The sequence below is a fragment of the Lytechinus pictus genome, chromosome 15 (assembly GCF_037042905.1).
Source record: "Lytechinus pictus isolate F3 Inbred chromosome 15, Lp3.0, whole genome shotgun sequence".
In the NCBI taxonomy this organism is placed as follows: domain Eukaryota; kingdom Metazoa; phylum Echinodermata; class Echinoidea; order Temnopleuroida; family Toxopneustidae; genus Lytechinus; species Lytechinus pictus.
The window spans coordinates 16,500,507-16,572,595 of record NC_087259.1 but is presented as its reverse complement, the minus strand read 5'-3'; the positions used below and the strand labels follow the sequence as shown (position 1 = coordinate 16,572,595).

The window sequence follows — 72,089 nt, the reverse complement described above, 5'->3', positions numbered from 1 at the left end:
AAAACTCTCTTTTTACTTTATAATGTTTTGGTGCTTCCTCACATATCATATTGTAATATAGTTTGGGGTAATTGTGGTAAAACGAAACTTAATCCGATTTTCTTATTACAAAAAAGAGCAGTCCGTATTTGCACAGGATCACAATATCTTGCTAGATCCAATCCTTTATTTTTTAAATTAAAAACATTAAAAATTTCAGATATAAATACATTTCATGCTGCTATATTCATGTTCAAATACAAAAAGGGATTACTTCCCCCTTCCTTTCAAAATATGTTCACCCTGAACAACACCATCCATTCTTATCCAACACGAAACTCCACAAACTTTCATTTAACAAATCCAAAACTAATAATAACACACAAATCAATTAGACATTACGGTGCGGATTTGTGGAATGATTTATCACATGACATTAAGCTATGCACATCACTTTATTCATTCAAAGCTGTTCTGAAAAAAAAATACGCTGTCAAGCTATAATTTCTAAAATCTTTCTGTGTACCCAAACAACTGATAATCCCCCCCCCCCTTGCACATGCACACTCGCACACCTGCACTTGCACTTTCACTTTTATCAACGTTATTAATCTTATCTCAATCAAATTTCTCTTCTCTATCCACTTTTGATATATTCCTATTATTTTGTGCAATAAAAGATAGTCTCTTTTATTGCACTATACAGTCTGGTTTTCTATCCCCTTTCCTTTCGAGGCCTCCATCGCTTTCAAGCTCCAAGCTTAAGATGGAGGTCTCCCACATTTCTATATATATGTTCAGTAATTAAAGAAAATGTATATAGATATATAATTTCACAGTACAGTTGATATTTTATAATGATTTATGTGCATTATTCATTATGTTTAAAAAAATATTTGCTTATTATGTAATATTGAAAAAAAATGTTATACTTGTATATTCTTTGTTTTTTGTTTAGAAATGTGGAAATAAAATAAATCAAATCAAAATCAAAATGAGTCTGAAATTGTCTTGCCTACATTCATAAAAAAATCGTTAAAATCATCCCCATTCAAGGAATTGGGTATATCATTATTTTTTTGTTTCTGTCCTGTAAATTTGTTAATTTCTTTCCATAATTTCTTACTATTACCTTTATACATTTCGGTTATGTTATTAAAGTACTCTTTTTTTATTATTTTTTATCAATTTTGTGACATTATTCCGTGTTTGACGATATTCATGCAAAACATCAGGTGGTTTTGCATGGGTATCACCGGCCATACCGACGAGACACTTGTGCATGGCCCTTTTTTATGGTGGCCCTGAAGGGACATCGCAAATAGACCAAATCGCGAATATCCACGACGAAATTGGCGACGAAATTCACGACGTCGCCAATTTCGTCGTCAATTTGAATATTCACAAAATTTCAAAAATCTCGTCTTGTACCTTGGTGGGAAAAGTGTGATCTTGACCCGATTAAAAGGTGCCGCATATCAAGAGTGGCATTGTGAGAAAGTACAGAAGTTCAGCTTCATGGTGATGTATATATCATTGAGGCTCAAAATAAAAAGTTTTGCACAATTTGCAAAAGAAAACAGAGGAAGAAAATTCAGTTTTGAGGCACATTTTCAGGCCAGAAATTTACTTCTTTATCAAAATATTGTATACAAAATAAATGACCAATATGAAAGAATAACATTTACTCTATCTGATGGTGCAATAATATTTCATTTAACTTGAGGTTAAAACAGGTAAATTCTTAGAGAAAAAAATCTCACGAATCATGAGATTTTGCAAGGAGGAGGATTCAGCCACGAGATGATTTGGATAAATCTGACCTTTTTGCTCATTAGCATAGGGACCTGGGGCCGATTGCACGAAAGGGTCTTTCCAAGGACCGTCTTTCGTGTCGCCCATTTATTATGATGCGCCATGTGAAACACATGTTAAATAAATTACCTGCAAACATATTTTATTCATCTGCTAGAGTAAACAAAATCTTTGTTTATAAAATGATGTGATATATCAGGAATTTGTATACAAATCGATTAAAATGCTAGCTAACAAATTTCATTTGTTTATCATACATTTCAGAAAAATCCCGCATACAGCGCATCATAAAAGATGGGCGACACGAAAGATGGTCCTTGGAAAGATCCTTTCGTGCAATCGACCCCTGCGGTCTGAGGCCACGCCTCGAAAAGCAAGAAACCATTGCAAGTAGTATTACGCAACACCTCGCGTGTGATGCGTATTTAGAGATCTACACTAGTTCAGGTGCATATCGTTTTCCGCGAAAGCGCTTGAGTTTTAGTAGAAGCAACTTTTGTTTAGACTCTAGTTGTGATTTATTGACTGCAGATTTGAGGATGTAATTTATTTTGAGTGTCGATGAAGGGCAAGAATGTTTTACTATAAGTCTAACTTCATGTTCGGTTTGTAAGAAGAGAACTGTACTAACTGGCGTGGCTGTGCCTGTGACTTGTGCGGGTAATCCGTCCGCATCCATCGGCATCACACTCACACTCACAGCAAGGGTGCAGACAGCGGCTCAGTTGGGGAGTAAGGACTGAATACTATTACTGGTACTACTCGTTGGTAAAACTAGGGAGTACCCGATCCGAAGACGGTAAGTCTTGATATCTCTTTCAGGTGGATGTTGTCATTCAGCGGTCAAGTCTCACGCTTTTATATTTACCAGTTGTTGAAAACGGTGCCTAAAATTTTATAGCTAAACTAAAGACAGTAACGTTAGATCTAACAGTTATTTAGGCTTAAGTTAAGTTAAATTAGACTGATACCGCTGTTTTGGAGGAGTTTTCCAACAACACATTGACAGAGGGCATGAGAGGATGCCGCAGAGCCTTGACTAATTTAGGCCGTGTTTATGCTTCCACTTCTCAGGCCAGAATCAGCGTTTTCATACGTGATTAGTCCAAAACATGGTTGCGTCCATGCTTAAGTTTAGGTCCTAGATCTAGGCCTACTTTCATTTTAACGACGTTTCAGAACACCGATCGTAAACTTACAAAAAGGTGCGTTTCTAAACGTTGTTTGACCAGAATCAGGCTTTCTGGGGAAGTATAAACAGGACCGCGATCGTAAACGTGTTTAAATGACCTCATTTGGTACATGCTTCCGGTGAGATGAAAGTTTGCAGGCAAAATATTCGCATACATGGTTTTAACATGGACTTACATGTACCTTTGTGATAACTTTTCAAGCAGTTTGCCATTTTGGAAAGTGTTTGTTTTTGTATGTTCATGAATTTCAAATTCATTGTAGATACCTGATTTGGTAATATTAATATGGATCTGGACCTGTAGCATAAATGAGACGATGTCAATGAGCCAAAGATTATGAAGGCACCAGACATGTACGTGTTATTGGCATATGGCCGGGGCAAAATTTCTAAAACGCTGAATAACAAAGTCTGTTCTCAACTTATGCCATTGTGTAAATAATAATACAAGTATTAAAGTAAGGAAACAGGATATACATGTAGGCCCTAAACTAGGCTAGAAATTTCTCAGGAAATGTTTTTGTCCAGCCTCTTAGAGAGAATCTCTCAAAGGAAGAGTATCAAGGTGAATGAAACTTGAAAAAAAAAAAAAAAAAAAAAAAAAACTCATGTTACTTTGCTTTGTCATGACTCCTGTACAATATGATTTGCTATCAGTATGCAAAATGGCTCAATGTCCACAAAGCAAAGCTTGGAATTCACTCAGAAGCAACATCACTCTGGTAGAAGCCCGGTGGTCAAAGCAGGGTCAATGAAACCTCTGTCTCGCCAGTGTACCTTTCCTGTTGTCACACCTGGTGTGGATGGTGAAGAAGGCAGGAATCAAGCTGATCATCTTCCTGAAGGTAATCTAGAGATGTCATCTCAACAGCACCCTGGTGAGCCAACACCTCGCACTGGGGAGGAAGTGCGTCCACACCAACAGTTAGGTAGGAACAGCCGACCTGCCCTGGATAACCGGAACACAGATTCTGCTGATAAGTCAAAGTCAGGGAGAACTGATGGATTTGTTCTCAACCTCTATCCTTACAATGACCAACACTCGACTGTTCCATCATCGAGAAATAACAACGAGCCATCACAGACTCTGTCTTCCCTGTCTGCTGAAGCCCAGAGGTGTAGCAAGGAGGAAGGGCAAAATTTTGCAGGTTTAGGGACTCAAGATCAGTTAAGGACAAGAGACACTACGTTGCAAAGTTCTCCTTTTCGGCATGGCCGCGCATCAGCTGCAACGTACTGCGGGCAAATGGAGAGGGTATACTACCTCACAGCATCTCTACTGAATATGTTGACAGTCCAATCCTTAGGTCCTACCAGCACGATCGATGTCTCAATCAGGGAACTTCACCTCCAAATCATGGACCTCACAAAAAGCAGTCTGCAACTGCTTCCTCCTCTGAGGAGGTAAACGCCACACCAAGCCTACACATATCTTCTCTCAATACTCGTGGGGTAAAGTCCAACAGAGACTTCATTCTTCTACTACTCAAACAGACTGATTTTCTACTACTTCAAGAGCACTGGATTCATGAGGGTGAACTAGGTTTCTTGAATAATCTTCAGTCAGATTTTCATGCCTTCTCCAAAGCCCATGATCAGCTATGCTCTCTCCCAACTAGAAGAGGCAGAGGAGGTGTTGCCACCCTTGTCAAGAAGGTGCTCCCATGCTCACTAAAGGTTATTCCAACAATCTCTCCAAGGGTACTTTGTCTCCATTTGCTCTTTGGAAAACACAATGTGCTGGTTTACAACTGCTACATGCCTTGTGATGCCTCATCTGAAGCCCTCGCCGAATACCAGGCCATCTTAGAAGAAATCCAATGCATCATGCAGCAGAACAGGTCTAGCAGTGTCATCATTGGTGGTGACTTGAATGTGGATCTCCATAACAAGGAACGGAAAAAAAGAGCATTCAACATTCTTGACTCTTTCATGGCCGAGAACGACTTGGTGTGCCTATCAAGGACACTTGGGGACAGCGAGGCCTACACTTATCAAAGTGATGATGGCACCAAACGGTCCAACATTGACACTTTTTTAACCCACAGCAAGTCTGCTGGTGACTTCTCCAACCTCCTGATCTACAATGATGAACCCCTCAACCTGTCTGACCATTCTCCTATCAAGGTAACCTGGTCACCTGCATCATCTAGTGTATCCGAAGCAAGGACTCACCACACAGTTCCCAGCAACCCTCTCCGCCGTCCAAAAGTCAAGTGGAAGGAGTTGTCAAAACAGATGATCAAGGAGCTGTATACAGAACCTCTTGATGTAGCTTCGGAGGACATTCTTGTTTCCCTTGCGGACGTTATGCCTGATGAGAATCTCCTTGACTTTGTTACTGCCAGACTGCAGTCAGCCCTTGTTCAGACCTCTATGAATCTTCCTCACACAAAAGGGAATGGTAGAGGTAAAGGGAAGACTGAGTGGAGTCCCGAAGTGGAGGAGTGTTATCAAAGGCACATCAACATGTGGAAAGACTGGAAAAGATCTGGAGAGGACAAGAACAGTCCAGTTGGTGTGTTATCTGCCGATTTGAAAAAAGCCTTTCGTGCTAAGCTTAGGCAGGCAAGAGCTGCCTGCAGGAATGGTCTTCTGTCAAGAATTGAGGAAGCCGACGAACACAACGACAAGCTGTTCTATACACTAGTGAAAGAACAAGGCCCTGGCTCTGATGTGCACCAACTCAACCTTGGAGGTCTCACCTACTCTGGGCCCGATATCATCCAGGGATGGACTCGGCATTTCCAGGACCTTGCTACCCCAACTGTCTCCAGTCCTACACAGGTTCTGAATCCAACACATCCTGAGAATATAGACTCCCTTGTTATACACCATCCACAAGGGCTTGACCATCTCTTCACTTCGAAGGAGCTGTCCCAGGCCATCTCTTCCTTGAGGCCTGGCAAAGCTAGTGGTCCGGACAACATCTCTCCTGAGCACCTAATGTACACTGGTTGCACCACTAGGATCCTTATCCTCATCATGATGAACTGGATGATACATCTGAAGCACATTCCTCTCAGTCTTAAAGATGGCCTTGTCATCCCTCTCTTCAAAGGTGGGAACAAGAATCCAACAGACCCAGGAAACTATAGGGGCATCACTCTGACTCCAGTCTTAGGGAAGTTGTTGGAGTTGTTGGTAAAGCCCAAACTTTCCCAACACTTGCAAGAACACCAAATTCCAGACCCGTTGCAATTTGGCTTCCAACGAGAGAGGTCCTGTACTCTTACAGGTAAAGCACTCGACCTTGTCATCGAAGTGTACAAGTCCCTCAACCAACCTTTGTACATAGCTATGTTGGATGCCCAGAAAGCATTCGACACGGTCTGGCAAGATGGTCTCCTTTCGAAGATAGCAGTGACTCGTCCACCTACAGTGCTGCTTGATACAATTTCTGAATTTTACAACAGCTGTTCAAGCAAGGTTTTCTGGAAACATGAAGTTGGTCCCTCCTTTCCTGTCCTCCAAGGAGTAAGGCAGGGGGGAGTGCTTTCCCCCATGCTGTACACTCTCTACATCAACGACCTCATCAAGCGTCTGAGGGAGTATCATCTTGGCTGCTCAGTCGGCAACCTATATGTTGGGGTCATAGCCTTCGCGGATGACATTGCACTTCTTAGCAATGAGCCCATGGAACTGCAGCAGATGTTGAATGTCACTTTCCATTACACTAACGAGTGGAAGTACAAGATCAACCCCTCCAAGAGTGCAATCATCGTGCTCAATCAAGACCTTCTGAACAGTGACAACTCTTGGCAGATCAATGGTGAACCGATTGCACAGGTCTCCTCACACAAGCACCTTGGCATCGTCAGGACTGACAATCTTCAGTATGACTACGCTGCTGATGCTATCACAAAGGGATACAGATCATTTTATGCCCTTGTGGGAACCTCACCACTGGGAGCAAGGGTAGTTCCCCATGTTGCTGCAAAACTATGGAAAACTTTTTGTGTTCCCAGGATGATCTTCGGCTGCTCCAGCATTCCCTTCTCAAGGGCAATGTTGAATCGCCTAGATAAGGCACAGATTCACCTATTTAAGCGGATTCTGGGTCTACCAACAACATCAGCCGACGAAGCAGTATATCTTCTCACTGACGTAATCCAAATTAGCCTGTTGGTCACCAAGGAAAAGCTCCTACTTCTGGGACAGATCTTGTGCACCGACATGGACAGGATAGAACGAAGGATGCTTCTTCATGGTATCTGTGCCAACACCAAATCCATACAAGAATGGCGTAATGCACTTCAACAACTTAGCCTTCCCCCACTTGATGAACTTGTAAGGAATCCCCCTAACTACCATCTGTGGAAGCGAATGGTTCAGTCGGCAGTGATTCAGGTGTCTGAGGCCAGGCAGCACAACGCCCTCACCAAGAAGACATCCTTGTCCTTATGGACTAGAACACCTAAACCAAAGGCGAAGGATCTGTACCCTGGGCACATTTCCAATCCAAGTCTGCGGTCAGCCATCACCATCCGTGCCCAGATCTCCTGTCAAGTCTATCTGACCCAAGTCCGGCTCGCCAAGATTGGCAAAGCACCTGATGATTGCTGTCGTCTGTGCATGTCAGCCTGCGAGGATGTGGAACATCTGGTTGCTACCTGTCCAGCCCTAGCACCTGTCCGACAGGACCTTATCCAGCGGGTTAAAGCTAATCCCAACACCAAGCAGTTCGGACCATGCTTTGAATCCACCCCTGCTCTTTTTGTAGAGTCGGTCCTTTTTTTACCTCCTGGGCGTATTAGCTGCAACACAAAAGCCCAATTACATACGCTTATTCTATACTTCTTACGCAACCTCCACACAACTCGTCAAAACTTACTCAGTACTTCATGATTGCAACTTAGAGCCTTAAATGAATTGCGGCCCTTCCAACGGCGCCGTTGATCTCCGACCTTAGCGGAGGAAGAACACAAGAGAGAGAGAGAGCTGGTGTTTGCTTTAAAAACTTGATGTGTCTCCCAAACTCTTTAAATCTGTCCAGAAGGCCAAATCCCAGACTTTCATTGTTCTCAGAAATATGGTTATCTATCTCACAAGTCAGATCATGACATCACATTCTTGGCAATCACTTCTCTACCTACAAGCCTTTCCCTTGTCAATCCAGGGAATTGTTAACAATTCTCTGTTTGTGCGAGATTTTGTTTGTCATCCTATTTTCCCCAAAGTTGTTGTAATGCGTCCTTCATGATGAATACATGTTCCCCCTTTTTAATATTGTGTAATTTCTTAACCTCTACTGCGCTCACCATTTATAATATTAAGTGATAATGTTATTTTAAACCTGGTTACAGTATTCTACTAAAAGGATAGGTGGTTATGATAGAGGAGCTCATATAGGTTAATATATTGCAAAGGATGCTTTATTGGGTTTTAAATCTTGGTCCTTGTGGCTTACATTTTGGGTACTACAATGTGTAGTACATGTTTATATCCTTACCACAACTCTTCATAATTCGTATTCACTTAAATTGAACTCTGATCTGAATAAATTGACAAAGCGATATTGCTTCCTCGAATTGTTTTTCCTATATCCTGTTCGTGGTGTCATAAGTCTTTTAAAATGAAATTTACTTTTGAACATGTGAACTAAATATTTCCTGAGACAAGTCAGTACCAGGGCGCACAGGGAAATGCCCTAGTTGGCAAATTTAACCATTAAACCAGTTTTCAGTTTGTAGTATTTGAATGACATGCAGCTTTTACTTTACTGGAACTTACTGAAGGTTGTCTGAAGGTTGTCTCATTTATAATCGCTCAATTACATTATATTGCTGCACATGTTTTAACCAATAATTTCTGGGTATTTTTCTTAAAGAAAAGCAAAAATCAAGGGGAAAATGGTACAGATACAGGAGTTAATGCAGATTCATTTTAAGGACGTTCCACAGTTATGTTTGTGCGCATTATGATCTGCGCATAGTTTACACTCTGCGCGCTGACGTCACAATGGATGAACAGGTGATTAATTAGCTGCGGGTATGAGCTGACTTTTCTGATTTTTCTCATCTTCTGCACTTTAATTGCAGATCCGATGCATTATTTCATGAAGCTAAAAAAATTGAATTATTTACCTTTATTACCTTTATTACCGGATCTACTGGAAAAATGCAATTACTTATGCAGTCGTGTTTCCAGGTCTATCACTGTTGCTATCTCCATCTAACTATTAAAATAACGTGTGCCTGTGTGCTGTGCCAGAGTTACTATTCCCAAGGGTGAGTATATTGCACTGCAGACCAAAACTTGTCTAACTGTGACTTGAATCTGTTCAACGTTGATGCAGTAACTATCTCTGCCGGCAAGGAGTTCCAGTCATTTACAACTCTGGCACTGAAAGTATTTTTTCTAACATCCAGTCTGCTTCTCTTCACATACAATTTGCATAGATGTCCACGTGTTGTCTGAGTTGATGCAGATGTAAAGAACATCTCCTTGTTCAAATCATCAATGCCATTGATGATCTTGTACGTCTGTATCATATCCCCTCTTCGCATTCTGTACTGAATGGATGGTAACTTCAAGGAACGAAGCCTTCTACTGTAGTCTTGATCTTTCAATGATGGCACCAACTTGGTCGCACGTCGCTGAACTTTTTCAATGGCTTTAAGGTCACAGACATACCTTGGGTGCCAAATAGCATTTCCATACTCAAGAATAGGTCTCACCAATGCTTTGTACAATTTAACAATGGTATCTTTATCTCTATAAATGAAAGTACGCCTGATCAGAGCAAGTACACGGTTGGCTTTCAGTACGGCACTTGCAACATGGGAGTGGAACTTTAAGTCAGAGTCAATGATAACTCCTAAGTCTCTCTCTTCGCTGACATTTTCAAGCACAGTGTCATCAATCTGGTACTGAAAGTGTACGCTCTGCTTTCCTATGTGTAGAGACTTACACTTAGATGCATTGAAGTTTAGTTGCCATTTCTCTGAGCACTCCACCAGCTTATCTAGATCATCCTGAAGTCGGTCACAGTCACTCCTTTGCTTGATTTCACGAAATAGTTTTGTGTCATCTGCATAAATCTTGACAATGCTGTCGACAACTTCAGGCAGGTCATTGATAAAGATCACAAACAAGGTGGGGCCGAGAACACTTCCCTGCGGAATTCCACTTTGGACAGGCAGCCACCGAGAAACTTTTCCATTAAGGGCAACTCTTTGTCTGCGTCTTAAAAGGAAACTATGTAGCCAATTCTTGATACAACCTGTAATACCATATGACTCAAGTTTATTCATGAGCCGCTGGTGAGGCACGGAGTCAAAAGCTTTACTGAAGTCAAGATAGATTGCATCCACTTTGTATCCTTCATCAAGAGTTGACGTCCAGAGCTCCATGACTTCTAACAGCTGTGTGACACATGATCTACTTGGTAGAAATCCATGCTGGGAGTCATGCAGGACATCATTCTCAACAAGGTGCTTAACAACAGCATCTCGTATGATTGATTCCAAAATCTTGCAAATGACTGAAGTTAGACTGATTGGTCTGTAGTTCTCTACAGCACTGCGGCTACCTTTTTTGTGAATGGGTGTTATGTTGGCATCTTTCCATGCCTGTGGGAGGACACCCTCTTTCAGTGACTTCCTGAAGATGAGTGTAAGGGGTACACATAGCGTTTCTGCTGTTTCTCTCAGAACTTTTGGGTGAAACCCATCAGGTCCTGCTGCCTTACAGGTCTTCAGCATTTTGAGTTTGTTCTTTACCATGCTTGGCCTTACTTCTACGTCAGACAACATGTTCCCTCTGTGTCTGTGATCTAGCAATGGGACTTGCTCTAAATCTTCTTCTGTAAAGACACTGCTGAAGAAGGCGTTGAACAATTCTACCTTTTCTTCATCACTCTCAGCAGTAATTCCTTGATTGTTCTGCATCACTCCACATTTTGAACGATACTTCAGGGAACTGTTCACATACTTCCAAAATGCCTTTGGGTTTGCCTTGACATTTAGGGCAATGTCTTTTTCAAACTCCCTTCTGAGATTTCTTGTCATCTTACGCAGTTTGATAGCCTCACATCTTGATTTTCTGTAGTCAATCATATTTGCTTGTCCACCATCTCTAAATCTTTTCCAGGACTTGTATTTCTTACGCTGTTGCTTCAGAGCTTTCCTCGTCATCCATAATTTCTTTTTCTTCAATCGAATTCCCTTAGATTTTGGAATACATTTGTCAATGGCAGTTTGAAGACTACATGAGAAGAAATTCCATGCTTCATCTACGTTCATTTCATTCATTTCTTCATCCCAATCCACAACCATCATTGCATTGTTTATTGCCTGATAGTCTCCTTTATGGTAACGATACCGTTCTCCTTTACCAGCTGTTGGTTCAATGTAAAGGTTCATATTGAATAGGATGCACATGTGATCACTAAATAAAGTCCAAGGCCAGGTAGGTATGATATTTCATCTATAGTTCCTTCATCATTGGTAATTAGAAGGTCTAGGATACTCGGCTGCTGTCCTGTGCGATAACGAGTATGCTCGTTGACGTGTTGATACAAGAAACAGTCACTGAGACAATCTATAAACAACTGTTCATTGGAACTACGAGATGTCCAATTTTCCCAATTAATATTGGGATAGTTGAAGTCACCCATGACTAGAAGATGAGAGGGATTTCCATTCGTGACTTCTCGTAGTAGGGGAATCTGGCTGGATGTTGATGTTCTCATGTCCAATAGTTTCTTGTACAACATGCTGTTGTCTACCTTTTTTCATGGGTTTACTTTGGGATTGTATTATCTTGTCCAATCTTATCACTATGTTTCTTTCACCTGCCTCTATTATTCCATGGACCATTCAAAAAAATATTCTCTACAATTTCAAAATACTTTACTCTGCAGTGCTGCCAAGAATCACGAATATTACCCCGAGTTTGAATAAATGGTAGAGTGGTTTTGATTTTTTCTTCACATAGATACTAAGCATTTGGCGCATTTTTGGTGTTTTAAAAAGCACATTTGCTCTAATAAAAATGCTGATGGTTTAAAAACAAGCACATGAACCCCTATTTTTTAATGTTTGTACCTCTTAGGTATACCTTCCTCTACAACTCTGCAAATTTTGGTGAAAATGACATGGATTTTGAATAAAGTGCAGCATTTATTGTACGTTTGTAGTTTATTACTGAAATTTTACATTTTTTATATTGGGATTTTGTTATCTTTTACGCCATTTATAAGAACTGACAGTGCTGTTTAACTTAAAATTGCAAACAAATAGCACTATAAATAGATTCTCCATTCTAACGATACAATTATTAACTCTCTTGCGAAATTTTATGACTTTTTCATGTATTTTGACTGAGTAATAGAGATTTAAACTCATTGTAGTAATCTTGGGCGGTCTAAAAGCGCCAAATTCTTTTGAATGCGCAATTCTTAAGAACATCTATTTGGGTGAACTTTGAAGCTCTATAGCAAAAAATCAAGCACATGGACCTATGTTAATTTTTGCATATTTCGAATATTAAGGTTCTAAAGTATCTATGTGCAAAGTTTGGTGAAAATGACATGGATTTCACTTTAACTGTGGAACGTCCTTAATAGGCTACATACATGTATCTTTCCTTCCAATTTTCCATACTTGTCTCAAGTTGTCTGGAATTTCATGTGTCTATACTTGATTAGGGTGTAGTGTTTGTAAAATTTTAGGAATAATCCAAAGAAAAATGACATCAGAAAAGGGTATTTTTTATGATTGATTTTGAAAACCTACAAAACATGTTCGGTGTACATTGTATGGCCATGCCAGTGTGCTAGGCTTAGTCAATTTACCCCCCCCCCCTTCCTCTATTTTCTTAAGAAACAGTATCCTGTTTGTCCCTTGAAAATTTATGATTTGATGATTGTGACAGATTTATTTGAATAAGGTATCAATGAAATTTTTACAAACTCAAATGATGAATAATTCTGTGCTTCGACCATTGAAGATACGGTAATCGATTGTGACTTGCTTTGTGTAAATGTTAGCTTGAAATGACAAATTAAACACTTCCTAGAATAGACCTGTATTCTTCCTGTTGAATGAGTCTCAAAGAATTAAGACCTCTTTCTCTGGGGCCAAGTGTGTGATAAATGGATTGTGGGTTCCCCAATTATTGGTTCTTTATTGTGTTTTGACTCCAATTATGGTTTCTTTCTATATTGCTCTTTTGTGGTTTTATTTAGCAGCCTCTCGTAGGAGAGCAAACATTGTATCATTTTTTTCCCCAGAATTTAAAGCCTGAGTAATGTCTTTTGCCTTCCTCGGGCAAATATTCAAATGAAGCTTTGATTTCAAACAATTGAGCTACAGAGTAAGATACATGTACATGTACATTTAGATTGAATCTGTAAAAAAAATGAACTGTCAAAACGAAGCAATATACATGTACATGTATGTGTCTGGGACGATGGGGGGGGGGGGACATGTCTGACCCTTTCATATAAAGTTGATTTTTACATGTACATATGTCTGTGTGTGTGGGGGGGGGGGGGCTACCCCCTTAAATAAAGAAAAACTGTTGAGGTGTCGTGGCCGAGTGGTCTACCGTAAGGTGCTAGACTAGACACACAGAAGTCCTGACCATGGCCCACTTTGTGATCAAGGCATGCCATTAAAGGAAACCAAAACCCAAGAAGAGTTGCTATCTTATTAGAAAGAGTAAAATGAGGGGAACAATTTAAGATAAGTTTCAGCAAAATTGGTTTTAAAAAAGTCTTGTTCTGCTTTTTATGAGAATCCTCAAATTGGCCACCATGCTTCAGAATCACAGATTTTGTGGACAACTCCACTTTTTTTTTACACAAATTTTCAGATTTTCCCAATTATCTTTCAAATTGGATCTTGCCTCCTGAGCATATAACGTATATTCGTATACCAGTAATGGGAAAATATAATTCACACCATATCAAGGTCAAGAGGAGATCTGTTTAGTATTAATGTGGCCATTTCTACATATGGCATTATAATATCTGACAAAACCTGAAAGTTGGTAATCTCAAAATATTTCATGAAACCCTCTCGCTACCAAGATCTACTCGGAAAGGACACAAATGATGTGTTAGATAACGCTAAATCTGTCCTTTATGTAAGGCCAGCAAACAGTGACCAAATACTACATGTCATAGCCCTGAAATCATGATGTAATCCCATTCTGAAAGAAGTGAGAAAACGTAACCAAAAAATCGACCTTTTCAGAATGCTGAAACTGTTCTGTTTTTCAGCCTTGTTCTATTTTGACTTTATCTACACTAATAATCATCATGTCTTAGACTGTTCATCTGTCTGTCTGTTGGTCTGTCCCAATTTCACAATTGAAAAAAAAAAGTTTATTTTATTTGTCTTTCAAACATTGAACAGATAAACACAAAAATAGGAACATACAAAATACACACTGCATACAAAATATGAGTACACGTCTATAAAAAGAAGATTACCTGTAATATAAAAAAAATACATTGAGCCTTGTTGAAGTGGAGATAATGGAATTCAGGTCCCTTTTGATAAAAACATATATATTTGATAGCAAAACTGTTTATGTATAATAAAATGCACTTATAAGAAAACAACACAAAAATATAGTATTTGTACAGATGAAACAGAAAAATAACTTGGATAGGGACGAAGGAACAAAGCAATAACAAGGTCTAGTAGGAAAAAGAGAGATAAGGAAAGAAAGAATTGAACTAATAATTTAAAAGTTAGTAGTAATTAAACTTCAAGTTGGTCCAAGGAGTGACAATAATCTCGATGATCTTAATGCTGATCATAGGAATCTCCTAAAAATGATAAGTTTTGGGCCATTGCGGAATCAAGGTCAAAGTTCCTGTTTGAGGGGTCAACTTGAAACATGGTTCATCCAGAAGGGATGGTGATCTGAGTCCCGTAACACAAAGATTAGCGATCAATCGCTAAATGAACTGACCAATCAAGATCAACAATACACGCGCATTTGGCGCATAATACTGAGCAGGAACCAATCAGAAGTGTTCTCTCATATTTGCTATTCATCGCTAATCTTTGTGTTATGGAGCCCTGATTAAATTTTTGGGTCACAGGATGAAAGGTCACAGAGGTCATTATATGCCTGAAATTATTTTGTTTACAAATAACTGTTTGAGGGATCAAATTTTCACTCTGCTTTTTGAAAAAAATTATTCAAGGTCAGGGTTAATAGGCAACTACCCTAGATTGGTAAATGATAAACCATGAAGTTGGATCAGCAGGTGCAAGTGTACAATGAGAATAGCTGCACTTTCATATATATACATGTAGGTTTCAAGGGAATTTCCCCTGTGTACAAAGGCCTCATGACTCCATGCTATTGTTTCATTTTCCATAGGCCATTGTTTCACTTTTATTTTAATACAGGACTTGGCTATTTGGCACGATATCTAATGGAACTTCCCCACTTCCTGCAGAGATAATGCATTACCGGCAATATCACTTTTATTGGTCTCAATTGTAATAAACACTAGTATAAATTCTTTTTTTTTCAATGTAAGAACATTCACTACATTGAGCATACATGTAGGCCTTCTCTTGCCTTACTGTTGAGCTAAGCTTTAAGTTTACGAGTACATTAACTCAGGACTAGAGGAATCTTGATATTTTGGTGATCAAAATTTAGGATATGTACATCTAGGCTCTACTTGAGGGATAATCATCGCTTCATTGTATCTTTAATCAATGGCATTGGGAATTACAACAATAACAAAGATATTGCCACTTTGTATCTAAACTATAACAGATTTTTGTTTCAATACTGTTTACAGATTCTTCAGTACTGCATTGACCATGTAAAGCGGATGGAGAAGGTTCTGTGACATTCCTGTCCGTGATCTTGCCTCTAGGATTAAAGATACTCTGAAGGCAGGAGGTAACTTCCATGAAGAAACGAGCTGCATCTTCAGTCACCATCACTACCACTTATTAAAAATGAAAGCTTTTTACGTACTTGATGATCTAAAGCCATTTGGTGTTGGAATAATGTGCTGAGTGCCATCGTGATTCTTTACCAAAATTCTTGATAAAACTGACTATCATGGTGCTGATATTCGGCAGAGATTGTAGTTGTACCTTGTCCTGAAGCCATGTTTTGATCTGTTAAACAAGGAGTCCTGCAATACTCAGAAGTTTGCCATCTTGGTTCTTGACTCAAGAGTGCTCTACAGAGATCACAGTACTACCACATGAACTGAAGCAAAGTTTGTACTCTGATCTGCAATTCTAAAACTTCAAGGAGTGAAGACACTCCGCAGGCTACTGGTCATCTGGATTCTTGATTAATAAGCAGTGAGAGCTAGGGAATCCAAAATGGAGCAGCCCCGGGTGAAGCCAAATCTCCTTGCTACTGCAAACCCTCTCTCGCAGCTCTTTTTTCAGTAAGTACACTTTCATTCAATAAAAAGGCAAATTTTAGAAGTAAATCGTTTGTAATATTTAAGGCTTGTTTTTTTCTGACAAAAATATGAAGACACATTGTTTTGTTGAGAGAGAGAGAGAAAAGGTGGCTTTATGAGTCCCTCCCCTCCCAGTTACAAATCTCAATAGAGGGCAAGTCATCATTCATCTACTTATGTGTTTTTTTGTGCAGATGTATGGAAAAATTGAATTGAAAACAAATATTTGATTGACATGTGTAACTAATCAGATCCCTTCAGCATGCGCCAGGAATGGGATACAAAATGGGTTGTGAACATTTGCAAATCAAGAGTTTTCTTAGCCATTAAACCATACATGTTATTGTATGTTCTTTCACAGAAGAAGGCTTATAAAATTTATAAGCAAACCAAAGTGAAACTTCAAATGGGTTGACACTTGACAGAACCTTCCACATTAGGGCAGTCATCTGATTCAAACAAATTGTACTGTAATCATCTCATTTTTATTTAAAAGAGAAACACAATCGATGTGAAAGGTTTTTTTCTTGAGGACTTTATTTGCTTCAACAAAGTTCTTCCTACATGTACATGTAGGTAAGGGTACAATTGTTGGTCTGTAACTGGTAAGCTTCATTGCCCAACCATACATACACAGTGGTGGTTCTTATGAAAGGTTTTTGAATCCTCTGATTGTGTGAAAGAATTGGCAGCTCAGAAAGCACCCCTAGCACAAATGATTTCTTTGCTTAATAATGAGCTTAAACTGGCCTCAGTCCTTTACATATATATACTATAGTAGGAGGCTTTTAGTTGCTCACAGTGTTATTTGAAGCAATGTAAATGGATTATGATTAAATAATTTTTGGTTTCAATCTACACTGTACATGTACATGTAGGCAAGAGTGCATGAATTCCCAACCATATTTCGATGTTAGATTTTAAACTTTTTGTTTTTGTTCGTTTTGTTTATTTATTTATTTATATTATTATTATTATTATTATTTTTTTTTTTGGGGGGGGTATTACATTTTTTTTTTTTTTTTTTGGGGGGGTTACATGTATATCTGTAATGTAACCTTTGGGCCAGCACCCCCCACCATTTCTCTCTCTCCCCCTCTCTTCTCCATCACCCTAACCATTCCCTCTCTCTCCCCCCCCCCCCTCATACACCCCCTGATAAAGTTGACCTTTTCAAAAAAAAATCTCAACCTCCTGAAATCATACAATCTTAAAATCACAAATAAGTCAAAAGTTCAAGATTATATTACACCAGTAGGCCTACAGTATAAAATTGTACTAATATGAGAGACAGTGATTTCAACCAAATCCTGCTTTGATAAGATACTGGTAGGATTATATAACATCATAAAAAATGCCTGTCGGCTTCCAGACAGATTTCATAGAGAACACCATTCATTACAGATCATGAATGGTGTATAGGGCTTGACAAAATACATGTTCAAATTTATGAAATTACTGAATGAATATTCTTGTTTTAAATTGGATTGTACGTGTTAGTGTGCAGAGAAGTGAAAGGGTGTTTGAATAGACAGTGTGTGATTATAAAGATTACTTACTCCTTTTCTTTGTATTTAATTACATTCAAGAATACTCTATGTGAGATAAAATTGTGAAAGTAAGTCACTCATGAATTAAATTCAGACCTGTATCAAACTTTTAATAGCATCATGAGTTAATAAGTCTGAAAAGAGAGTTAATATGCCTGATGCATAATTCTCTAGGAAACATGCAAGTGAAAAGTGGAGCTAAATGTAGGCCTATATTCCATATCCTGTGATAGAAAGGAAATTGTAACATTAGAATATATACTGAATGAAATCTGGACACTTTGCCAAATTTTAAATTTAGTTAATCCTGAACTAACTTTTGTCCAAGATTTTCATATTGTCAGATTTTTATTTTTTATTAATTAATTAATTAATTAATTTATTTATTGATTAATTTATTTATATATATTTTTTTTAATTTATTTATTCAATTTATTTATTATTATTATTATTATTTTTTTTTTTGGGGGGGGCTTTCTGTCACCACATATACAAAGTCTAGTTTGACCATCAGAGACCAATATTTCTTCACTAGATTTTAACAATGCTTTTACTGAATAGTGCATTGCAGCTTTTTAGTGTTGGGACTTCCCCCCTTTTTTATTCAATTCAATTTGCCCTTAATAAAGGGGATATCCATCAGGGTATATTGAGCAAATGTTGATAGAACAATTCAATTTACAGATTTTAATTCTCAAATATAAAATTATGATGTCTTTCAAGTATATATTTACTTGTACATGTACTGTAGATCTACTCATATAAAAAAAAAAAATCAGACACTCGCACACTTCATACAAAATAATGACATTAAAACAGAATGAGGTATGTCAATTACGGTTAAACCCCCCCAAAGTGCTGATCACTGTTGCAGTCTATTACAGTACATTGCATATGTGTGTGAAAGTTAAACTGTTCTGGCGTGGATGATATGAAAACTTGTTGTCCACATTTGATGTTTTTTTTTGCATTACAATTTATTTTGGTCAGAACCATGTCTCATGCACAGAATAGGCTGTCGCTGGCCATTACAGGGCACTGGTTCATCTTTGTACAATAGTTTCTAGGAGGTAGATTTTTATTCAAGAAAAAAGAAGAAGTAGGGCCTAATCAATGAATCCAAATACCACTTATTTCAATTACATGTCTTTTTTTTTTGCAGTTGGGTTGGGCCCGTCTTTTACTCTGCCTTCAAGAAGAAAACAGTACAGACCAATGACCTGTATGAGATTATGGAAGAGGATTCCTCTGAACGTCTTGGAGGAAACTTAGAACGGTATGTACACTGTACAATAATGTACCTCTGGCTCTAAGGCTTTTCTAAAATAACCAGGGCCCCCCCCCCCCCCCCCCCGTAAACCCTAATAGTGATTACTTGCTATTAAATGAAATAGCCTATCAAGGTCATACTTTGCTCAGTAGATGACTAGGAACCAATCAACCTTGGGTAGTTTGTCAGCATGGCATGAATCTCCCATGTCAGTATCTCTCTGGCTTAAAGGGGAAGTTCACACTGACAAAAAAGTTTATTTTAAAAATACATAAAAATATTGCCGAGGGTTTGAGAAAAATCCACCAAAGAATAAAAGAGTTATTAGAATCTTAATTATTTGATTTGTGACGTCATATGTGAGCAACTTTCCTTCATATTGTATGGTAAAAAAAATCAATGAAGTATCATTTTCGCTGAAAATTGAAAATGCTTTATTATGTACCTTCAGTGTAAAAATAGACAAATCACTTCACACCTATTCCTAAAAAGAAAACAAAAATAAGTCATCACAAACCATTAAAACATATGGGGCAGCTGCTCATTTATGACATTACAAATCCAAAATTTAAAGTTCTAATTATTATGAATCATATTTTTATTGCAATTTAATTCCAAGATGTACTATATATATGTAAATGAGCATCTTGCATTCAATGTCACTAATTTAAATTTGGAGGAAAAAAACAACATAATTATTTATGTGATAGATAAATGTTTTTATGTTTATATGTATTTTCCATTACAGAGAGTGGGAAAAAGAAAAAAAGAAAGAAGGGAAAAGGCCAAGTCTTATTAGAGCTGCTGTGAGCACCTTTGGATGGACCTATGCTTTCTATGGTATTCTCTTTTTTTGTGAGGTAAAGGAACATCCCTTCATTTCTCCCCTTGTTTTTGTATTTTTGACCAATGTTTGTGTCTTTTTTTTCTTAACCTTTTCTGGGACCATTTTTGCCTTTTTTGACAATTGATGTTTTTTTTATACGCCTGTCTAGACAGGACGGATTATGGTATCAAGCTCATTGTCCGTCCGTCTGTCTGTTCATCCGTCAACTTTCCTTGTAAATTGTGCGATAACTTCAGTTTACTTAACCTAGGCTCATATAATTTGGTGTGAATGGTGCTAGCATGGATCCTGAGGTGCTAAGTGTTGTTTAAAATTCAGACCATTTTCAATATTTTATCATAAATGTATGTAGGAAATTTTGAGAATGCCAATGTCAAAGACTCTTATAATCTTATCCCCATGTTTCATAAATACTGTAATAACAATGAATGCCAGAAAGCCAGTGTGAAATGTGCAGGAGCTTTATATGGAATTCCTGGTAATAAGAAAAGATAAGTCACAGACATACACTGTAAAGTGTGATGTATCAAAAGTGGCCTACAATGTCCGTGAATCTCTTTAGGTGGTTTCAAACCGCCTCGATCACAAGAATCCCCGTTAAATTACGAGAACATTTACATGCTCAAAAATACCAGATAATTATTCCTGCATTCAGACCGCCCCGAAACACACTCTTAATTTCTCGAAGTTATGAGCATGCGCAGTATGGTCTAATAAGCAGGGAAGGCGCGAGATTCAAAACCACTAGCCCAGCAGCCAACCACGGCGCCCGCGCCCAACGACACGCTGGGCTAAAAGTTCCCGTAAATTGCTTTCACATTGCCAAAATACCTGCGACCTTGGAAAAATCCCCGCGAAAGTTCTCGTAATTTCGCCAAGTACCTACTATTTAGCGGGTATTTTCTTTCGGGGAAATTACGCGTAGTTTGCTTTCACATTACCAAAATACCTGGTATTTTCTGATCGGGGTAAATTTCCCGATCAGAGAATACCTGGAACTGACGAACTTCGAGGCGGTCTGAAACCACCTAAAGTTGATAATTTCTCAAGTGCATTTCGCTGTACTGTTGGCTTGCAATGTTATTCATGAGGAAGATTCTCTCTTGATAAACTTTGTACGATGTGTTTGACAATATAAAGTGCTTTGTACTCTGTTACATGAATATAGATAAAAAGTACTTGTGCCTTGTGGAAGTTCACCAACATTCAAAACAGTAAAAAGTGCAACTCATTGTCAAATCATGCCTCCAAAATGCATATTATAGAGACATACGGTAACATTGTGCAGTGATGTAATCACTGTGTTTATAACATACATGTACATGTGCACCTTGGCCTTGGAGAATTGTACACAAAAACTATGTAGTATCAGTCTTAGGGGGTGTTGCAAGGAAATATTTGCAATCAATTGTAAATATTCTGCTGCAATCTTACAATTGATAGATCAATTTCAACTGTAGCAAATCAGATTACACTCCTTGTTTCATGGAGCAGATTAGCAATCAATCGCAAATTTGCAATTAATTGCACGGCATTCATGCTTGATTTCAGGAGCCAAAATAGACTTGCAATTGATCGCAAGTTTCTTGCAACACCCTATTAGCCACAATTAATTACACAAGGTGCAGATTAAATACCAATCCTTGCAACTTAAAAAAAACACATGATCTTGTATAAAAAAACATACTTTATGAGAGCCTCAATATTCCTGTTAAACAGGAACAAAAACACTTTTAGTACCTGATAGTATGGTTTGTATATTGGCTATTGATGACAATGACAATGACGTCCATGAGAAATACCCCGCCAGCCAATCAAATTGTAGGATTGATTGCAGTGGCTGTGCCCCTTTTTAAGCCCATGATAATTGGTTTAACAGACATCATTAAATGCCATCCCCAATCTTTGTGTCACCTCAATATTGGGGAATTAAAAACAGGGGCCCGTATTCTGAAGTCAGGTTTAACTTAAACCTAGAATCCATGCTTAAACTCAGGTTTAAAGTTGTGGTTTAACAATGGATAGCCAATTGTTACATAAATCACAAACAATAGAGATATCATATTTCAGCTCATTTGGCTCTCAAATCATTCACAATTGTCTAGGAAGTATAAAAAGATAATTGTCTTCACCATCGATGAATCAGGAAAGAGCCCAGTAAACATAAGAAACATACAACTTAATAAAAATTTTGACACTTTTGGCTTCCCATAATTTTAGCACAGAGTTAGACCATGGTCTAAGGTAAACCTGACTTCAGAATACGGGCCAGGATGTTCAGGGAACAGGGTATAAAGATGGATGGTCAGAGGTGATTTGGTTAAATTTATAGTTAATAAAATGACATGGCCCTTTAAATGATCCTAGATGTAGATAAATCAGTGGCAGATCGAGACATATTATGCCAAAAATTAGGTAAAAATCTTGCAGCTCAAACTACTTCATCAGTTTTCAAATAGTTCTCATGAGTTTTAGAACACACATTTGTCTTGGGGGTAGAGATGTGCTAGACACATTTTTCGCACGTGTGTATAGAAATTGTGCTGCCATAGAAGCGGCATATTATGCCCAAAATTAGGTAAAAACCTTCCGGTTCAAACAACTATCAGTTTTCAACCAATTCTCATGAAATGTGGCACACACATTGGTTTTGAGGTAAAGATGTGCAGAACATATTTTGCATGTGTCGGAAAGTGTGTTGCCATTGTAAGAATATACTTTATGTCAAAAATTAGGTAAAAATCTTGCGGCTCAAACTACTTCATCAGTTTTTAACCGATTCTCATGATGCTTACTAAAATATACATGTAGGTCTGGGGGTAAAGATGGACAATACATACTTTTTGTTCCATGTGTTGGAAATTGTTGCCATGGTAACGGCATAGGGTGAGGGGTATTAATCACCTTAAGGGATAGTTCTAGTTGTAATATGCTCTTTGCACCCCTTCTATTTGAAAACCTACATTACATGTAGAGTTGCCACTACAATTTTTTTGTTTTTTTGCTGTAAATGTTAAAGCTATCTGGACTTGATGTTAAAACAGTAACATCGAAATTGATGAGAAATTGAAAAAATTGAAATTGAATTGACAGTGTATGTAGTCAATGAAGCATCCTACAATGATTATTTACATTGCAAATCGGATTCAACAATCGGATCCAACATATCCTTATCAGCTAACAAACAAACAATATAATGTCTAAAGTTCAGTATTTAATTCTTAGTAAATGTTTGATGATAATTGCATAGTTCTGTGAAAGTAAACAATTGTGTCTGTCTAATATTGAATTAGCTATAAAGATAATAATTTGGCAATGTCTTTTTGAGTGGATTTTAGGGCATTTTGCTATTCTTGCATCCATGAATTAATAATGATGTATTACAAATGTATGTTGAAAAAAATTATGAATTATCGATTTAAAGGATGTTCCACAGTTAAAATGAAATCCATGTCATTTTCACCAAATTTTGCACCGAATTACTTGAGAATCTAAATATTCCAAAAATGAAAACATTTTTTACATGGGTTCATGTGCTTGATTTTTTGCTATCATGCTCCGAAATCAACCAAATTGACAGATCTTAAGAATCACACAATCAAAAGAACTGGGCAGTTTTATACCTCACATGATCACAACGTTGAGTTTAAACCTTTATTACTCACTTATAATCCACGTAAATTTCATAAAATTTTATAGTCCAGTTCAGGATTGTATACCAAAGATTGCAAATTAATTTAGATTGATATACATTTGCTCTTTTAAGGTTAGAAGCACATTCATTTATGAAAAAATGAGGTGATAAATGACAAAATCATATCCAAAATGTTTGAAATTTCTTTAACAAATTTAATAAGTACAATAAATGCAGCACTTAATTAAAATTCCATGTCATTTTCACTAAAATTAGCAAAGATGTAGAGGAGAGGAGAGTATACAATGTACATTATAAAAGGTGCAAACATTAAAACATGGGGGTTAGGTTAATGTGCTTGTTTTAAAACTACATGTATCAGCACATTGTTGGAGCTAATGTGATTTTAAAACACACAAAAACGCATCAAAGGCTTGTCTCCATGTGGTGAAAAATTCCAAACCACCCTTCCATTCATTCAAATTCGAGGCCGTATTCATCATACTTTGCAGCTCTGCAGAAGAAAGTAATCTGAAGTTGTATAGGAATTTTGAAAGTGGGTCCATGGATTATTTGCTTCATAAGAAAGTGGAATCATGGAATTAGCTTCATAAAATTACACAATAGATCTGCAGATTGCAGACCACAGGAAAAATCAGCTGATATGTGAAGCTGATGAATCACCTGTTCATTCTTTGTGACATTGTGCAAAGCGTAAAATATGCGCAGATCAGCGTGTACACAAACAACTGGGGAACGTCCTTAAGTAGATTGTCTTATGATTTTTTTCTCCATTGTCCATCATTCTATCTCCTTCTACAGGAAGCCCTCCGTCTCGTGCAACCCATCATTCTCATGAAATTGACGTCTTACTTCTCACCTAGCAACGCCAATGGCTCCCTCATGTCCAAGCGAGATGCCTACCTGTGGGCCATGGGCCTTTCCCTGTCGGCCATCTCCTTGGCTTTAGTCCACGGGCCAAACTTCTGGGGGATACAACGCCTCGGGATGCACGTCCGTGTCGCCCTGTGCACCATGGTCTATAAAAAGGTATGTAGGAATGGGAGACTTTACATTTGCTTGTGTGGAAAAAAAATTCCTATTTAAATTGTTTTTCTTTGAAACACAAGGTCCAGGGTTCAAATCCTTCGACAACACTTGCATTGTTTGGCAAGGCGTTTATCAACATTTTCCACTCTCCACCCAGGTGTAGTAAATAGGTACCCGGTAGTAAGGAATTGTATGCCCAAGTGCCCCATCTGGGTACATGTAGCTGTGCTAAAGCTGGGGTAGTAGTATTCAGCCCTTAGAACCATTGTATGTTGCAGATTATTACTATTATCACCTGATATAAATTGGACAGTTAGGATTCGTTGTTGGTTTTAGAGGTGTGATAAGGCTCATTGTTCAAAATACTGTAAACTTTATTATGGGGCTTAGGGTTGCTAAATGGTTTTCAGTTCAGAATAAGGCTGGGGATTAGGGTTACATCGAGGTTTGAAACTAGGGTTTGTGTTGGGTTAGGGACAGGGCTATATGGGGGGGGGGGGGATGTAACCACTCTATGATTTGTGAATAGAGGGATAAAAGGAGAGAAAGAAGGATGAGGTCAATGATAAAATGGTCCATTCTGGTAATTTTCATTGTGGCAGTAACTTGATAGGTCATAAATAAATCAAATTTAAACTTGTTTCATGTACATGAACGCATATGAAAGAATGGCAGAGGTAAAATTCACAAACAAGTATGTATATGTTGGTACAGTGTATTTTGACATTTTAGATGTTCAATCTGCAATATTCAGATCTAGCAATTTAATGATGGAGGCATACATGTATATTTATATCTGTGTATTCACATTTCCATCTAAGTAGTCAGACTGGCCTTTAATGTACTCATTGTCATACTGCTTTATGATGAATAAATTGATTTGTTCCAATCAAGACCTCAACCATCGAGTGGTTTATATTGCGTAGTTTGATCCCGAAACTAAACTGTACACTTCCTTTCCCTTCTTCCTGTTCATATCTCATCTTGCTAATCGCTCGCTATTTTTATCTTTCAATGGCAGACGTTGAAGCTCAATAACAATTCCCTCCGAGTGACCACAGCTGGACAGGTCAATAACTTGATGACCAATGATGTTAACAGATTTGATCAGGTAACAATAGAATCTTCATACCCAATTGATCACAAATATACAATTACAGTCTGAGAACTTATTCGTTCAGGCCTCAAATACCTGATCGTTATTTTAGTGTGTTCACACCAACCTGAAAAAAGATAAAATTTCCCAGTTAAGAGCAGCAACAAGACACATCTATATTTTTACACAAAGAATGAATAATTATCCTGCCTCATACATGTAGTTAAAGGTCAAGTCCACCTGAGAAAAATGTTGTTTTGAATCAATAGAGAAAAATCAGACAAGCATAATGCTGAAAATTTTATCAAAATCGGATATAAAATAAGAAAGTTATGACATTTTAAAATAAAGTTTCGCTTATTTTTCACAAAATAGTTATATGCACAATTTAAACACATGCAAATGAGAGAATCGATGATGTCCCTCACTCACTATTTCTTTTGTTAATTTATTGTTTGAATTATACAATTTTTGCAGATTTGACAATAAAGACCAACTTGACTGAAACATAAAATGTTAAAACAATGATAATTCCACATGTTCAGGGCGAAATAAAACTTTGTTTCACAGGACAATGAGGAGAAAATTAGTATATTTCATATGATAAAATACAAAAGAAATAATGAGTGAGTGATGTCATCAGTTCCCTCATTTGCATACCGACCAGGATGTGAATATAACTATTTTGTGAAATTAAGCGAAACTTTAAAATTTGATGAAATTTTCAGTGTTGTGCTTGTTGGATTTTTCTCTTTTTATTCAAATCCACTTTTTGTCGGGGTGGACTTGTCCTTTGAGTTCTTGATATTTTACTTTTACACTGAAAATCCATGTGAATTTTGAGAAATTCTGAAAAATTTCTTGTGGTTTAGAAAAGTACCCATTTACTTACGTTTTTGAGGATTTACAAATGATTTATTTTCACACAAGTTTGCAAAATACTTATATTTTTCATCTGGGTAGATATCCTGGTATTTTCATCAATTGTGTGGGTATGAGAGCATTTAATATAATCTCTTCCATCCTTTGTCTTACTGTCTCCTTGTATTTCTCTCATTCTCTCTCTGCCTGTCTCTCTGTCTGCCTGTCTCTTTGTCTGTCTGTCTGTCTTGGTTTTATTTATCCAGCTCTCAATTCATTTTCATTTTAATCTTTCCTTATAAATAATATATTATGTTTCGCATTAGAAATGAAATAAAAGAAATGAATTTATTTGAATTTCTTGCATAAATAATGCTTTCATCTTTTTTCCCCTTAATTTTTGTACAGCTATTTGTCTTCCTTCATTACCTCTGGCTGGGTCCTCTTCAAGCGATTGCAGTACTGCTTCTCCTCGTTTTCTACCTTGATATAGGCTACGCTGCTGCCCCGGGATTTGCCATAATGATCCTCCTCATCCCAATCAATATGTGTCTTGGGAGGCTGTTCTCCACTCTTAGGTTTGTCAGTCACCTTGGGCACTTTCCATAAACCTTGTTATAGTAACAAATTTGCAGTAACAGTTAAAAGCTACTGAAATCCTTCAATCTGATTGGCTGATGGTAAATTTGTTATAGAATCGATGGATTTGTTACTATAACAAGTCTTTATGAAATGGAACCCTTATTTTTTCTTAGACACCTTGGCCCGTATTCTGAAGTCAGGTTTAACTTAGACCATGGTCTAACTCTGTGCTAAAATGATGGGAAGCCAAAAGTGTCAAAATTTGTATTAAGTTGTATGTTTCTAATGTTTACTGTGCTCTTTCCTGATTCATCGATGGTGAAGACAATCATCTATTTATACTCCCTAGACAATTATGAATGATTTGAGAGCTAAATGAGCTAAAGTATGATATCTCTAATGTTAGTGATTTATGTAACAATTGGCTATCCATAGTTAAACCACAACTTTAAACCTGAGTTTAAGTTAAACCCAACTTCAGAATACGGGCCCTTGTCCAAAAGTTTGTGCCATGTCTTTTTATAGCAGGAATCCTGCTCTAAAAGTGCTTCATGATTTTCTGCATACCCCATTGTTTTGTCTGTCATGAAAAAGGGAGAAATGGTAATGAAAAGTAGATTGTAGGTTACCCGCAGGTAAGATGCTAGTCTGTGCACAAAATCCTTCAATTTCACCTTAGAAAATGCTAAAGCGCCACTATGACAAGCTGTGTCTCTTTGCTCCTTAGATTTTGAGTTTCTTCACATTTTTTAAACCCCTTCCCCCCTCCCCTAACTGAAAATATTTCTGCGTTCTGCCATGGATTCATACCTGCCCACTCTTCCTCTTTTGGGGGAAATGAAAATTTCCATTTTTCCAATTAAATATAAACTTTTAAAGATATTCCTACTTCTGGAAATTTCTTGGTACATGTAATTTGTTCATATTTCTTGACTGCCAGTGTTGGCAGGTGTAAGGATTGTTTGAAGACTAAAGAACTAAATATTTTATTGATGATCTTAATGCAATTCCTATGAATGCTCAACTTATCTGCCGACTTGTTATATTATTTTCCACTAATTCTGGTTAAAAAAAATATCATGGTCTTCTGGGGAGCGTTTCATCAACATTTTTGTCCGACATGTTGTCAGATCTGACATCTTTCCTTGATTTTGATTGGCGGATAAGCAATGTTACTATGGTAACTGTCGGATAAAATAGGACTTGTCGGATAAAACGTCTGACAAGTCCTTTCATGAAACGCTCCCCAGTTCTTTGAAGGTGGCCACCATCTTTCCTAACTCTTGATTAATTGATGGCAAAGAAAGTTATGGTCGATGGAGTGAAAGTGCAATATGTGGTATCAAATACTAATTTTAATATGTTATGAGTTAAGTTTCAGAAATGTTTTGTGTACCATTTTGCTTCTTGTGTGGAAATGGCATTCAGAGTCGTATTTCTTTCAATCTACCTTTGTCTCGTTTGCAGGCGGAAGACGGCCCAGTTTACTGACAAACGGGTTGCGGTTATGACAGAGGTCATCACTGCAATGAGGGTCATTAAGATGTATGCCTGGGAGATCCCGTTTGCTAATGTGGTGAAGAAACTCAGAATGTAAGTTAATGGTTGATATCGTGAACAACATTTTGATCTACAGTGTACATGTTATAAACGTGAACAAGTGGAATCACTTTTTTTTGCAAGCCCATAGGCTTTTATTGTAATTCCCCAGCTGCATTTTATTGGACATAATGGCTTTGTGTTTTATGAAATTGATAAATGAATTGAATTTAACAAGAAATCATCTCGATATCAGGCAGTTTTACAAATTAACATATTTGAAGACTTAAAATAGATTATAGCATGATATCATTAAAGGACAAGTCCACCCCTACAAAAAGTTGATTTGAATAAAAAGAGAAAAATCCAACAAGCATAACACTGAAAATTTCATCAAAATCGGATGTAAAATAAGAAAGTTATGACATTTTAAAGTTTCGCTTAATTTCACAAAACAGTGATATGCACATCCTGTTTGGTATACAAATGAGGAGACTGATGACGTCATCCACTCACTATTTCTTTTGTATTTTATTATATGACATACGAAATATTCTAATTTTCTCCTCATTGTCAAGTGATACAACGATTAATTCCTCCCTGAAAATGTGGAATTAGCATTGTTTAATCCTATATGGTTCAGTCAAGTTGGTCCTTATTGTCAAATCTGTAAAAAATGTAATATTGTATAATTCAAACAATGAAAAACAAAAGAAATAGTGAGTGATGGACATCATCGACTGACTCACCTAGTTGTGCATTATCACTGTTTTGTGAAAAATAAGCGAAACTTTAAAATGTCATAACTTTCTTATTTTACATCCGATTTTGATGAAATTTTCAGCACTATGCTAGTTTAAATTTCCATATATTGGAGTCAGCATTTTCCTGGGGTGGACTTGACCTTTAAAGTTACTGAGATTATACCTGCAGGGCCAGAATACCCCCTTCATTTTCCACGAGCTAAAGTCAAGTATTTATCTATTCATCGTATTGGTGTTGATGATTTTTATTGAACCTCTACATTTTTATTGTACCTTGATATAGTTTTGAATCCATGATAAGTTCTGCTATATCTTTTGTATGCAATTTTATGGCAAACAAATGAATAAATGGGTGAATGTTCACCTGTCACTAGGCAGGATAGCAGTCAGATGGGTTCCACAACATTTTCTCTGGCGACAATTGCTCTGCTCTTTACTCCACACCCTAATCGAATGACCAACTTCAACCCAGGGTTTAACACTTTACCCTACCCTTAACCTAACCCAAAATCTAACATGAACCCCCATTGCAACCGTAACCCTACATATTAGACAAAATTAAGCCCGGAGCAGGATTGTCGCTGGAGCAAAGGTTGTGTCACTGTCAGTTGGTCTACCAAGATTCAATGAAGAAGTAAAACATTTTCATTCTGCAACATAGGTTTTATTACTCATTTGTCAATCTACATTGTTCTCTTTTCTTTTCTTTTTTTGGTATATTCCTCATACAAAATATCTTAGACTCGAGATCCAGAAGATCGTGACAGCCTCGTATCCGCTGGCGGTAAACGTAACCCTCGGCTTGTTCGGTAATCGTCTTCTGGACGTGGGGATGGTCATCGTTTACGCTCTCACTACTCAGGATATGATACAAACCGCCACTGTCTTTGCCATCATCAGCTTCTGCAATGCCTTACGCACGTCTTTTCTGCGAATGTTCCCTCGTGCCATACAGTTCCGCTCTGAGTGTACGGTGTCACTGAATCGTATTGAGGTATCGATGCTTGTGAAAAACTCTGGTCTGCCACCCATATTCTGTAGAGACAGTGATTTTCCGTTTTAAAAAATGGTCTTTTCCGTTTCTGAAAATCTGTAATTCCATTTCAACTTGATCTAAAAATGGAAATTCCGTTTTGTCACTGAAAATGTACACAGCAAAAACCTGAATTCTGTTTTGCAAAGGTGAATTCCATGAATTTTTACATGAAAAGTATAAGAACCAAATGGAATTTCCGTTTTACTAGTTAAACGGAAAATCACTATCCCTAATTCTGTAGTTCAGTTTAACTTTGACCATGGTCTAACCTGGTGATTAAACAATTACGGGATGCCGAAAATGTGAACATTTTGTTCACATTGTATTTTAGTTTATGACTACCTTAGTCTTCTAATGTTTTAGTGGTGAATAAAACTTTCAAATCATTATTGCCAGACAATCATGAATGATCTGGATGTTAAAACAGCTGATGATTGAGTCTGTATTGTTTTGTCCCTATTTTCTATCAATAGTTAAACCCCACAGCTTAAGACCAGAGTTTCAATTAAACCTGGACTTTTCAGAATGAGTCCTCTATGTCTTCAAGTTAATGGGAGTGGATTGTTATTTGGTGCCAATAGACCCTATTAAAAGTACTCCTGTCCCACATATTTGTTTTCATGATTTTGTTATCATTCAGCCTGGGAAAGTAATCATGAGGAGATTACTGCGTGTGTCGATGGGTAAAATGTTTAAAAAAAGGAGAGAAAAAAAAAGTATAGTTGTTAATTGATTATCAGATTATCATGTCGGTATATAGACAAGAATTAGCTTTTTAATCCTTTGCTTGTTAAGAACAGTGATGAACTGTTTCCAATTTGGTTACTTTAACAACATGATTGAAGCAATTTTCCTGTTTTCATTTCTTTATAAAATGCACAATTTATACCAAATTTGGGTACAGACTTGACAGGATATTTTGAAGCTCAGGAGGGTGTTTTACAATGAGTTAAGTGGGGCCAATTACGTGCATGTGATATGTAACCCTCAATCTTGTTGATTAATATGCGGTAGTGTGTGTTCCGTGAGCATGCATGATCTGACCAATGCAGTGCTGTATTTTATACTGCATTGCATGCAACTGGAAATTGAACAGCGACTTACAGTCACAGTGAAGTCTTTGTGAGATACCCCGTGGGGGCCGTTTAAAGCTGTTCGTAAGTTAAGAGCGACTTTAAGAACGACTGGTGATCCTTTCTTATGGTAAATGATATTCACCAGTAAATGTTCATTGGTGATTATTTAGCACATATGAAAGGTTCACCAGTCGTTCTTAAAGTCGTTCATACAGTAACTTATGAACAGCTTTATGAAACTCCCACCTGGCGGGTGTTTCATAAAGCTGTTCTTTAAGGTCAAGTCCACCCCAGAAAAAATGTTGATTTAAATAAATAGAGAAAAACCAAACTAGCATAATGCTGAAAATTTCATCAAAATCGGATGTAAAATAAGAAAGTTATGGCATTTTAAAGTTTTGCTTATTTTCACAAAACAGTAATATGCATAACTCAGTGACATGCAAATGAGTCAGTTGATGATGTCCATCATTCACTATTTCTTTTGTTTTTTATTGTTTGAATTATACAATATTTCATATTTTTACAGATTTGACAATGAGGACCAACTTGACTGAACCATATAGTATTAAAAAATGCTAATTCCATATGTTCAGGGAGGAATTAATATTTGTTTCACTTGTCAATGAGGAGAAAATTAGAATATTTCATATTTCATTTAATAAAATACAAAAGAAAAAGTGAGTGGATGACGTCATCAGTCTCCTCATTTGCATACCGACCAGGATGTGCATATAACTGTTTTGTAAAATTATGCGAAACTTTAAAATGTCATAACTTTCTTATTTTACATCCGATTTTGATGAAATTTTCAGTGTTATGCTTGTTGGATTTTTCTCTCTTTATTCATATCAACTTTTTGTTGAGGTGGACTTGTCTTTTAAGTTAAGAGTGACTTTAAGAGAGATTGGTGACCCTTTCTTATGTGCTAAATAATTACCATTGAACATTTAATTGTGAATACCATTTACCACAAGAAAGGATCACCAGTCATTCCTAAAGTCGCTCTCAACTTATGAACAGCTTTATGAAACACCCACCTGGTTCGCTAAAGGTTGACACAGTTCTTTATGTCTGACCACAGAAATACCTGCTCTTGGAGGAGAAAGAGGAAGTTGACGGAGAAGACAACACTGAAGGGATGGAGAGGGATGATGGGATACTTGCGCAGAACCTCACTTGCTCATGGGAAGAGGTAGGTGTAAGCAAGCTGTAACCCACAATAACAATATAAACAGTTCTTGCAAAGCTCATAGCATAGGGAGCGTTTCATGGAAGTACTTGTGAGACTTATTTGACAAGTTCTGTTTTATCTGACAAGTGATTGCCCAACTTTGGCAAAAGGAAGCAAGTGACACATCAGTCAAATTTGAGTTATTGTTGTTTCTGAAACACCCTTTTTATGTTGCACGTTCAGGCAAAATTTGGGGAAGAAATGATTGTTCTATGGAGAGATTTTGAAGAAAATATGCTGTTAACCCTAAATAGACTGGGCTATTTTGATGCCTAAGAAGACTGGGGGGGGGCTGATTCAGCCCCCCCCTATGATCTCGGCCGTCGAGTGCGCGATCGCGACGAAAATTGGCACGGGCATTACCCATGGCATAATCTCCAAGACTGTAGGATCAAATTTTCCGAAAAATCTCATAATTCATTAATTATGCTAATTTATGCGTAAAATCAAAGATTGGCTCTAATTAACTAAATAAGGCCTCTAAACTGCTAATTTTTTATTCACAGACTCTTTGAAGGATTCTGATCAAATGTAATTAAAAAAAAATTCAATATCACAATTCTTTTCTTATGTATTTTATTGTTTTAAAAATTTCTTATGTACATGTATTTCATTGTTTTTCGACTTTTTGTTTTTTATTGTTTTTTCAATGGAAATCGTCCGCTACATTATTTTGACCATAAACAAGATGAAATTAATTGAGTTTGATTAATAAAATTGAAAATAATGATACATTTATGAATTTTGGCTAAAAACACAATTTGCATTGGATTTGTACACAAATTCACGTTTTTGAGCAATTTCGGGTCGACATGCACTTACAAAAAGTTGGGTAATTTTGGAACCACGTACCCGGGCGTCGCAAATTTGGTCTCAAAAGTTGTGCAAGACTTGAAAGAAAAAAGTCAAGGAACGGCGCGGCTCCAGCTTTTCGTGTTACAGATTTATCGCGAAAAATGTCGAGGGGGGGGGGCTGAATCAGCCCCCCCCCAGTCTTTTTAGGGTTAAATTTCATTGACGCCTATGTAAGTGACGAACACACATTGCTTATTTACAACAAATGATGCTTTTGTAACTTGCTTCCTTTTGCCAAAGTACGGCAGAATATGTAGTATCAGTGCTTCTCAGCTAATCAAAATCAAAGAAGTTGATAGACCTGACAACGATTACATGTATGTAGTTTGTTCGGGCATAAAAAAACTATGATACTGTTATGTAGTATGTATTTAACTTCCTGTTATCCTTTCAGTCATTCACCTTCACTTGTTTACAAACTCCCCCAATGTCATCTAAGAATTCCAAAACCCTCAATACCATTTAACTCCTAAACCCTGACTGTAAATGACCAACCCTCAGTGACTCGGACGTCAGCTAACTTCAAGGAGGAAGTATGACTCACACTTCTAGCCCCAGTCACTTGCACAGAGAATCACCACACCCCTTATACCAGAGAAAGTTTGATAGACAGTTACCTGTAGACCAATCAGATCAAGTTTAGAGATCACTCCCACCTTAAATTGTTACACCCCCAAAACTAATGATATAAATAAGACTTCTTGATTATTGGAGATATAGAACACCAACGATAGAATACTAGACCCACACTAATCCTGACTGACTGACTTCAAGACTTTAATAGATGTCCATCCAGTATTAATTTAACTGCACTTCGAATCTCAACCTGATACTTCTAAATTATTTTATATTCATCGTCTCCTGATATACTCTGAATCTTCATGTACTTCGAACTGTAGCTGAATATTGATGATTAAACACCCAGTGATTTGAACTGTATAACTTTCTCCAAAGTTTCCTCATTACGCTTCCCTAAACAATTAATTACCGATCCCAACATAACATGGTGGAGAACCCGGTTTTCTAATTGAAAAATACTTTATTAACATGGCTATGTGCTTCGAGAAAAGACTGAGAATAGCTCTTATTAAAAGACAATTAAGATATCAGCTACCGTATTAGAACCTGAACTATGCATGACGAAGATCACGACGACACGACAACTCCACACATTTACGATAAACGAAGATACAATTGGACACAGACGCATGGACAGAAGGAAGAGCAGACGGACGATACAGACGGAGGGACATTGGGACAAAGACATCAATGAAAATGACATTTACTAGAAGCATGACAAGACGCCATTACCAGTCGCCATCGCCAAAGACGCAGATCACCACTACAACATAAATCCTGAACTATAGAATGAATGACTTTGACTCTTCCCCTGAATATTTAAGAACACTGGACATTACATTAATTGTGCTATTCATTATACCAAATTCTAATCATTCTTTGAAGACATCTTCTTTATCTCTGATCGGTAAGTGAAACCATTTTCTTTATTGTTCCACTGGCAAATGAGAGAGTGCGAGAGGCTATAGTGTCTGTTACATGTGTAATTGTATTTTCATTGTACACACTTTCATTAATTTGTTGTAATAACATCATCTTCATCCTTTTTATTTGACATTGGAAATAGCAACATTCCAAAATATTTGACAAACACTGACTCTAACCAGATTCTTAATTCTGATTTTAAATTGACCATGATGAAAATTAAACCACCTTTATGACCTAAGATGAAATCATTGACATTGACAATTCCAAAGAATACTGAGCTAGATAAAGATTAACCAAGTTAATGTAACATGTGATATTTCATTATTTCTCAAACAACATTTGGATGTGATGTAATCAAGGTAGATGATAATATGAAGCAAGAATGTTTTATGTTTCAATCAAAATGATGATGATGTTGTATTTGGTTAACATTAACATGGAAAGCAAAGAATTTTCCAGTGATGAATGATACTGGACTACACATAGGCCTTGTGTGTCAAGAAATACGTTTTTATTTTGGTTTTTATTTTTTTTTTTTAGTATTTCGCCGCTTTGTGTATAGCATGAATTCAAATCAAGTTTGAATGTACTTGAAAATAACCATTAAGATATTATCAGAGCAAATTAGGAGTGAAACTCATATAGAAGATTTGGTGCGTAATCCTATGACATAAATATACTTCGGAATTTGAAGTGAAAATAGAAGCACATTTACCTATGATGAGGACGCTTACCGCTCACAAATTGATTGATTTATATGATATTGTTGTGGAGTGTATAGAAACTACTTTGGTAACATCACTATTGTCTGAAATCTTACAAGTGTGAACAGATCCTAAGAAAAACTAGTCCTCAACACAAGGCAAGCTGTACCCCAATCCACCTGTTTTATTACAATATCCAGACTATTTGACAGGTACAATGACATTAATGACATAAGTGACCATTACTGAGAATTGCCCTGTGACCTCTTAATCCCATCAAGACCATTAAAGTTTACTGTGACCTACTGACCAACTTATCAGACAGAGATTTTTCAGACAGTCTTATTTGATGTAAATAAGTGATTGTTTAATGTTTGGCTAAATGTGTGATATGTATGTGATTGAATTAGAACTTAGTAGAAATTGTCGACAATGTGTTTAATTTAGTTTAGCATAGTATACATAATTTATTGAACAAATATTTATCATCGCAAGGTTGATAACCAAGATAAGTTTGAATTTATACTAGTCATAATGATGATATCAAGTTTGAAAGTACTTGTTTATTTTGTTCTTTTACAACATGAATAAGGAAAGATATTCTCCAACAGGATAGGAGTGATAGTAATAATTGAGTTCTATGTTGATTGCTTCACTTGAAGTACATATTAGGCCTTCCTAACATAGAGAAACTGTCAATTCTAGAGCGCACCTGTTTAACTTTCCGCTTATTATCATGTTGATCAGATGCTAAGATTTGTATAGCATACATTTTTTTCTTGTTATTCTTGAACTAGTTTAGCTTTTCAGTGATTTCAAAGTGCATAAGTCTCCACGAGTTAATGTATATAGTATCATAATTGGTTGATCAGTTGATTAATTTACTTGTGTGTTACTTTATTTCAATATATTTTGTTTTTTTTAAGTTCTGTGAATGTATTCGATGTGTTAGTTATATCTTTAGATTAAGTTGAATTTGGTAGAATAAGTTTAATCCTCTTAGTGTATAGTAAGAGAGAGAGAGTGAGAGTGAAAGTACAGTGGACAATCGAGATACACTATTCTGGTTTCACTCAACTTTTCAAAATGACCTTTGTAATTTTGTATACAGTTTTTTTCCAAATGAGGAGAGGAGCCTCATTTACCAAAGAAAGGGGATGTTATGTAGTATGTATTTAACTTCCTGTTATCCTTTCAGTCATTCACCTTCACTTGTTTACAAACTCCCCCAATGTCATCTAAGAATCCCAAAACCCTCAATACCATTTAACTCCTAAACCCTGACTGTAAATGACCAACCCTCAGTGACGTCAGCTAACTTCATGGAAGAAGTATGACTCACACTTCTAGCCCCAGTCACTTGCACAGAGAATCACCACACCCCTTATACCAGAGAAAGTTTGATAGACAGTTACCTGTAGACCAATCAGATCAAGTTTAGAGATCACTCCCACCTTAAATTGTTACACCCCCAAAAATAAGACTTCTTGATTATTGGAGATATAGAATACCAACGATAGAATACTAGACCCACACTAATCCTGACTGACTGACTTCAAGACTTAGATGTCCATCCAGTATTAATTTAACTGCACTTCGAATCTCAACCTGATACTTCTAAATTATTTCATATTCATTGTCTCCTGATATACTCTGAATCTTCATGTACTTCGAACTGTAGCTGAATATTGATGATTAAACACCCAGTGATTTGAACTGTATAACTTTCTCCAAAGTTTCCTCATTACGCTTCCCTAAACAATAATTACCGATCCCAAGACGACAATACAATAAAAAAAAACAGTCTTGCTAAAGTATGAAAATTACGGTCTTGTTAAGGTTAACCTGTAGATCCTGGGAACATATTGGTCACTGTGTTAATCCTACATGAATCAGATTATTCAAAAGTGAATAGAGTATAGAAGATCCCAAAAATTTATTGTGAGAATTTGGTATGTATGGTTACATCATAATATAACTGTTATCACAACTAACTAGTCTGTAGGCACAGACCCTGATTGAAATTTCAATCAACAAGTGGGTCTTCACATAAGACTAACACAAATAAAACCCTCTGATTCAATTTCAGAGAAGGACCTCTCTACGTAAGACATTGGTAGATACTTTAGGTTGCATATTCAGTCCTCGTTCCTCAAACAGGAACTAAATAACTATTACAAACTTTTCTTGTTTTTCTGTTTTTTTTTATTCATAGGACGAGAACACAACTCAGCTGTCAGACCTCTCTTTCAGGGTCAAGAAAGGGAAGTTATTGGCCGTCGTTGGTCCAGTTGGATCTGGCAAGGTAAGTATAGCTGGATAAATTATTCATTTATCCAGCTATTAGCTACATATACCATTCCATTTCAGAGGCCCATTCTTTGCAAAAAGGGTTGCTTTCAAAAGCAACTCAAATATTAAAGCGCACATCGAGAATAAATTTGTCCGAATATTTTATTAAAAAGTTTGATCTTCAGATTTCCCGCTGAAGCACGGTTTTGTGTTATTGGATTTTGCTTTGACTTCTTTGATTTTCAGAAGTTTTCAGAACTTTTTTGGTTTGAAAAATTGTGTTTTCTGTGCTCTTCCAGGATTCTGTGAACTTTTTCTGTTCTCCATAGTACGGAATACTGGGAAGATTAGTTTCTCAATGATCTGATTGCTTCTCATTATTATATTGCATTGGGGAAAACATCACACGGGGCGATGCTCAAAAGGGCCCTGGAAATAAAAAGAGAGCCCCACAAAATTCCCATTCACTGCAATGTTAAAGATTATCCAATGTTAAAGATTTAGACAGTAGGTTGTGAAAAGTACCCCCCCCCAAAAAAATGAAATAATTAAGTTTTTGTTTGTATTGCATGTATCTTTCTCTTTCGCTAACCATCCAGTCCTCATTACTGATGGCCGTCTTAAAGGAGCTTCCCGCTCTGCAAGGCTCCATAATGACCAAAGGGCGCATCGCGTATGCCTCACAGCAACCTTGGGTGTTTGGTGGGACAGTACGGGAGAACATCACGTTCGGAAGGCCCTTCTCAGACACCAAGTACAGGAGCATCGTCAGAGTCTGTGCACTCACCAAGGTAGGTTTAGAGTCAATCCTCTTTCGACAAGACAAATGGGAGGGGTCTATATATTATGATAACCTTGTTTCACCTGTTTACTAACCTCTGCTTCCCCGAAAACTTTTCAACCTGCTTACCCCACCCACCTCGTGCTGTTACCTGTCCCCTTCTTACTCCTATTTATTCTTTATTTCTTTTTCCTTTTATTATTGCTCTGATCATTATTTGATTATTTGTTGGATTTAATTATGGGATATAAATTCCACTTAATTCAGCTGTGGGCTGCCATGTACTTTATAGTATATACCTTCTAGTTCAAGTACAAGGTCATTGATGCTATTACACTCACAGTGTTTCTTTAGGATGGTGAAATATTTCAAATTTCACTGACGTACAATGTACCTCTAAGCTTGAAATGATGTATGCAATTATGTGTTAAGACATTGCCAAAATATTGTTCTCTTTGTTTCCAAAAAGAACTTTAAAAGTTCAGCCCATCTCCTCATGGTTGGGGTTTTGTTGGTTGGATGAGATGAGAGTGTTATCGAACAACCTTTCTCATTGGATATTGCTGCAGAAATAAGCATGTCTTAAATGAAAACGAGATAAATGAAAAAAATGGATCTCAGAATACCACCTCAGCATTTTTTCTGTAACAAAAAATTGTTGTTGTAATCTTAAGTTTCCTTGGTAGTTAAATAACGGCAAAGTTATCATAGTTGTAAATCTTTTTTTTTTCTAATTCAGTTTTTATTGATAAAATAATTATACAGCAACAATTGTTGTAAATCTTTATGAAATGGGTCTCAAGAGGTTTCAAATGAAAAATATTGTCATGATTTATTGGAAGTAAAATGTGTGTCAATATGAGATTATCATGTTAAGCAGGGCCCAATAGGATAACAGTTTTTCGGAATTGAAGTGTCTACCCCGGGTAAGTATGACATTATTATTATAATTATTCATTATTGTATATACTCCTTGTGTAGGACATTCAGCAACTTCCAGATGGAGATATGACGATGGTTGGAGAGAGAGGTGTAACACTGAGTGGAGGTCAGAAGGCCAGGATCAACCTTGCGAGGGCGCTCTACGATGATGCAGACATATATCTTCTTGACGACCCTCTTAGCGCTGTTGACAGTGAGGTCAGCAGACATATATTTGACAAGTGAGTCAAGATTTTTGGCTAGGAGAGAATATACTTTGTGGATGTTATCATATAATGCTTAAAGGGGAAGTTCACCCTGACAAAAAGTTTATTGTAAAAATAGCAGAAAAAAATAATGAAAAATATTACAGAAGGTTTGAGAAAAATCCATCAAAGAAAAAAAAGTTATAAGATTTTTATTTATTTGATTTGTGACGTTATATGTGAGCAGCTTTCCTCCATATTGTATAGTAAAAATCAATAAAATGTCATTTTCTCAGAAAATTGAAATTGGTTTCTACTGTACCTTCAGGACATCAACATACAAACCATTTCACACCTGTTCCTAAAAAAGTAAAAAGAAGTCATCACAAACCATAAAATTGAAATTCATGCATTTTATATTACATAACATGTGGTAGCTGCTCGTTTATGACATCACAAATCCAAAACTTAAAAATTCTAATAACTTTCTATACGCCCGTACTAGACGGGACGTATTATGGTATCATGCTCGGTGTCCGTCTTTTAACTTTTCCTTGTAAACATGATAACTTCAGTTTAGCTTAACTGAATATTGTTTATTTCATTTCTTTTTCTTTCCTTTTTTCTGCTTTTTTTTTGTTCTTTCATCCTACACTCCATTATTTCTAACTGCCCTAATTCGTAATCTTGATTTTTCCATTCTATGTCTTTGTACTGCATTTATCGTGTTATTATTCTGTCTATTATTCTAACTATTCTATTTTTTCCCCAACAATTTTGTTTTGTTTTATATCTTTACTCTCTGTTTCTTCCTGTACAGATCTTCAATCTTTTAACACTTTTGTATGAAAAGTTTGAATTTTTTTGTTGTGAATTTATCCTCTTATTATGAATTGTATCACTTAATTTATTAATGATCACATGGAGATGTAATTATTGATATTTTGATTTGATGGTTTATGAATATTTATTTGCTTTTAATTGTTCGTTCCAGGTGTGTTATGGAATACCTTGCTGATAAACCACGCATTCTGGTAACTCACCAACTTCAGTTCCTGGGGCAGGCAGACCAGATCTTGGTCCTGAAGAAAGGGGTAGGCATATATGATTACAAAAACAACTAGAACTTTAATTCGTCATGAGGACGAATTAGGTGATCTGTCTCTGATTTTCATGATCACGAATACAATCACCATGGTTATTGAGATCAATACGATGACCATATTGAAAACTGAACTTTTATTACGAAAAGAACATGTTGAATACTCTTGAAAAGAGGGAAATGAGAAGTTTTGTGAAATAGGTGTAGATCTAGGTGATACACATGGTACATGTTATATCAAAAGGGTTTTTAATCCATTTTATTGTGCAATATTTTAACATATATACCTTGTAATGGTCATAAAGGACCATTTGTGAAATGCTGAATAGAAAAAAAAAAGAAAAAAAAAAATCTCATGTTCACCCCTGGGCTCGACCTGTGGACCCTGGAGACGCAAGTCTGATGCCTTACCAATTGAGCTACACTATTTCCCATAGACTTTACACATAAGCAAATTAAGAGGATCTCAAATCCAATTTTGCAAGAGAAATACGGGCATGATCCCGGCATCTGATCGGAAAATGGAGATCACATTTGCGATAGCTTAGAATCTCAGCTACAACATACTCCAAGCTCCGAGAAAACCGACAAAAAGAAATGGAGATATGGCTCGCGAAATAGAGGAATGTAATATCCAGTTTTGAGAAAAAGTCATTTTCCATAGAGATTGCACACAAAATGAGCGAAAATGACATGCCTCTATAAATTGCTATTTTTCAAATGTAAATATAGCCATCACATTAGAAAGATTATGTCTTCAGCTACAACATATAAAAAACTGAGCGAAAATTGACCAATATTTACGGAGTTAGAGTCAAATTTGCATAACTATGATGACGTCATAAGTAGCATAGTGGAAATTTTGAGTTCCGACGCCATTTGGATGACGTCATGATAAAATTTCGGGTCAAATGTGACATGAAATCATATCTCCCATCCACACTCTATTCGAATATGAAAAAAAATTGGGGGTCAATGGACTTCCTGAAGAGCTACATTTTGTATAGGCATGTTTTTGCACATATATTGTCTATGGTTAGTGCGCGCGCGCGCGCGTGCTGTAAATTTTGATACTCTACTTTGGTCAAAAAGTGATTTTGAGCATTTTAAAATTTTGACGCGCATGTCGTGACCTTTACATGACCTTTGATGACATGGACAGTTGACCCTTGACCTGAAGTTAATGTGATGTAAATATTGTTAATTTTTGATAATTGATAATGAAGATCTGATTGATAATGTGATTTTACAAAATGGCGTCTAGATGCGACCTTATGAACTTGAATTGTTTTATACACATGACATGATAAGTCCCCATATCTGATGATATTTTGAAGATAATTGATGATGTAGATTTTGAGATTTTGTGCTAACAAGAAAAGGGTGGAAAAATAAAAATAAAGAAATAAAGAAATAAATAAAAAAGAAAATTCGTACGAAATTAATAGTTGATCTGTTGATTGACAGATCACCTAAAAATATACTACAAATTTCTTAACATTTCTTCAGAAAAAAGTACTGCATCCATAAATTATTTTGAAAATATTATTACCTTGCACTTTTCTTTATTGTTATCATTCTGTTGCAAAACACTGCATTATTTACATCTGTTGCAAAACACTGCATTATTTACACCATTTCCACAAATAAGCAATTAACAGAACTGTAAAACACATCTTTGGGGCATATTTTCAATATTTTTCAATATTTTTCAAAAAATTCACTCTTAAATAATATTTATCATTGTATTTTAATGTCTTTTTCAATATTTTGAAATATTTCTATATGTTCAAGGTTTTTCAATATTTTTTTTTTCAGGGTCAAATGGAGGCAGTTGGAACCTTGGCCGATCTCCACGACAAGGGCATTGAGTTCTCCAAGTTGATGGATAAGCCAGAAGAAGAAGAGGAGGAGGATGATAGCATGGATGAGGTGGATACGGATACGGTTTCTCTAGTTCGGCTGGCGTCAGGGTCTTTCAAGAGAAGCGGCTCGTTCAGAAGGAGCGGCTCAGGACGTAAGGGTTCCGTCAAAGACAAGGTAACTGTTGTGGTGTTCGTCTGTCTCTCTCCTTAAGTCATCATTTATACAGTGCGTCCCACAAAAAAGGAAACCCATTTTCGGAGATAGATTTCGTAATGATTAAACATGTTTTTACGGCCATGACTTTGATACTTATGGTAAGAGTGGAATCTCATCTTCAATTTGAGACCAACAGCGTAGCAAATCATTCACGCATGGCAGATTACAAACAATAAATATTGACGCATATCAGAAAAAATTTGCGCAGAAACTTGCGTGTTAATCTGAATCAACTCTCATTTCATTGATCAGTGAGAGAAACTTAACAAAGGATACAAAAGAAATTCTAATGAGCCAGTCGTCGAATAAGCACGGTTGACGTATCACGAACCTTGCCCAATTTTTCTGCGCAACCTGATTTTGACATTAAAATTTCAAACTCGTCTTGCTCATTAATGCATGAAGTGTTTGTTACATAATTACATATCAAAATGTTGAGGAATAATTGAATTGTATGATGTTGTAAATGAAATATCATTTTTAATCAATTCGCCTATGAAGTAAAAAGATGTGGGAATCCGGGTTTGCTTTTTTCTGGGATGCACTGTATGATAATGTAGGTTCTTATCATAATTTGTTTCATAGAGTTCCATTGATGCTTGGCTTTGTAATTGATGTGTGCTTCATTTTGTAAAATTGAGAATGTTCCATTTTTTTTGCTTGAGTAAAAAATCAGTAAACGATTGGAATATGAAGTTGTTGCATGGGTGGCAAAGGGAAGAAAGGGGGGTAGTGATTGACGCAGTTTTTTAATGCTGCACATGTGTCTTGCAATGTGGTTGTACTAAAATGGAAATATGTGTTGTGTTGGGGGTGGAGACATGATGAAAGGGGGGAGGGGGGTCTTTAACCTGTTTGCAAAGTCATATATGCCCTCAATTAGTATTTCAAGTGCCAAAATGTGTGAGGGTGGGGTCATGATGAAGCAGAGGGTGATTATGGAACTGTTTATAAAAACTATGTCATATTTTTGGTTTATTGCTACAAGTGAGTTTAAAAGTGGAAAGGTACAGAACATTCATACGTTAGCTTTACATGGTAATGAATGAACTGCTGTAGTTCTTTGTGTGGCTTTATATTATGTAACTTCATGTATCTTTTAAATATTAAATAAACACAATAACAGTATAATAAGAAATCTGTAAAAATAAATGTACATTTATATGCGATAAACCTCTTTCCTTGCCAATATCATTTTTTACCAGAAATCTACCAAAACTGGGAAGCTTTTCAAAGTTGAGCAGACTCAGAAAGGAGGTATTTCTAAAGGTACATACGTTGGGTATTTCCGAGCTGGTGGAAATCCCTTTGTTCTCTTCTGGATGCTGCTGTTTCTTCTAGGAGCACAGGTATGTTGGAAAATAAAAAGTGATCCTTCACCTCAAAACCCACAATAAATCCCCCAAACAAGTTATAAAAGAGCATATTATTTGCTTTAAAAATGATGTATAGCTCAAAAATTGATAGGATATAACACTCAAGCACTTGATTTACTGAAGAAGATTTTTAGTGAGAGCTGCAAAGGAGGAGGAGAAAATAAGGTTTGAGGTTTAGGGGCACTCAAACATAGCATGTGTATACTATGCAAGCTTAGCTAAGCTTCCATCAGTTCTGGCAAAAATGGTGTTAAAGAAACCCTTGTATCTCATCTATGGTTTAACATCGTCATTTTGACAGAATGGAGGATTGAGACTTACACGTACTCTTTCCAATTGAATACTGAAGTGTGATGTCATCGATTTTCTTTTTTGTATTATACCATCGACAATACAATATTTCGGTTGAGCATGTGGTCCATGAGGGGCCCCAAGATAATAACCTCATGAATACATAATTAGCCCCATTGAAATCATTGTATTCATGAGGGGGGGGGGGGGGGTCATCATGCATCGCAGAGGTATGGTATAAAAAAACGCTGAAATTCATAAATTCAAATTTGTGATGTCATCACTTCTACATGTATACTATTTTAGCCAGTTGTTAAAATTTTATTTATCATACCATGCTGAATGATTTTTAACACAAATTTAATTTCATTGCTTTCTTACCATTGCTTACATTAATTTTTATAAGGAAATGGGCGTCACTCTATAATTGGCCACACCACTTTTGAACATAGTCCTGCAGCATTTGTCTTGTATTGCATAATATAAATTTATCTAGTGGGGAATTTCAAGTACAGTGTTTGTGCTTTTGTTTGTGTTAGAGGCAGAATTTAGATTGCTACCCCTCGCTCCAAAACCTATTCTGAGTCTTTAAAAATAGCCAGATCACATTACTAACATCTCAACACCGAGTAAAATTTGTCCCTTTACAGCTGCAGATTAAGTTTGGTGCTGTGCTGACATTGAAATTGACTTAAACATCAACACATGTAGGTCAACACCAAACTTGAAATTACCCAATGTCCTGTTTGTGTTTATGTATAAGGTGGTGTACCTGTTGGCAGATTTCTGGGTTGGCTTTTGGGCAGACTACGAAGAAGGTGGTCAACAACCGGTAAGTCAGGAATGTCAGAGAAATCAATCTTACCTTAATTTTTTATTAAACCCTTTTTATGCCGTACAACTTTTGAGCAATTTTTCACAAAAGAAAACTCAAGAAATGTAGATAAGTTTAACAATATTACCCCCAGTAATAACATTTTGGTCAATATATACAGTATTCGTGAGCATTGTATGCAACACGCAGGTTTCCATCTGTAGAAGAATTTCTGGGCCATTCTGAACCAAAATTGTTCAGATATTTGGAGGAATTTTCTTCCCATGAAGCAAATAGTCAATTATTTCACTGACTGAGTTGTTCCGATTCAGTCAGATGCACAGATTTCAGGAGCCTATAAAGACTGTCAGTGAAAATTACTGATAGTTTATTTCATGATGTGTTTGCACATTTATAGATCAGAATTCAACCTTTTATCTAGATACTGTAGTTACTTGATTTTGAATTTTGACAGCTTTATTTCCCATACTGGAATTGTAGCAATATGATCTCTTACTTTGTTGCTTTTGTTTCTATTTTCAAAGTTGAACAACTCCTACTATGCCATCTTCAGCAATTGGAACCTGACAACGGGACAGTCTGCTGGAATCTATGGTGGTCTGGTGGGTGGTACCATGTTGTTTGGTCTCATCCGAGCCTTTATCACGTTCAACGTCATGATCAACGCGGCCAGGACCCTCCACAATCGCATGTTTGCTTGCGTCACCAAAGCTCCCGTTCTCTTCTTCGACACCACTCCTACCGGTATGTCAGGCTAACCATGGCCCATTGCATGATGGTTGCTATTTAGATAACTTTGGCATCTATTGGTGACTTGCAGGAAATCCTTGATTTTGAATGGCTATTGAGCATCATTTCCATGGTTAACATTTGAAACTATAGTTTATACCATAATAGCAATTATTATGCAATGGGCGGGTGGGGGGCGAGGGGGTTCTTAAAGAGTTAAGTCTGCTTTGACCTTTCACATTCTTTATATGGTCAGCACAAAATGAGAGCGTTCGAGAATTACAAAAAAAAATCATGACATTGCAGAACTTTTTTTGTTTTATATATATATCTTTCTACATCTGCAGTTAAGGCAATTTTTTTGTCTTCTTTCAATGTTGGCAATGCGCCTTAACGCCCTCTACCTTCGACTTAACGTCTAAATGTGTATTATAACGGAATAAACCCATTCATAGACTTCACCCTTACATAGGATGTATGCATATATATATATATATATATATATATATACACACAGTGCGTCCCACAAAAACCGAAACCAAGGTTTAGCGATGATTTATCATAACTTAATCACAAATACAATAGACAAATGACCTACCAATGTAAATCTTAGAATCTCCTCTTTCAGATGGTATAACAAATAAGATTACTCATTCACGCATGAGTGAGTAAAAACAATATGAAAAAAGGATAGCAAAAAGTCACTTGGCGGGGGGTATCAACATTTCAAAAATACCTCTTCATTTTGATGAAACTATTGGAATTCAAGCCTTATTTAAAATAAACAGAACTTTTTTTTCTTGACCGTTTTCTGTAATTGAGGTATCAAATTAAAGAGCAGATATTGAACTTTTTAAAAATGTAATTTTCTTTTTGAAACTCAGATACCGCTCGCCAAGTGACTTTGGTTTTCTCTCATCAAATTGTTTTTGCTCTCTCAAATATATCAAATGAAAGAGGAGAGTCTAAGCTTTAAAATGATAGGTCATTTGTCTATTGTATTTGTGATTAAATTATAATAAATCATCGATAAATCTCGGTTTTTGTTTTTTCTTGGATGCACTGTATATATATTCTTTTTGTAATAGTGATTGAAAACCTTTATCTACATTTATTAACATTTTTGCATAATTCCCGGAGTGGCATGTCTTCAGTAAGGCGTAGCTACTATACAAAATTGCTACAAGTATTTATCCTTTTCTTTTCTCCTTCTTTTTGTTTTTGAAGGAAGGATCCAGAATCGCTTCACCAAGGATATAGGCATCATGGACGATCAGTTACCACTTACATTCTTCGATTTCATGCAGGTAATCCGGTTAATTTTTAACTTTAAGTTTATTTCAATTTTGTTTGAAATCTTTCGTTTTGTCTGAAATATTGCACTCTGTGTTTAGGAGGGTGGGTATGTGTATGTGTGTGTAATTGAAATGTTACATACATGTTTCAACCTGGTATAATTATTTACATCTTGGACATTGACGTTTAACTTCACCATAAGAAACAATGTTAAATGAAGCTTTTATTAAATTTCAAAATAGATTAATGTTGAATCTTCATTCCAAATTAAGGTGTGCAGATATAGCCCCCTTCAGACTGTGTCGGGGCTTCATATGGACAGAACGTCTAGGGCCTTGTAATGTAAAGACTAGTATTAATGGATTGCATATATTTAAAATATGAAAGAAAGATTCTGATTGGTTCCTGGTCAGCGTTGTGAATAAAATGCAAATGAAACAGTGATCTTGATTGGTGATTGCCATCTAGTGCTTGCATGTGTTATGAATCTCTGAATGGTAAACACAACTCTTGAACGTGCTGACACAAGCAAATAATGCAAAAAAAGTTGTCCACAAAATACCAGCTTATGCCGTAATACCAAAATCGCTTGTGTCTTTTCTCTTCCCCTGTTGCAGATATTGCTTCAGATTGTGGGTACTGTCATCATCACCATTGTGATGGCATGGTTTACCGTCTTTGCAGTGCTCCCTCTCTTCATCGTTCTGATTCTCATTACCAGCTACGCCCTCAGAGCCACAACCGCCGTCAAGAGGCTGGATGGAACAAGTAAGAAGTCTTTGTTTGGTGCATGGGTCCGGGGGAGGGAATGGCACAGGGGCAGGCACATGCTCCCCGTTGAGCCACAATTTGGCATTTTAAACAAACTTAGTTGAAAAGCAAGCCTGTTTTTGCCCCTTCTAATACATTTAACTGCCTTGGAGCAGACTCATGTATAATAACATCATGTTTCTTAACTTCTTCCTGTTTCATAAGGCTTTCTGTTGCTTGTACGAGAGTTCTGCCCTCTCTTTCTTTTTAAATCCTTGGTAAGCCCCTGTTCACGGTGGCTCACATGTATGTGTGATTGGGGAGCTAGAAAGTACATGTATTTTAAAAAAGGTTTGATATGATTAAGCCAATTACTAAATATGTAATTCCCATTAGCTTGTACAGGGAGCAGTGGGCAATGGGTTCATATCTGATTAATCAGATAAGTAACCAAATATGCCACATATCCTGCCGTTTTTTAATCTCTATCTATCAATCTGGCTGTTGTAAGAGCAGTAGTGGTGAGAGAAGGGATCCTTGGGGTGCACCACATCCCTCATATTTCACAAACTAATTTTATCCAGATATCCCCCTAATGAATAGAAATTTAAATGATTTATTGACAGTATAAAATGAAACACATGAAAAAAAATCAAGATAGGGACATGGAGATGAGCAAATGTTATAATAAATTAAGTCCTATGGTGTACATGTCAATGAATGGATAAAAATGACTGATGAATCAGAAAATGCAAATGTATACTTATAGAAATTAGCCAGATCTTTTTATGCCCCCACAGACAAAGTCCGGAGGGGGCATTAAACGTTGCCCCTGTCCATCCGTCCGTCCCCCACTTGGTTTTCGTGCAATAACTCGAAAAATATTTAATGGTTAAAAAAAAATTGGTGTGGAGGTAGATGACACCAAAATAAAGGCTAAGTTCGAATTCGGAGTTCGCAGGTCAAAGGTCACAGCTCATTAAATTGGTTTCCGCATGATAACTTATGAAGAATTCAACAGAATTAAAAAACTTTGAGTGTGTAGGTAGATGACACCAAAATACAGTCAGGTCACATCAAATGACCTGTCTGTCATATCTTCTGTCAGAGATTATTATGGAAAGGGTGAGTCTTTAGGTCAAAGGTCTAAATTTGTTCAGTATATATACATGTATATATATATGAATATTGGTTTCTGCACGATATTAAGTTCAAACAGAATGAATGAGATTCTGATCACGTTAAGCGGGGGCATCTGTGTCCGTTGGACACGTCAATTTCTAGTTGTCATCTGACGTGCATTGTATTGATCATTCCTTCTTCGCTGATGTATTTAAGTCTTCGCATTGATCATTCCAATAACCAATCCATCCGTCTATCATTTCCCTTTTTGCAGCTCGTAGTCCCGTCTTCTCACACACGACAGGGTCTCTCCAGGGCCTGTGGACTATCCGTGCATACAAAAAAGAAAAGGAATTCGTGGGCCAGTTTCACGAATATCAGGATCGTCATTCAGAGGCTTGGTTCATGTACTTAGCGACCAACAGATGGTTTGGAATTCGTTTGGATCTCCTCGTAGCAGTCTTCATTTCAGCCGTTGCTTTCATCTGTGTTGGATTGGAAAACTGTAAGCTTCTCCTTGCGTGTCCATTTTCTACATGTACAAATGAATGACGGATATTTTTGCCAGAATGAAGCAAAGTGCACAGCCTTGTTTTAATTTGTTGATGAAAATATCCCTGTTTCTAATCTTGTCCAATATCTTTATTAATGTCTTTAAACAACTTATCAATGTACATTATCATATTGTAATTTGAAAAAGCAATTTATGATTGAAACAAGAAAAGAAGTATATTGTTAAAAGGTTGATTCTCTCACATATTTCCATCTCTCGTTTCAGATCTAAATTTGGACAGCGGTCAAGTCGGACTCATCCTGACCAATTGCATTGCACTTGGTGGTATCTTCCAGTTCTGTATAAGACAGAGTGCCCTTGTAGAAAATCAGGTAAAGCCAACAAGATTAAATTAAAAATGTTTGCTGCAAGTGCAGGGAATAATTTTCCTGGTATCGCATCGCAATTTGCTCCATATTTTTGAAAGACTGCTATGCATTAAGTCTTTTGTATAGCATATTTTTACGTAAGACTGTACATTACTTAGTTGAGAGCTTTTCTCTTATGACCAAAAACGCTATTCAAATTTGTATCGCAAAATTATTCCCTGAAGTGTGCCCAAATACACCAGTATTGTCTCTACAGATTTCTGTTTTGACCTGTGTTAAAACCTAAACAATTGTTTTCAGATTTTACTTTTAGGTTGAGTGTGTCATCGATAAGAAACTAGTGTAATTGTAATAAGGGCATATCTTATGCACAACATAATTATGAAATGCACAAATTGACCTTTATTTGAAAAAAAGAGAAAAAAATTAGTAATTATTTCACACTGTGAATGCTTGTATTTGAAAATGAATGACAAAATGAAAATCCGTATTTTGTTGTTTGAAGTAGAAATCTGAAGCAGAAATATTTTGAAAATTCTTTAGCCCTATCGAACGTGGGGCCTGGCAGTCACTGTGCAGTGCCAGATTGACGTTGGTTGCAAAGTTACAAAAAAATTATGTGGGGTTGTCATGGTCTCGTGGTTACGACTCTCGTCTTTCAAAATCAGAGAGACATGCTCAAATCCCAGCCATGTTTTCAATCCAGGTGAGTTGAATGGGCACCCAGCAGGATATATTCTTTGAATGCCCCAAGCACCTTAGCAAATGGAGCTATAGCCGGGGTAATATATAGTGTGCCATTGAATAGGCAACAAGATAATCAGAGCATCATCAATGCTATTCTCTTTCATTATTATCATTCAGATGACATCCGTAGAGCGTGTTATCGAATACACTCATCTGGACTCGGAAGGACCACTGGAGAAACCTGATTCCAAAGCCCCTCTTGGTTGGCCGCCCAAGGGAGGGATCACCTTCGATGGTATGTCTCTGGCTTACTCCAAGGAAACACCCAAGGTCCTCAAAGATTTCACATGCGAAGTCAATCCTAAAGAAAAGGTAAAATGGTAGAATTTATTCATTTATCCTTCAAACCCTTAAATGTTTGCAAAGATTTCACATGCAAGGTGAACTCTATGTATAAAAAAACAATTTATTTTTCGAAATAGACATGAAATGAAATACTCTCAAAATTTGCTTTGCCCAATTGATCGTGGGTCCGGCAGCCGCTGTGCAGCGCCAGATCGACGAGGCTCTGTCCCTTTAATCGCCAAACAGGGTAGCAGCAACTCCCATCTTTTAACGTCTTTTTTGGTCTGACGTCGCCGGGGTTTGAACCCCGACCTCCTGGTTGTGAGACGGACGCTCTACCAACTGAGCCAACACACCGGTCTAAAGGAAAGGGTTACCCTGAAGATAAAACCCCCACTAAAATTACTATGTTCAGAATTCATGGAAATGATTTACAGTTATTGTTCAATCAGGAATCCTCCAATATTTCATTCTGATATCAAATTTGGTTGCTTCTTATGTTGACAATAATAATAGTAATAATCATATAGTGTAACTACATGTATGTCTCTGGTCTATAAAGGAAAATATGTGTTGCCGAGTTCACTTTGTGGAATCGGGCTACAACTTGAATAATTGACTTGTAAATATAAGTTAATTTGAAAGATTATTCCTTAAAACCTGGCAGTTTTGTCATTATACATCATAGTGAAATTCAACTCTTTGTTGTTTTTACTTGTTTGTATCTTTAGATTGGAATTGTGGGCAGAACTGGAGCAGGGAAAAGTTCTTTGATCACGTCACTATTCAGACTCGCCGAGCCAATGGGGTCACTTCGAATCGATGACATTCAAATCACCGACCTGGGTCTTCATGATGTTAGGAAGAATATTTCAATTATTCCTCAGGTATCCCTAACCTTTGACCTCTGAACTTTGACCCTTCCATTATTTATCTGAGGGTCATTGCCCTCATGATTTTTTGAGGACAGAAAACTCAATTTTTTAATATGTTGTACAGTAGGTTTCATAGTCTTCATTTGTTTTTAGCAGCTTAGTCACTTGAATAGGCACTCATTTGCTTCTAGGGTGTCAACACTGGATGTTGATGGTAGTAGACTGTAGTTGGGAAAGCGTTTATCGATTTGTCTATATCATTTGTAAACAAATTTTTGGCAATACTCCTATGTGTTTAAAATCACATGTTCGATCTGTAATGAAAATCATAAGTCAAAAAAAAAAAAGGTTCGAATCCCACTGGTTCCAATTTTTCTGACTTATGATATTCATTACAGATCGAACATGTGATCTTAAACACAAAGGAGTATTGCCGAGAATTTGTTTACAAATTATTAGTACCTCCTATTAAAGGCCTCTTTATTTATTGTCTATATCTTTGAGTAATGTGTGAATGCTTGAGTACCCACTGTATGGTTGGATGGTTTCACTGCATGTGGGTAACTTGCTTGATGCGGGGCAATCGTGTATTCAATGCCATGCTGTAGGTGCTCAAGCAGGCTGACAGTGCGTATTTTAAACCAGTTGTCAGACGGGGAAAGGGAGGAGAAGGTCATCCATTATGTATGATTATTTTTGTTTCTGATGAATTTATTAGTGATTTATGTTCCTATTGTAAAATAACTTGGTCTTCTGCACTATTCTATACCCCTTTATTTATGTATCAAAAGTCAGAGGATAATCATGTTTTTTTTAAAACAAATACATGAGAATAAATAGATTAAATAGCATTGATTAAATTGAATTGAAATTGTTATTCAAGTGTACTCTCTTCATTTCTAAAGTGATGCCTATTATATTGATCAGAATATTATTTATGGCTTTTAATGATATATTTCCCACCAGGATCCCATCATCTTTACTGGCTCCCTCAGGAGGAATCTGGATCCATTCGGCGAACAGACCGATTCCATGCTGTGGAGTGTACTGGAAGAGGTTTGCCTTTTATCTTGATGTTCTATATTCGATCTATCCGTTCCCAAAGCACAATTAAATAGACAAATTTTTCTTTTATTTGAAATAATTTTTTACAATTGTATATTTTATTCACCAAAGTTGTTTTCTCCTCTTTGACTTCATACTTACTATATAATATTTAATGTAACTTATCCAGAGCTGGCAAGTAGTAATGGTTTTCAGTAATTGTTACTGAAAAATGAGAAAGAATACTGATGGTTTCATGCAGATACTGATTTCTAAAGTTTCAGTTTACGTGTTGTCCTATGGTACATTGTATTTCTGTGAAAATACTTATTTTCTTACCAAAATATTGATTTCAGCCTTTAAATTACTGAAATGTTCTTGATCAGGTTGGCATCTCTGCTTGTCATTAAAAACAGTATAAAATGTAATACTACATGAAACTTATTAGTTTTACAAGATCCAGTCTGCATGTATCAGGTTTATTCTTCAGTAGTCTCTCATATTTTTATTTACTTTCATTTCTTGCCCAATATCATACAGGTCATTTCAAATACAACAAACTGCCTGTTTCACAATTAACAAACTTTTTGTCAGATCATCATCAAGCTTCGATTTAAGATTCATAAAGATGGACAAAATCATCTGATTATATTTTTAGTTGAATTTTTTTATTTCTAAGCTCAAAAGCCAGAGAGGTTATATGTATTGTAACTTGACTGTCAAATTATTACACAATGAAAGTGTTAAGTCATTTCAGAAGTAAAATATTTAATATATTTCAAAACTTTTTGGCAATTCCTGACACTCAGATTTTCAAAGTGTGTAGTCTACATACTTGAAATAATCTGTCTTCACTGGTAAAGCCGCATGCAAGGGTATGCATAGTATATGAGAGAATCCAGAATGTTATTTTCTTTGTTGTATTGTATGATAGAACATAAATTCTGTTTCCCTATTTTCCCACCAGGTTCAGTTAGAGCGCGCAGTGAGGGAGAACCCGGCCAAGCTGGAGATGGAGGTCGGAGAGGGTGGATCCAACTTCAGCGTCGGTCAACGCCAACTCATCTGTCTTGCCAGAGCTATTCTAAAGAAAAACCGTATTCTCATTCTAGATGAAGCTACTGCAAATGTTGACCCGAGGTCAGTGTCGCCCTTCTGTGGTTGAGTGATGTAATTTGGTCTATCGATAGCCTGATTGTCTGTTGGAGAAGAATAAAATAAAAGTATCTTTGCTTCTATGGTTGTTTCAAAATTATAAATCAAGTGTATTAGAAAAAATATAATGTTCAATAATCGTTACCTTGTCATATGCTTGCTCCGTGAATTGCATTATACATATAAATCAGCATAAATAAGTGACAATTAATACTATTTAATTGTGGAAAGAAAGTTATTTCCTATTTATGCTTAACTTCCATTGTATCAGAGCTTTTATTCTAAACAAAATTAAATTCATATAATGTCTGCCTTTGAACAGTTATTACATCAGAATTCAAGTTGAAAGGGTTTGAAATCAAATTTGAAATCAAATTGATATAAAAAGGATTTGACATTGATATGGAAAACTGAAATTTTGGCAAAATAAATGTTCGTAAATGAAATGGAATTCAAGAATAGGGAGTTTTAATTGGATTGAAAATGGAAGAGAAGAAAGATTGATTTGATTGTTATGAGACTCTAACAAATGCTTATTGATTTTCTTACTTTGATTACATTTTAGAACTGATTCTTTGATTCAAGAAACTATCAGGACAAAGTTCAAGAATTGCACTGTTCTTACCATCGCTCATCGCCTTCATACCATCATGGATTCAGATAGAATAATGGTTAGTATTTGATTACGATATGGAACATTTATATAGAGTTGTTGTGGCTTAGTGGATAAGTCTCTTGGCTTTGAATCACAAGGTCCATGGTTTGAATCACTCCGTAGCACTTGTGCCATTTGGCGGTCCTTTGTCTACAATTGCCACTCTCCACCCAGATGTAGTAAATGGGTACCCGGTTTTTTAAGAAATTCCTTGAAATACTAAAGTGCCTTATTGGCTGTTATGCTAAAGCTGGGTTAATAATATGTGGTGCTTAGAAACACAAGCATTGAGTGCCATACATGTATAAATGTTGCATATTATTATTACCATCATATTTATTTGACAGGGGGAAATGCATTAAGGAGTTTACTTTTTTTAATCTGGTGAATTTGCTATTTTGTTAAAGAAGAATATATGAAAACCTTTGAGAAAACATGTTAAAAACTGGATGTTGTTGCAATTCATAATAAATTTTGCTTTGGTAATTTTGTGAGAAAGAGAAGTACAAATGATGAATTCAAGCTATAAATTAATAGAGACATAAAACAAGATAGAGAGAGAGAGGGTATAGAGAGAGGATAGGAAGGGATTTGAGAGAGGGAGAGAGCTAGTGATAAATGGCTCTTTGAAAAGAAAGACAGAAATCACAAAGAGATTGTTGGAAAAGAAAGAATGACGGGTGAGGGAAAAAATAAATTGTAATATGATGTATGAAATGTTGTAATGGAGTGACTTATATGGAAGATTAAGTAAACATGTCTTGATGATCGCTGTACATGTATATTTCTTGAACAAAGTAATGTAACTGTCAGTTTCAGCTGTAAGAAACTAAACTTATCACATAGTCCATGCCCATAACACTAAATTGTACATCAAAATGAATTTAAATTTGTAAAGTATCGTCAAAATCAAATTCCTGGAAGAATTCCTCTTCATTTGTTTATGAGTGATAAGTAGGTTATGTACAATCTTACAAAATTGAAAATTGTTTTGATCAAATACAGGTTTTGGATGCAGGGGAACTGGTAGAGTTTGATGAACCGTACATACTACTACAGAATCCTAACAGTACTTTCAGCAAGCTTGTAGATCAGACAGGGAAGACAGAAGCGGCCAAGCTTGGCAGAATCGCCCTTGAGCACTACAATGCAATGTAAGCATGTATTTGTATCTTCTTGGTCTAGAGGTCGAAGGTCTAATTAAACCGTTTGGTCTGACCTTTTTTAAAATCGAGCTTTTCTTATCTGCCCTCATTTCTAAATATTGTTGTTAGGTTTTAAAGCACATGGAATATACATATACATGTATATTTAATTGCACCCTTTTTCATAATTTCAGTTTTGTTTCTGTATGCTAGGCACGATAAAGTTCTTTTGAATGTTTACATGGGTATGAAAAATGTTGCTTTTTGTATAGTTATCATGCTGTTACTTATGATTGTCAACTAGCCTGATGTATAATATGAAGTTTGATTTATAAATCCTCTATTATTTCTTTTCCTTTTAACAGTGCCTCAGAGAAAACCTCTAAAGTGGATCCCAAGGTATGTGTGTAATAACATGTGGTCGTTGTATCAAGTGGTGCTATGCAAGGCAATGCATGTCCAAAAATCAATCTCAAGTTGGACAACGAATTGAGATACTGTTATTAATCACTGATCCCATCTGGTTTATGCAATCAATTCACTGTAGTTAAAGTTGATCTTTCTATTGTAAATTTTGCTGTTTTTACTGACAATCGATTGGCAAGTTTCTCGTAACAGCCTTGAGAATTTATTCGAGTGGACTAGACCATTCAAGGTTGCATGTCATTGAAAAACTGCACATTTTCAACATCTCCCTGAATCATACATTGATTTCTCTGTATCACCACCATCTTTGTCCGTTTAAGTGAATATTAACTTAGTTACTATCGATAGGATGCATAGTTTGTAAGAAAGAATAAGAAGGAAAGGGAGATAGATTAAAATGCATTAAAATGCAATTATATTGATGATAATAATTATGATAATGAACGACATATATTGTACAGGACATATTGCTCACATAACAGACTATGTGATGATAACCTGACGATAATGATAAAGAATGTCATGAAAAATTACTAAATTAACAAAGATTGAATATAGAGTTGGTTTGATCGGTTGTCTCGCGAAGCGGTTGAAACTGCAGAAGATTTCACGACGTTTCGTTGGCTGCTGCTCAACTTTGTCAAGTGATGGAGACTTCGGTGCGAGGGCGAAGGTTATAGCGGGTATGCGGACGTCGGAGGGATCCGGCCGAGAGTGTGGGCGGTTGCCGTACGTCGGTGTGTGTGTTGATTTGCGGACGTGGGTGACGGCTCGGTGTTGGTGCTGTCGACAGTGGTTGTTGCCGGTCGGCTGAGGGCGTGTTTTTGTTGTGTCGTCTGATGCAGCGCATCCATGATTCGGCGATTTCGAAGCCTACGTCTCGATTGAGTGTGTTGGCATGGAGTCGAATCTGGATGGCTTCCTTCACACGTCTGGTATGCCAGTGTTGTGCAGAGTCAATGCATCTGACGCCAGACCAATCGGGTTGGTGTTGTTGATCCCATGCATGCTCTGCTACCGCCGAGAGTATGGTGTTCCGCTGCCTGACGTCTCTCTGATGTTCAGTTAGCCTCTCCTTTACTGGTCTTCCTGTCTCTCCGATGTATGAGAAGTTGCAGTCCTTGCATGGTATCTGGTAAACAACACCGTCTTTCCTGTTGGTTGGTACTGGGTCTTTGGCTCTGACGAGTTGGTTCCTAAGAGTGGTGTCCGATTTGAAGACAGTGCGGATGTTGTGTTTCTCCAGTCGTCGTCGCAGCTGGTGAGCTATGGTGGAGACGTAGGGTAGGACTATTGTTGAAGTGAACTGCTTCTCCTCTAGGATGATCCGCTTCTTAGGTTTGCGTGACTTCTTGATGAAAGCCTTGGGGTAACCATTCAGAGTTAGTGCCGACTGAAGATGGCGCTGTTCTGGTGACAAATCCGATGGTTGAGTGACGATTCTATTGGCTCTGTCGTAGAGGCATTTGATTAAACCGCGTTTTACAGCGTGTGGGTGGTGGGAGTCATAGCGTAGATACTGGTCTGTGTGAGTGGGTTTCCTGTAGACAGTTGTCTTGAGGGTGCCATCTGTCTGTCTGTGTACCTCTGTGTCCAAGAAGGCTAACGATCCGTTGGTTTCATGTTCGGCGGTAAACCTGATGGTGGTTTCCCTTCGATTCATGAAGTCCAAGAGATCCTTAGATCTGTGCTTGTTGACGATGATAAAGGTGTCGTCGACATAACGTTTCCAGATCTTAGGCTCGAGTTTCGGCGGGCAGTCGTTGAGGGCAGTATTCTCAAAAGCTTCCATATACATGTTGGCGATGACGGCTGATACGGGGCTGCCCATGGCGGCGCCCTCTGTCTGTTCGTAGAACTTGCCGTTGTATAGGAAGTAAGTAGACTTCAGGACAAATTCTAGAAGAGTGCTTATTTCTTCTGGAGTCAGACTGGTCCTTGAGGCGAGCTGGTTGTCTGCTGTGAGGCGCTCTCGGGCGACTCTGCATGCTCCTTCAATCGGGACGTTCGTGAATAAAGACTCCACATCGAAAGAGATCATTGCGTCATCATCTTCTATGGATTGTGTGGCGACAAAGTCGGCGAAGTCTGTGGAATTCCGGACGGTGTGAGGTGAATCCCCGGTGAGAGGAGTGAGGATGTTGGCTAAGAACTTGGACAATTCATAGGCGAAAGAGCCGATGCAGGATACGATGGGGCGTAGCGGGACGGCTGGTTTGTGTATTTTGGGCAAACCGTAGATCCTTGGTGGTTGTTTACGTTTGGGTCGGAGCTTTTGGTAGGTGTTTTCTTCTAGGCTTCCTTTCTTCTTAAGTCCCGATAGTAAAGTTGTTAATTTCCTTACTAGGGAGTCAGTAGGGTCCTTCTTGATTTCTCTGTATGGGCCAGTAGAGAGGAGGTTGTCCATCTTGTCTCTGTAAGTGGTGGTGTCTAGAATCACAGCTGCTCTTCCTTTGTCGGCGGGTAAGATCATAATGGTTGAATCTTCCTTCAAAGACTTGAGAGCTGCCTCCATATCCTTGGTGATGTTGGATTTAGGTGGTTTAGCTTGTTCTAAGACAGTGCCGATATCCTTGCGTAGTGATTCTCTGTCTTCTGGTGTCAATTTGCTGATGTTTGACTCTACTCTGGCAACGATTTCTGCTGCTGGTATCCTCTTGGGAACAGTGGCAAAGGTCATGCCTCTGCTGAGCAGAGTCTTCTCGGTGTTGGAGAGGTTCCTGGAAGACATGTTGATCACCCAGTTGTTGTTGGTGGTGTTCCTCTTTGTCTTGGAAGCAGGTTCGAGTAATTCGCTGAACTTCCGCTGTTGCCTCTCTTTGCATTTGCAATCTTTAATTTTCTTCGCACCGAAGTCTCCATCACTTGACAAAGTTGAGCAGCAGCCAACGAAACGTCGTGAAATCTTCTGCAGTTTCAACCGCTTCGCGAGACAACCGATCAAACCAACTCTATTGAATTCTCCGCGATGACGAACATCTTCAAAATTAAAGATTGAATAATTACTTCAGTGAATTACAGGTGCATGTCAGTACTTTACTTTCCCCCAAATCTTGTTTCTTTTTTACTTCAGGATGCTGTGTGTGACTTCTTGTTCATCACCCTGAAGAAATCCGACGAGGGATTTGGATTTTCTCTGAAAGGGGAATATGGTCCTGTGCAAACACCGATTACAGTGTCAGAGGTCATGAAAGGAACACCGGCTGGAGAGGATGGTGGACTCAAGGTGAATGGGTGTAATAAAGAGAGAGAGAGAGAGAGATGGAGATGGAGATGGAGGGGGGAAGGAGAAATGGAGAGAGAGAGAGAGAGAGATTTGGATTTTCTCTGAAAGGGGATATGGTCCTTTAATTTACTCCTATCACAGTGTCAGAGGCCATGAAAGGAGCAATAAAAGGGGGAAGTGCTTGAAAGAATATACATTAATGTCTTTATTTCAGGAATATGTACAATTAAAGACTAATGAGCTGATGAAGATCAGAAAATTTACTGCAAAATGCCCTTCCATTTTTAGTGTGGTCCCACATGTTGTTTTCTCTGCTAGCTACAGCAGGAAAATCATGTGGTGACGAAATGAATGTATGATTCCGAGCAAGCCTGGATTATTGTAATTAAAGTTTGTTGTTCTAAGTAAGCATTTTGACAGTGATACCATGCGGATTGCTTCCAACCATTTCCTATTCAAATTAGATTACTATACCGAAATTGAACCTTGCTTTAACCCCCTAAATAAATATGTGGACTGTTATGGCCCAGTGGATTAGTCTTCCAAATTTGATACAGAGGGTTGTGGGTTCGAATCCCAGCCATAGCGTAATTTCCTTCAGCAAGAAATTTATCCACATTGTGCTGCACTTGACCCAGGTGAGGTGAATGGGTACCCTGCAGGATTAATTCCTTGAATGCATGAGCGCTGAAAGGCAGCTGAAGCTTAAGCTGGGGTAATAATAAAAATAGCGCGCCTCGGATAAGAATATTTCTAGATAGACGGCGCTATATAAATGCCTATTCTTATTATTATTATAATTATTATGAAAAAAAACCTTCACAACTATTCTTATCAATTTTTTAATGGTAAATTACACACCCCCTTCCAATACTAGCCTGGCGACGAGGTGCTTTCTCTGAACGGGATAAGCCGACGAGAAATAACACCGGAGAACATCACTGATGCCTTCAAAGCAGATGTAACGGACATGATGATCATCGTCAGACGGATGCCCCCTCAGCCTTCCATCTCCCCCGATGCCATCACATTGACAAGCAGTGATGATTCAAAGCATTACTCCAACGGTGCCCCTGGGGTAAGTCTATTCTTCTTCCTTCTTCCCACTTTATTATTGGTACATGTACATTCTCTTTCACCCCATATAGTTCTTATTATTATCCTTATTTTGAAGTATCCCTCATTCATTTTCTCACACCTCCCTTCATTCCTGTAGATGTATCACAAGGAGTTAAGTGTGACTCAAGAGCCATGCTTAAATGCAACACTGACATGTTATCAAGTGTATAACACTGATGACTATTCAGCATTGCAGGCCTGAGCATGATCTTGAGGGATTTAAAAAATAATAATTTTAAAATGTCATAATATTTTGTCTTCAAGACAATGCCTTTTAAATTACAGCGTTGCTAATTAGAGAATTTCTTTTGAGCATCAAGACTTTTCGAATATTCAGAAGTTTGTCATTTTATAACTGATCTAATATAACTTTTTTTCTGTTTGCTATATACTTTTGTCTTAATATGTCTCTTTTCATAAAAATTAGTCCTTTGGCTCTCTGATACTTCAATTAAATTTTACCAAAATATTGAAAAGAATTCATCGAACACGTAGCAAAGTTTCATACCATTTTCCAAGGTTTCAAAATTTTTTCTCATGCTATTGTGTGCATATCATAGTATTGTGTGTTTTTCCTTTTAAATTAGATGTGTTATGACTTCATTTTCACCAAAAACTTTAGATATTTGAAAGCTGTTTACGATGATGATATTTCAACAACACAAGGGAATGTTCCTTTTGAATTGTTTGTTATATTGTTGTATTTCATGTTTTTCAGAACATTTTACATTATATGTCTTCTTATGCAACATCTCCATGATCATGGCCCTGTGACACAAAGCTTAGCAATGGATCACAGAAGAAATTATTACGATTGATTACATGTACTTTGACAACTGTATACAACCAATCATTCAAATCAGTCTTAAGATCAATTGCTAACCTTTGTGTTACCAGGCCCAGGAGAGTGTTTCATGGATCATGTAGTCAGTGATTTTTCACTGACAACTTTACTCTCAGCCAATCAGGTGCAAGGGTTAACATATTTACACTGAAAATCACTGACAAAATGCCTTGTGAAACACTCCCTGGGTGGGCAAGCAGGTAGGATTGCATCACAATTCTTCTCTCTTGTTCATAAATGTTGAGTGCATTGTTCTTGTGATCTTTCCACTTTTCTAGACGTCATATGACATGAGATCAGACTTCTTTAGTCATGATGAAGATTATCATGATGATGATGATGATCAAGGTAAAAATCCTGTGGACCATCTGCTGACAAGTCCTCTTCTTCATTCCCCCCCCCCCAAAAAAAAAGTGCCACTATAATGATATACAGATATTGACTGCTCAAGAAGGCAATAGTAAAAAGTATTCCCTCAAAGTGATCTTGAGACTATAGCCATTCCTGAGGTCAAAGATCAAGGGTAAATAGGAGGTCCATAGTCTCAGGATTGTTGAGGGCAATAATGGATTTTGAAATTGCCTGAATAAAAGTGCAGTGATTATTTGTTTTATATACTGATTATTTTTGATGCAGGCTAATAGTAAAATATATTACACTGCTTAAATCATGTCAATCGGATATGTGATACACAACAATTATATCCCACCATACATCTTCAGTTAAAAAGAAACCATGATTATATTGATGTGTCAGTATTACACATTTTAATCATTTTCATCAAAAAGAGGCTGGAAAGAATGAATTTAGGTCAGGGATTGGACTTGTCAGCTGATAGTTCAAAGGCACTTGCATGCTCATTGGCACAGAAATACATCATGCAGCAAACTCTCTCATGCTGATGCTATACATTGTGAACACTGTAGACCAAGGTCTAGTGGACATGGGCTATTAATCCATTGAATATAGAATTATCAAATTCCCATAGACTTTGTACAGGGACCTAGCGGTTCCTGTAGGCAATGTGGGTGATGTTCTCAATGCTTGGGTCATGATGCTGTACTTATTTGTTTTATTGGATTTGTGCAAGCAATGGGTTGCATTGATGCTACATGTACTTTTGCTACATCCATTGTTCGTTAAAATGTGCAGTAAGTGCATTATTAAGCTGTGAAAAGATGATTGTGATTTAGCAGTGTCCATATTAGCTAAACTAAACCAGGCATACAACCGATTGCAAAACTATGTGCTACCAATCATGGTTTCCAAGTGAGGTTATCAGTCGGTCTATATCCCACTTTGTCTAATGCCCATTCGTCTCATCCCACATATTCTCTTGATTGCATTCTCAACATGCTTTTTACGCAATTATTTGGTATCATTGCGAGATAAAGCATTAACCTTTTGGTCTAATTCACATTTGAGTTGTGCTTAGTTTGATTGGTACCCACTTGGCCTAATGGCGCTCAGTCAGTCGGTTAGACCAACTGGTAATAGCCCAAGTGGTCATAAAACAAAAATGGAGAAAAACTGCCAAGACAAAGTAGCAATTAATCAATAATTTGATTAAATGACAGGTTGTTTATCTCAATTTATAAGACCTATCAACGATTGATCCAAGTATCAAATTGTATATAAGATCAAAATTGGTTAAACCAAAATGTTATCATATCGGCAATAGGCAAAAGTGGGATAAGCCAAATATTGGCTTAAATGATCTTGGAACTAGACCTGCTGCTGGGTGGATCATAACGCTGTCTGTAAGTTCCAAACAATTTTACAAGCGACTGGTGAATCTTTCCTTGCGCTAAATCAGATTCACAATGATTTGTATTCTCATATAATCTTATTGAATTCCATTCTGCAGATTGAAATTCTCGTTAACAAAAGCAGTTAATGAAAAGTTTGTTATTTGTCAAGATTTGACAAGAATCATATAACGTTCACATTCATTACATGTTTTTTGGAAGCAGGGAAATGTTGGGATCTGATTTAGCACAAGAAATTGTCTTCAGTTGTTAGTAAAATCACTCGTAACTTGCGAACAGCTTTATGACATGGCTCCCTGTTGAAACTGCCGGCCATAAATGATTGTTTCTCTCTTGAAAATAAATGGGAAAATTGGTCTGTTACTATCACAAAACTTGCTGGTCAATTACTCCATGTTCAAATCCAAGCATTTCACAGTCGTGCGTTCACTCTGCGCCCTTTTTTAACATCACTCCTGTGCATTAATCCTGAAAGATTAGTCATAAGATTAGTATACTGAACACCCATCATGTCCCCTATCCCAAGTGCTTACAAACCTCGTTTTTATCAAGCTTCATAATTTTCCAGGCACTGAGAATTAATCCTTTTCCTTCCCTGTCATTTGGATTCCTCTTTCAGTCCAGTAATTTCGTGAATTTGTCCATTCTCACTCCTGCCATGTACAATCCCAAGAAAAAGTTATCGACCCGCAAGTTGAAAAGTAGGCCTCTCTGTATTGAACAGTTGTGGTGTGTGTATTGTGAAATGGTCGGATTGCAGTTTGTTTCACAGCTGTGCTATAGCTAGTCCTTAAAGGAGAATGAAACTCTTGGAGCAAGTTAGCTTTTGTGAAAGCAGAAGAATCAAAGAATAAGATCAACAACAGTTTGAGTAAAATAGGACTAGCAATAGAAGAGTTATGAGCATTTGAATGTCGAGATCACTAATGCTATGGAGATCCTCCCATTGGCAATGCAACCAAGATCTATGATGTCACAGATGAACAACTCTCCCCTTTTGGACACTGAAAATATACCCCGAAACATCTCGTTTTGCTCATTCTAATCATATGACAAACGATTCATCAATGATATAATGTTGTGAAATCTCTGTACTTGTCCTCTCATAAAGAGAACACCTCACCTTGTGATAGACTCTATAAAAGTGAGAATATAAGTGAAATAAGTACTAAAGTAATGAGGGAGTTGTACGTGTGTGACATCACAGATCTTGGTCGCATTGCCAATTGGAGGATCTACATGGCACTAGTGATCTCAATATTCAAATGCTCATAACTTTCTTATTATTCATTCAATCTTCCTCAAACTTTCAACAATATGTTTCTTTGATTTTTCTCTTTGATATGGATTCAGCTAGTTTCAAGGGTTTCATTCTCCTTTAAAAGAAATATTTTAACTCTTGCTCTTTTTGTTGCTGGATCATGCTTAAATACATTTTCATGTATCACTTTCTTTATCTTATTTGAGCACAACATATGCAATGAACACAAAGCATATTTGATAATATTCAGTGTCATGTGGGACACAAATTTTCCTTTGCCACTAAACTTTGCAGATGTGTGCCTTGTAATAGAACGTTTCTGAGGTATAAATCAGTGAGGGCAATAGTATGAAGTACATGTACATGTACATGCAGGAGCTACAGTGCATTTGAAGAGTTCTAACAAGCCCGATGCATAGTGGAGCTCGTTTGGACTATTTCAAATGTAGTTTGAGTGGTTGATATTACTAATGCCTGAGCTAAATGATTTTTATGATTTTTTTCCCTTTTTTAAGTTAGTTTCCTGGATCCTTGTTATTTCATAAACCTTCCTCATCTCAAAACTATAATATGTCAAATATATATAAAGGCAAAATTAAATGCCTCGCCACGAGTGCGCATTAAAGATAAATACCAATTGTGGTAACGATCTCAAAATGAGTTCAAACAGAATCTAACACCCAAGTGTTTGTATGTATAAACCAAAAAACATTGCCAAATGGCTCTGGAAAAAAATGTGTTGTTGCGAAGAAATTAGCAAAATAAGCGCAGAATTCCATAATATGTCTGGTATTTTTCCGAACAATATTAAGTGACTGTCCCACATATGCCTTTTTGTGTTAGTGATCATCAGAATTATCGGTTTTCGGCTAAGATTTTGTGATTTCACAAAGATAAGTTGATTTCAATGTACCAGAACTAGATCTATGATAATATGGTTGCATTTAACCTTGATTTTAAAGACTTTCTCATGAAATAATTGTTTGCTGCAACTACTTTCTTTTATTTTTTAAAGTAACCATTGTTATAGTATCTGCTCCATCCATCAATAATATTGTTTTCATTACACCATTCTGCTGTCACAAAAAATTGCTTTCTTTATTCTTCATCAACATCTCTCATGCTCTCAGATTATAGACATAATGCCTCTGATCACCTTTTCTCTGCATATTACCAACTTTTTATTGCAATATTTCATGCCAGACATGCTTCCTGATATAGTGTCTTAAAAATCTATTGTGCAGTAGGACCTAGATATTGTGGAGAAATTTGATTTCAAATATGCAAAAGTGTAGCAAAGTATATGTAGCATGGTTGAAATGGTATTAGTTTGCAATTGTTTTCTTCAGCTTCCTGGCACATGCCTGATCTTCTTGCATTTGGCCCTGTCTGACAAAGAAGTATGATCAATCTGATCAGTCGTAACTATGGAAAGCCAACAACACCCCAATCTATGATGCCGTTTCAAATGTTGACTGTTTATTACAAGTTTTCATGCATTGTCATTGTTTTGGGCTATATTAAGTGCACGACCCTTGTTCACTACAAAGGGATGAGCACGTGTATGGAAAAAGAATTATGGCATTGCCAGCCTTCCATTGTTGGGATCAATGGGATTAATCACAATCATTTGTGAGACAGGGCCTGGAGTGGATCGGTAAATAATTATATATATATATATATATTATATATAATATGGACATGCTGCTCATTGCTGTGTTAATTGAAATGTGGACATTGATATTGCCATATTTTAAATGGATCATGAGTTAAATCAGGGCTCGACATTAGCAGTGGCCCGGGGCAAACAAAAACGAGAATCAGGTCACCAAAATTCTGTAAAAGCCAACACTTGGTGGCCCGGTTGGGCTACCAAAGTTAATTGTAATATTTTTCCATTGTTTTAGGGCCACTAAATTTGCTTTGCGGGCCACAAAAATATCAAATTAATGATTTTGGTGTGTCCGATTGGGCCACCAAGAAAAAAAAGTTAGTGTGGAAGCCTTGCTTACATAATGGTTAACTATGATTAAAATGATTGATATTCAGTATTGCTCAGGTAAACTTGTTTTTGTCACTCTAGCTGTATGCCCGTAGAGGTGCTTTTTTGCAAGGAGTAACTGAACATTAGCTTGCTTTCATTACAAGCTTTTATATTTTCTTTTCTCTATGATTTCTCAATGGTGCCAAATGTATACCCTTAGTATCAGGGATGTTACAAGGTTATTTTGATGTCCGGGGGGGGGGGGGGGGCGAGATATTAGAGATAATCTGAAGAGTGTACTTTAAATTGATGGTAGCATTTTTAGAAAATGATTTTAAAAAAATTGTTGTATTGTGTATCAAGTAATAAAGAAGAAGTCACTTGCATAGCAGACTGAAGGGGTATTTTCAGTTGCTTTTCACCATGCAAAAATACAATGAGATTGTAATTTTTACAGGTTTTTCATGTTTATTGGGGGGGGGGGGGGAGGGTGCGGGGGCTGCTACCCTCCAGCCCCCGTGTTCATGGTCCCTGTATACTAGGCAGTCCAGTAGCATAATATATTATATCAAAATAATATATGAATGACCTATCAAACACATGCATGAAATATTTCACATTCAAGATCTGAGCAGTTTTCAATAGGCTAGATTAGAGATCTTCATTTATCTGCTTTGAATTATAATCCTATGTCAACAATTTTCAAGCAATAAAGTAGGCTACATTAGAATATTTTGCCAATTACATAGTTTTATTGGATTTAGATTATATATGCCAACAATAGATCTTTGAGCAATTCAAATGGGCTGGATTTTAGAAAAAAAATATTTATGTTATATTTTGCTATTTTCATATATGGAATCATTTGTCAACAATAGATTTTGAGCAGTTTCATTGGACTAGATTAGAAATCGCTTTTTAATGTTTTATTTTGGTAATTACATAGGCCTATTGAATCATATGTCAATATATTTCTATGCAATTTTGATGGGCCAGATGAAAAAAATCCTTATATTTATGTTATATTTTGCTAATTACTTATTGAATGGTATGCCAACAATTATGTTTTGAAAGCAACTTCAATGGGCTTGATTAGAAATAATTATCTCTGCAATATATTTTGCTCATAAATTTCATATTGGAATCTATATGTCAACAATGGCTTTTAAGCAATTCCAATGTGGCACACCATTATTTATATCCTATTTTGCTAATTAAATTTTGATTCTTTATTAAAACAATGTATTTAAACCAATTTTATGGGCAAGATAAAATAAAATCACTTTTCATATTTACTTTGTGAATTACATTTTGAATCTTTATGCTAACAATTCAATTAAAAAAAAGTATTGTTTCATATTAAATCCTCAATTATTGTGCACATGAACAATACTAATGTACAAATAATAAAAAAAAAAACTCATATTAAATCTTCAATTATTGTGCACATGAACAATACTAATGTACAAATGTATATGATGTCACAATATTTGTTTGTTTGTTTGTTTGTTTTATTTTTATTTCTGCGTTCACAATACATTATCATAAATATTTGCATTGTTTGTAATATACAAAATAATTCATAATGCATACAATATAAACATAATACATAATTTGAAGGGAAAAAATGGTGTGGGCCATACATGTATATTCAGAGGCCTTTTGATTCAAAATTTATCCAAAAATGTCAAAAGTTTGATTTTGCTTCGCAGTTGTTCAGTGGATAAGCTGAAATAGATGGACTGGCAATGGAATATAGCATTCCATTTCTTTATGCTTTATTGGTTTTGAATACTACTTTAGCTATAATACGTTGTCCTTTATTTAAACACACATTAATTAATGCCCAATTAATGGAACAACTTATAGAATAAAATACAGTCATAAGATACATTTCCTTGCTAAACTTTTTGTTATGAAAGCAGTACAGAGCCTCCTGAACACGGCTATGTCTAAAGCTGCCCATCTGTCGTCGTCATCCAAGACTGCCAGTAGAGGGCCAGGAGGTTTCTTGAAACGAGCTTTGCATCGTCCTTTTAAAGGTTATCGCTCGGATGGAAGTCTGTCGCAAGAGGAAACAGCTTCATTGCTTTCCGGGTGATGATCCGATCGACTCAAATTTTAAGAATGATATAGCTTGTAGTTGTAAGGTTATTTTATGAAAGAAAGAACTTCAGTAAAGCTCATGCTGATATGGTAAAACATGGGCAAGTTCTCTAAATCCTGTATGTTTTTTGTGCTACATGTAATTTAAAATAAGATTATTATTCTGAAGTTTTATGTTTCAAGAGTATTCCTGTAGTACAGGACTCCAAACTTGTTCATTTTTTTTAGTTTGGAGCGGAAAAATCTGAATGACCTCTCTAAGCATTTGAAACAATATGATTTTCCTTTCTTTGATAAAATGAGTTTTTTTTTAATTTTAATTTTTACATTGCACCTGGTGTGTAATGCTGTTTTCCTGTTTTGATCAAATTGTCCATATATTCAGGGTTATTGTAAAACATGCGAATGTAATTTGTGATGTTCGTCCCTCCCTGCAGTGTAATAGACTTGTAGGATATTTGTGTAAATTGCATCAATTTTGATCATTTCTAATGTCCAAGTCAAAACTATTGGTGCCATTGCAATATCACATTTGGCTGTATTATTTGTTATCCCATATGATAAATAATTGCATGGTGTGGATTGTGTGTGAGTGTGAGGGTGTTTGGTGTGAGTGTGGGGGGGGGGGGGTGGGTGAAGTGCATATATGCAACAGAGAGCAAACATCCACTAGTGTGATATGGATGGATGTTGCACAGGATTTTAGGTGACGATATGTGCAATACACAGCCACTACAATGAGTGTAATGGAGGTCTATTTCCAGTATCCCTTTGTAACTTATGACTTTATTTCGTTTATTTGTACAGCAATTGACATCTCGGACAGAGCCAGACTCCTTGAATAACAACCAAGCGGTCTTCACCCAATCGGACGAGGGAATCGGATTTACACGCAGCCAGGAGGTAGCAAATAACAATCTCGATGGCATTGAATTGAGCCCTCTTGGACAAGAGACGGAACAACCCTCAGGAGAGAAGATGCCTCAGCTGTTGGTGTAGATGTCACAGCTTGAACTGTGCGAAGTTTGCAAGGAGCTCCAGATAAAACTCATTCAAGGAAGTGGGGATGGTGCACACATTGCTTAATAGCGATGGGAATCACAAGAATTATTGTGAAGGATTTGGAGGCTGTCCCAGATATGGTGCTTTACACCTCTGAAAAGGAGAAATCTTTCATCCTGTTATATGTTTATGAATTACTCAAGTCATGCTTCCAGAAAAGACTCTCGTATACCAAATCTTTAAGAGCCTTTTTATGCATTCATTTTATGCATGAATATTCTGTGACTTTCCTTTTTACTTTAATATATGTCATTTGTATTGTACATACGGAATCATGTATGTATATCGTCCATCTTTAGATGTATTGCATCGGGCTTTGACATTGTGACTTAAGTCGTTGTGCAAGACAAATTAATTGGTATTGCTTTATAGGGAGTGAACATTGCTTTTATGTAAAGTACATGTATGTGGTAGCCTTTGGCTAGAGTGCTCCATAGGACATAGGGGAAACCTTCTGTCCTCAGTGGTGGCATTCATCTCTCTTATTAGAGTGAGACGATGGTGATGCGCGCTATCCTACTCTAGAAGGATAATCTCTTGGGCACTTTGTGCAGATGTAGGTGGTTGGCGCAGAGGCACAGGCCGCCCTTACCTTCTCTTCTGGACTTCTTGTCCACCAGCAGAACACTTCTTGCATATTCTGAGGAGCATTTCATGGCAGTGGTTGTTAGATGTTTTGTCCAACAAAGTCCATTGTATTCAACCATTACCATAGTAACAGTGTTTTCTCAGCCAATCAAATCCAAGGATAGTTGTCAGATCTGATAACTTGATGATAAATATTGATGAAGTGCTGCCTAAAATGGTCATAGTCGCAATTGAATCAAATTTTGGGGTATTATACGTTTTGTTAAACCAATGAGTGGTAAAAAGCTCCAAGATACAAGTCAGTATTATTTATATGATGCAATAATGATTAATATTTTTGTACTGACAGTATAGTAGCCACAGTATAGTACCCTTAATGCTTCCAAAAGTTAGTGCTTCCACCATTGAATAAAATATATTCAGGTTTACTTAAGTGACTGTCATCAATGTACTGCAGATTGTGATTTTTTAATGAATAGAACAATATGTACATGTATGTACATAAGTGTAAAATATTTATTGTACTTTGGGCAAAAGCAGAGAAAAGGTGGTCTTTATTCTCATTTTATAATACATCTTCTATTGTTAATGGAAATATTGATTTAAAAGAAATATATGAGAAGTGTTTGAGAAAAGGCTTTTTATCAAATGCGAATGCTAAAACATGTGATTATTTATGTACTGCATATACATGTATTTCTGTACTTAAGAATGATTGAGCTTTCTCTATAGTTATAGTGTGCTATCGAGCAATCAAGTTGATTACATATTGGTCACACACCTGTTGCCAACTTTGGTATTATGCTAAGTATTTCACTTGATAGAAGTTATATGCAGTCATATCTAGTTGAGTAGAAATATATTACCACATTTTAATTTTTCTTTATCATGCATTAATAAAGCAACAGCATAAACAGCATAACTCCTTGATTAAAATATCAGACTTAACTTGTCTCTCTTGATCAAAATAGCAAGTTTTCAGTTGTATTGTGGTTTTCACTCTGGAAGGATAACAGGATAATGTGTTTTGGTAATGTTTTTTTGATAATGGTAACTTGAGTTAATCTTCATTTTGAAATTGACATCCGTGTGTACAAACTCAATACTGTACTCTACATTCCACAACATCATGTAC

At 36.8% G+C, this 72,089-nt stretch overlaps 2 protein-coding genes across 2 annotated transcripts; both read left to right on the top strand.

Annotated features, from left to right (window-relative positions):
* Positions 1–4,744: 4,744 nt before the first annotated feature.
* On the top strand, positions 4,745–8,876 carry LOC135156758 (uncharacterized). Its single transcript, XM_064110003.1, has 2 exons — positions 4,745–7,705; positions 8,817–8,876. The coding sequence occupies exons 1-2, from the start codon at positions 4,745–4,747 to the stop codon at positions 8,874–8,876; spliced, it is 3,021 nt and encodes a 1,006-aa protein (XP_063966073.1).
* A 6,613-nt stretch (positions 8,877–15,489) lies between these two features.
* Positions 15,490–70,204, top strand: LOC129277821 (ATP-binding cassette sub-family C member 4-like). The gene is made up of 34 exons (XM_064110732.1): positions 15,490–15,522; positions 15,768–16,376; positions 19,107–19,220; positions 19,963–20,074; positions 24,518–24,745; positions 25,767–25,856; positions 27,111–27,280; positions 28,752–28,877; positions 30,329–30,581; positions 32,784–32,894; positions 38,214–38,303; positions 38,890–39,081; positions 40,053–40,234; positions 41,193–41,292; positions 43,119–43,340; positions 44,588–44,731; positions 45,813–45,881; positions 46,409–46,628; positions 47,841–47,920; positions 48,527–48,677; positions 50,056–50,286; positions 50,560–50,666; positions 51,528–51,722; positions 52,427–52,582; positions 53,537–53,626; positions 54,582–54,754; positions 55,335–55,440; positions 56,430–56,578; positions 56,935–56,968; positions 60,069–60,221; positions 61,099–61,299; positions 62,463–62,532; positions 69,124–69,295; positions 70,112–70,204. Exons 2-34 carry the CDS (start codon positions 16,309–16,311, stop codon positions 70,116–70,118), a joined length of 4,566 nt encoding a protein of 1,521 aa, XP_063966802.1. The 5' UTR covers positions 15,490–15,522; positions 15,768–16,308; the 3' UTR covers positions 70,119–70,204.
* The last annotated feature ends 1,885 nt before the right edge of the window (positions 70,205–72,089 follow it).

Coding starts and splice junctions, on each gene's coding strand:
- LOC135156758 (XM_064110003.1), top strand. CDS start 4,745: ATGCCTTGTGATGCCTCATCTGAAGCCCTCGCCGAATACCAGGCCATC. Junction 7,706..8,816: donor AATCCACCCCTGCTCTTTTT/GTAGAGTCGGTC, acceptor TTTTTCTTAAAG/AAAAGCAAAAATCAAGGGGA.
- LOC129277821 (XM_064110732.1), top strand. CDS start 16,309: ATGGAGCAGCCCCGGGTGAAGCCAAATCTCCTTGCTACTGCAAACCCT. Junction 25,857..27,110: donor ATGTTAACAGATTTGATCAG/GTAACAATAGAA, acceptor ATTTTTGTACAG/CTATTTGTCTTCCTTCATTA. Junction 32,895..38,213: donor TCACTTGCTCATGGGAAGAG/GTAGGTGTAAGC, acceptor TTTTATTCATAG/GACGAGAACACAACTCAGCT.